This window comes from Gossypium arboreum, chromosome 5 (genome assembly GCF_025698485.1).
Source record: "Gossypium arboreum isolate Shixiya-1 chromosome 5, ASM2569848v2, whole genome shotgun sequence".
NCBI classification, from domain to species: domain Eukaryota; kingdom Viridiplantae; phylum Streptophyta; class Magnoliopsida; order Malvales; family Malvaceae; genus Gossypium; species Gossypium arboreum.
Window position 1 is genome coordinate 71,445,607 of NC_069074.1, and position 72,089 is coordinate 71,517,695.

The following is a 72,089-nucleotide window of genomic DNA, read 5'->3' on the forward strand; positions in this document are numbered from 1 at the left end:
ATCAGTTTAGTCCCGAACCATTTCCAAAGTATGTTTAGGGCCTCATAGGCTTGTTATAGGGACAATATGCTTGAGTTTGACTAATGCGTGCATGAAATATGAAATTTTATGTGAATTGTGTGTTGTAAGTCCGGTAATGCTCCGTAACCCTATTTTGGTATTGAATACGGGTGAGGATATTACATTTATTAGTATTAAAGCTACAGTTTAGTCGATCCCAAGACTAATATAGCATGTGTAAGAGTCTAGCTATACATGCCATATATAAACTGTGATAGTGTGATGACTCCTGACAATTTAAACTGTGTTTTCATATAGTATATGGATCGCAAATGAGCTATAGCTGATAAATTTGAAAGTAATGCCCCAGCTCCCCCTCAAGGGACAATGCCATCTAGGTCTAGACTCGTATTGAGCAGCCAGGGCAGAGAGGCTAAAGAAGCCTTCTTCCAAATGATGAACGAGTGGTTCACACAATATATCTGAATAAACCCGGCTGCTCAACAACCTCCACCTCTTCCTAATCCCCAACTGGTTCCCTAGCTCCTCAAGGAGTCGAGCTTAGAAGATTGAATAAGCCTCTAGTTGATAAGATCCGTAAACATAGGGCTAAAGAGTTCAAAGCTAATGTTGATGATGATCCTGATCGAGCCGAGTTTTGGCTTGAAAATACGATTCGAGTGTTTGATGAGCTTTCTTGCACATCAGCTGAATGTTTAAAATGTGCTATATCACTTCTGAGGGACACTACATACCAGTGGTGGAACACTCTAGTATCTGTTGTATCTAGAGAACGGGTTACCTGGGAATTCTTTCAGACCGAGTTCAGGAAGAAATATATAAGCCAACGGTTTCTGGATCAAAACCACAAAGAGTTTTTAGAATTGAAACAAGGTCGTACGACTGTAACCGAGTACGACAGAGAATTTGTGCGGTTAAGTATATATGCTCAAAAGTATGTTTCTACTAAAGAGATTATGTGCAAGTGGTTTTGTTGACGGGTTGAATGAAGATATTAAACTTCTGGTCGGGATTCTAGATTTGAAAGAATTTGTTGTATTGGTTGATCGGGCTTGTAAAGCCGAAGATTTTAGCCAAGAAAAGAGGAAAGCTGATTCAGAGGCTAGATATTCGAGAAAAAGACCAATGAATAAACCTTATCATTCTTCATCAAAGAAATCTCGAGATTCGTATAGTCGAGCAAATGCATCAGTGGGATATCAGAATAGAGATCGTGGAAATCAACATGTAAGTTCTAAAGCTCAAGCAACTTCCGTCTCGAGCGTTGGCAATGTAAGAAACAACAAACCCGAGTGTCAACAATATGGGAAACATCATTTTGGAGAGTGCTGGAATAAGAGTGTTAAAGCTTGTTTCAAATGTGGCTTGCTAGATCACGTTATTCGAGATTACCCAGAGTTATCTGAGAAAGATAAATTTTAGAATGCAAGATCGAGTAATACGACCGCGAGAAGGAGACCAACGTGAAATACGGGGAATGTGTCTAGTGGCAGAGGTGTGACTAGGGATTCAGCTGTGAGATCCGAGGCTAGAGCACCTAATAAAGCTTATGCTATTCGCGCTCGCGAAGAGGCGTCATCTCCTGATGTTATTACCAATACATTTTCTCTTTACAACACTAATATGATTGCTTTAATTGATCCTAGATCGACACATTCGTATGTTTGTGAGAATTTAATGTCTAGTAAGAAATTGCCTGCTGAAATTACTGAGTTTATGATTAAAGTATCGAACCCCTTAGGCAAGCATGTTCTAATTGACAAAGTATGCAAGAACTGTCATTAATGACTCGGGGTTTACTATTTTTGACTGACTAAATGCTTTTACCATTTGATGAGTTCGATGTGATTTTGGGTATGGATTGGTTGACTCTACATGATTCAGTTAATAAACTGTAGATAAAAGATTATAGAATTGAAATGTCATAATAATGAAATTCTTCAAATTGAATCTGATGAGTCGAGTGGATTACTTATAGTGATTTCGTCGATGTCGGCTCAGAGATATGTGACAAAGGTTTGTAATGCATACCTAGCATATGTTTTAGATACCAAAGTGTTTGAAACAAATATTGAGTTAGTGCCTGTAATTTGTGAATATCTGGATGTATTTCCAGAAGAATTGTCTGAGTTGCCACCGGTCAGAGAGGTTGAGTTTGATATTGAATTGGTACCGAAAACATCTCCAACATCTATAGCTCCTTACAGAATGGCTCCAACAGAGTTGAAAGAGTTGAAAGCTCAGTTGCAAGAGTTAGCAGATAGGGGATTTACGCGATCGAGTTTTTTGCCCTGGGGTGCGCCAGTATTGTTTGTAAAGAAGAAAGACGGGTCAATAAGAATGTGTATCGACTATCGACATCTCAACAAGGTTACAATAAAGAACAAGTATCTATTGTCGAGAATAGATGATTTGTTTGATCAGTTGAAAGGAGCAGCAGTGTTTTCAAAGTTTGATTTGAGATCGGGTTATTATTAGTTGCGAGTTAAAGACTTAGATGTGCCAAAATCTGCATTCAGAACAAGGTACGGAAACTATGAATTCCTTGTTATGCCTTTTGGACTAACTAATGCTCCTGCCATTTTTATAGATTGATGAATCAGATTTTTAGACTGTATTTAGACAGATTGGTTGTTGTGTTCATTGAAGACATTCTGATCTATTCACAAGATGAGTCTGAGCATGCCGAGCATTTAAGGATTATGTTTCAAACCTTGAAAGATAAGCAACTGTATGCTAAATTCAGTAAGTGTGAGTTTTGGCTCTGGGAAGTCAGATTTTTGGAACATATTGTCTCGACGGATGGCATTCGAATTGATCCAAACAAGATTTCTGCAGTTATTGACTGGAAACCACCTACAAATGTATTTGAGGTCAAAAGCTTTCTGGGATTGGCTGGTTACTATAGACATTTTATGAAAGGGTTCTCGATGATTGCTACACCGATGACCAGACTACTATAGAAAGAGGTCAAGTTTGAATGGCCCGAGAAATGTCAACAAAGTTTCGATCAATTGAAAGCGTTGTTAACTAAGGCACCAATGTTGGTTTCACTTGATTCGGGTAAAGAATTTGTGATTTACAGGGACGCGTCATTGAATGGTTTGGGTTACGTGTTGATGCAAGAGGGAAAAGTGATAGCTTATGCTTCCAAACAGTTGAAGCCGCATGAAAAGAACTATCTGACGTACGATTTAGAATTGGCCACTAATGTTTTTGCATTGAAAATTTGGCGTCATCATTTGTACGGTGAAAAATGTCACATCTTTAGTGACCATAAAAGCTTAAAGTATATTATGACTCAAAAAGATTTGAATTTGAGACAACAGAGATGGCTCGAGTTATTGAAAGATTACGAGTTAGTGATTAATTATCACCTAGGGAAAGCAAATGTAGTCGCGGATGCTTTGAGTAGAAAGTCGTTGTTTTCCTTGAGAGCAATGAATACAAAGTTGACATTATATGATGATGGTTCGATTTTAGCTGAGTTAAAAGCTAAACTAGTATTACTTCAGTAAATTTGTGAAGCTGAGAAAGGTGATAGTGAATTGCAAGCTAAAAGAGTGCTATGCAAGTCCACTAGTGATTCAGAGTACCAAATCAGATTCGATGATTGTTTGATGTTCTGAATAGAATCTGCATATCGAAAAATCCAAAGTTGATTTAGAAAATTTTATACGAGGCACATAGTGGTTGCTTATCTGTCCATCCTGGAAGTACTAAAATGTATAATGATTTGAAACAACTGTATTGGTGGTCGGGTATGAAACGAGATATTTCTAAATTTGTAGTAAGATTGTGTCAGAAAGTTAAAGCTGAATATCAAGTGCCATCGGGTTTGCTTCAGCCTATGATGGTACCAGAGCAGAAATAGGACAGAGTTACGATGGATTTTGTAATGGGATTGCCTTTGTCTCTGAAAAAGAAAGATGTTATTTGGGTTGTCGTTGACCAATTAACGAAATCAGCACATTTCATCATGGTACGTACTGACTTTTCACTTGATAAATTGGCTGAGTTGTAAATTTCTGAGATCGTTAGATTACACGGGGTGCCAGTTTCGATTATTTCAGATAGAGATCTAAGATTTATATTGCGGCTTTGGAAGAAGTTACAAGCTCTGGGTACAAAGTTGAATTTTAGTACAGTTTTTCATCTACAAACTGATGGATAGTCTAAACGAGTAATTCAGATCCTCGAAGATATGCTCTGATGTTGTGTTTTAGAGTTTGAAGGCAACTGGGAGAAATATTTGCTACTGGTTGAATTTGCATATAATAACAGCTTTCAATCGAGCATAAAGATGGCTCCGTATGAAGCATTGTATGGTCGTAAATGCTGAGCTACATTGTATTGGACCGAGCTTAGTGAGAAACAGATTCACGGGGTTGATTTGGTTAGAGAAATTGAAGAGAAAGTGAAAGTAATTCACGACTGTTTAAAAGCAGCTTTTGATCGACAGAAATCATATGCGGATTTGAAACTAAAAGACATTGATTTTCAGATCAGTAATAAAATGTTTTTGAAAGTATCTCTGTGGAAGAAAATAATTCGTTTCAGTCGCAAAGGCAAATTGAGTCAGTGTTTCATCGGGCCGTATGAGATTATTGAAATAATAGGGCCAGTGGCATATCGACTAGCTTTACCGACTGAGTTAGAGAAAATCCACAATGTGTTTCATGTGTCGAGGTTGCGTCGATATAGATCAGATCCATCACATGTAAATTCTCCGTCTGAGATTGAAATTTAACCTGATATGACATACAACTAAGAACCGGTCAGAATTTGAGCACATGAGGTTAAACAGATAAGAAATAAAAGCATAGCTCTCATAAAAGTACTTTCGCAATGACACGGTGTCGAAGAGGCTACGTGGGAGCCCAAAGAAGCTATGAGAAAACAGTACCCTAACCTATTCACTGGTAAGATTTTCGGTACCACAAATCAGAATAGTGGTTTCGGTACCACAAATTCGAGGTCAAAATATTTATTTTATTATTATATTAATGTTTACAGTGTGATAAAAATTATTGTGTGAAAATTTCGTTAAGAAATTTTATCGTTTGATTAGTTAATTTGATAAAAAGGACTAAATCGCGTAAAGTGTAAAAGGGGAGTTCTATTAGGTAAAAGTAACTAATAGCTATAGAACCTTAAAGTCAAGGTCCTTATGTGGTAATTAGACCATTAATAGCATGAGTAGACATATATGGACATGTATTAAAGTGTTTTGATGGTTATTAGTTAAGGTTAAAAAGGTAATTTGGTTAATTAATGTAAAATAAATAAAACAAAACCATTTTTTATATTATCATCATCTTCTTTAACCGAATTTTCCAAGAAGAAAAGCGAAACTTTTAGGTTTCATTCAGCCATTGCTTTATATGCTCATTTAGGCATGTATTTTGTCACGTTTTTAATTATTTTTATGTTTTTGTGATCATTACATCTAGTACTAGCTAGCCTAGGGACTATTTTGCAAAACTGTTAAACATTTTAAATGATGCCATTGATGAATACATATGTACTTTGAAGCTTCTTGATAGATTATGAATGCTTGTTGATAGATATACAAGTTTTGTTAATTGATTTTTTGTGAAAATGCAAAAAATAGGGATTAAATTGAGAAATATGTAAAGTTAGTGGTTAAAATGTAAAATAAATGAAAAATATGAGCTGCTAGGGGTATAATGGTAATTCGGATATCATAGGTATTGAAGAAATTTCATGAATTTGTGATTTTGTGTAATAATGACCAAATTATAAAAATGTGAAAGTTTAGGGGCAAATGTGTAAAATAGACCTAATGTATATTTTGGATTGAATTGAATAAATATATGATTAAATAAGTTAATGAATATATTTAGATCAAGAAAGGATAAATACGGACTTAGATCGGGGAAAGAACAATGTTACGAAATAGTTGACTCGTTTGGCCATTTTAGCATCCGAGGTAAGTTCGCATGTGATAAATTTCAATAAAAATGTATTTCATATGCTTTGATATTGCATAAATTGTGAATATGAGACTGTGGATATGAACAACAGTGATTCGACGATGATTCGACATTCGAAATCCTGGTTGAACCTTAGGAATAGTTTAGGATGCTAGTGACATGTCATTAGGGGATACATTGATTTGGCTTCGGGCCATGATATCAGTACTTCAGAGATAAGTTACCTTGATTTGGCTACGGGCCATGGTATAGGTACTTATCGTGTGAGCCCCTTTAGTATCCAACTTCTATTCCGAATGGTTCAACGGGTAAATGAAAGACAAGAATGTGTGTAAGATTAGTATGAGATGGTACAGGTATGTGCATAAACCATATTAGCTTTGAATCGAAGTAATAGTGAAGAAAGTATATAGTTTTGTGAATAAGTAATTGAGAGGTTTATTAGTTGATGTGAATTCTTATAATTATGATCAATTGTTGAATTATATGTTTGAGATTATATCGAATTTATGTCATACGAGCTTTCTAAGCTTTATAGCATACTTTGTTTAATTTTTTCCCGTGTTTTATAGTGTTATCAAGCTAGCTCGGATTCGGGGATCGTCGGAGATCGCTTCATACTATCCACCTATCATTCAGTACCTATGAACTTTGGTATTTAAGTATATGGCACTATGGGGATTTTGAGTCATTTTGGTTATGTTTTGATAATGATTTTGGCCATTTGATTTGGCTTGTAAATGTATAAGTTTTGGTTTGTACATATATAGCTATGTGAGTTGGCCTAGGATGGTGAATTTGATGATTTATATATAAATGTGCAAGGCTTTGGTTTTAAGTTAGTAATTGACTTATGTTGTTTGATTGAAGTGAGCTTTATGATGCTTATTGATATTAGGTAATTTGAAGATTAAAAGGTTAAAATTTGGGAAGTTATGTGCTTGTCAATTGGTGGATGATAATGCATGTTTGGAAAGGTTTAATTAATTGATTTGAATATGTGAAATTGTTATGTTTTGAATGGGTAGAACATGAAATTATAAGTATGTTAGTTGTTAGTATTGAAAATGGTATGTTTTAGACTTGATTGTGTATAAAATATATGTTCATTTATGCTTTGAATTGGTGCCAATTGGATTAATGCAGGTACTTGTAATTTGGGTGGCAAATTGGCTTGGTAAATAGCCTATTTTTGTCCGTATGGGACACACGGTTATGTTACACGGTCATGTGTCCCCTAATGTTGAAATTGAAATCAAGTTAGTATGCTCCATATGGCCTCACACACGGGCGTGTGACTTGGCCGTGTAGCATAAGTCAGTATACCCTACAGATTTGGCACGGCCTAGCACACAGTTTTACACACAGGCATGTGTGGTCATTTTTAGGGCACACGAGTGTGTGTGTTTGCCATGTAACCTAAGTCAGAGAGTTACACGGGGTCAGACACAGGCTGGGACATGGCCATGTCAGAGAGTTACACGGGGTCGGACACGGGCTGGGACATGGCCATGTCAGAGAGTTACACGGGGTCGGACACAGGCTGGGACATGGCCATGTGCTCCCATTTCGAATGTCCACACAGCCTGTGACACGGGTGTGTCTGGTGGCCGTGTGAGACACACGGCCGGACCACGCGGGTGTTTGTCCCCTGTTTTGAGGAAAATTTTCTATGTTTCGTAAAAATTTATCGAGCTATCGGTTTAGTCCCGAACCAGTTCTAAAGTATGTTTAGGGCCTCGTAGGCTCGTTATAGGGACATTATGCTTGAGTTTGATTAATGCTTGCATGAAATGTGAAATTATATGTGAATTGAATGTTTAAATGTGTTGTAAGTCCGGTAATGCTCTGTAACCCTATTCCGGCATTAAATACGGGTGAAAGGCGTTGCAACTATAGTAGTTGACCTTGTATGAGATGTTGTTTCCTGGAAAGAGCATTAACTGTAACGCCCCGTACCCGAGACCGTTTTCAGAGTCGAACACGAGGTCTTAACGGACTTAATTCATTTACTTACACAGTTCATTTATAAATTTCCAGACAAGCTGGTTAACTGCATCACAGTCACTTTAAAAATCATATCTAGAGTTCCGAAGCTCGAAAACTGATTCTGTAAATTTTCCCTAAAACTAGACTCATATATCCATCTACAAATTTTTTTCTAGAATTTTTGGCCGGGCCAATTAGTACAGTTTATTAGTTAAACTCTCCCCTGTAGGGTTCGACTACTCTGACCTTCATGCATTACGACTTAGATATCTCCCTGTACAGGGCTTCAATACTTATGCCGTTTGTTTCTTAAGAAACTAGACTCGAAAAGGAATCTGTACATATAGGGAATGACTTCTAATTATCTCTGGTTAATTTATAGTGAATTTCCAAATTCAGAACAGGGGATCCAGAAATTGCTCTGGCCCTGTTTCACGAAAACTTAAACATCTCTTAAAATACGGCTCATATGATCATTTAGTTCCTTCCATATGAAGATAGACTCATCAAGGTTCGATTACATAATTTATTCACTATTTAATTCCATTCCTACTATTTTTAGTGATTTGTCAAATTCACATCACTTCTTCTTTGTCAAGATCTGTTTTTAAGGTAGACTTTACCTATTTCATGGTTTTCCATGGATCAACTAGCCATTTGTCGTACATAGCACCAAAATGATCGTGATTAACCATTCCAATGGCTAATCGTTACCAAGCATTTCCATACCACTCAATGAACAATATACAAAATGATTTTAATGCTATGCTCAAAATATATAAGCCATTTTCGCATGGCTATCCAAATATATACAATACCAAAAGGTACATGACTAACAACAAAAGGGCAGTCTTATACATGCCATTATCAGAGTTCAACTAAAAGAGTACCAAAAGGGCTTTGATAGTGTGGACGACTTCGACTTTGACACTCCCGAGTCCGATAGCTGACAAACAAAATCTATAAAACAGAGAATCAAAGCAACGGAATAAGCATTTAATGCTTAGTAAGTTTGGAATAATGAAATTATGCACAACTAAGGTATAGCGTTCGTATGACTAAATGAATAATTGCATATAAAATATTCTCAAAATCATACTTACTTCACATTTCAACCCTTATATTCATACACAGGGGATCAACTTAACTAAAGGCCAGAAGCTTGTTAATCAATTGAGCGAATACTATTTAAAAGGAATCAACTATTCCAATGCATATACGAAACATACCTCATCGTTTGGATTTTACGAGCATATTAATTGAAATTATTACAGCAAGATCGCTCATTCTCCAAACCCAAGTACCTTTGGGATTTAGTCGGATATAGCTACTCACTCAAATGCCTTCAGGACTTAGCCCGGATATAGTAACTCGCACAAATGCCTTCGGGACGTAGCCCGGATATAGTAACTCACACAAATGCCTTCGGGACTTAGCCCGGAATTAGTCACTAGCACAAATGCCTTTGGGACTTAGCCCGGTTATCATCCGAATATTCATGCACATATCTATATTTCATTTTCATAACTAGAATTCAAACACAAGTCACTTATCAAGCATTACCATTTTTGGATCAATAGCCACATACAAAGAGCATGATTTTGATTTGCTTATAACATGATCTCCATACACATTCGGCTACCCGTCATAAGTATAAACTAATCACCTCAATATATAATTCAAGTAGAATCATTATATCTCTGTTTATTTGTTATGCTATATGTCATGACTTAATCAAATCATAAACTAAGTTCCATTACTCGAAAACTTACCTCGGATGTTGTCGAGCGACTTCAATGACTATTCAATTACTTTTCTTTCCCTTTATCGGATTTAGTTCCCTTTGCTCTTGAGCTTAATTTAACAAATAAATTGATTTAATCATCTTGAACATCAAGAGAAATTCAAGGTACTTAGTCCATTTATATATATTAGACATTAGAGTCATATATATGAAGTCATGAACCAAATTCGACATATTGGCTAATATTCTCCTTTAGCCGATTATCTAAGTCAAGACAGAATCATCATTATGCTTGCCTATAACCGAATACATGCAACACCAATCTATCTATTCATTCATGTGTGCATCTTATTTAAGCATGTATATCTACAATCGAATTCATCATATAAATATCTATGATTTCACTCAAACAATCTCAATACAACACATGGTGCTCAAACCATTATTCAAATTCAAAACTCGGCTAGTACACATATATACACTAGCAATCAACTACTAACATTTGCACTTCACCTTAATAGCTAGCTTAGCAAACCTTAATTTAACATATAATTCATACATATCACATTCCAAGCATTCACTCTATTCTATCACTTAAAATACACAAATTACTCAATAACTTCCTAGTTCAAATTCGGCAACTACACCAATTCACTAGATGATTTATTATTATTATTGTTCATTTATTCAAACTACTTACAATTTCCTTAAACTATCACAATTAACAACCATTTATCTCTTCCATTTTCTACCATGGCGAATGTTATAACCCAAGCCACACATATTGTTCCTCAAGGCCCTTCAATGACCACATTCGCACCTCCTTAAGAACAACCCAATTTCAACCTTCAAGAAAGAAGAAAAATATATGTACTAAGAGCTTCAAACTACTTGGCGAATATCAAACCTCCTAACAATCAAAACTTAAGCCATGGAATGATTAGAACTTGAACTAACCACCTTCTTTATACATAATTTTCCAAGAATTTCAAGGTACTTACCTCTTCCAAATCCTCATCCAAGCCGAACATGAAGCAAGAGAACTCCTTTCTTCTTCCTTCCTCAAGTCACGACAAAATGGGGGAGCAAGGATGAAATAACTTTGGTTTCTCCTCCCACTCCCCTCATATTTTATTATTCTTCCCACAACATATTAACACAAAATGTTTATAATATGTTTTACCCCATAGCATGGCCGGCCACTAGCTCAAATTTTGGGTAATTTGACATGCAAACCCTTCATTTTATAACATGCATTAATAGGCCACTTTACATTTGCCTAGCACATTTCTAAACTTTCTCACATAAGTCCTATTTAATAAAATTCACTTACAATTAACAAAATTCAAATATGAAATTTTCACACATGCATATATACATATAATAAGCATCAAGGTTAATTATTTTTATGACTCGGTTTTGTGGTCCCGAAACCACTTCCCGACTAGGGTCACATTAGGGCTGTCACATTAACTACCCTATTATTTATCCCATTCCTATAAATTACTTTATAGTCATAACTGAGCATCTTAGCCACCCATCTTTGCTGGAAGAGACTTATGGCCACTTGATTAAATATAAATCTTAAACTCTGGTGGTCAGTTCTGATCTTGAAGTGTCTTCCCGCAAGGTAAACATGCCACTTCCTGACTGCTAGAAGGACAACCAACATTTCTTTCCCATAAATAGAAAGTGTTTGGTGTCTAACTCCTAAACCTTTGTTGAAAAAGGCCACTAGCATACCTTGTTGCTGAAGGACTACCCCAATGCCATAGCCACTAGCATTTGTATCCACAATGAATTCCAATTAGAAGTTTGACAACACCAATATTAGAGCTGAACACAAGGCTTCTTTTAAGGCTTGAAATGTTGTAGTAGTCCGATCATTCCATCCCCAACTGTTATTTCTCAACAAACTAGTCAATGGTTTAGCTAATGACCCATAGTTCCTGGTAAATCTTCTGCAATATCCTGAGAGGCCAATTTTTTTGACAAAACTTGGAATGGGCCATTGACTACACAACCGACCTTGGCCCTATCTATAGACACTTGTCCCACTGGATATGATATGCCCAACATACTTAATTTGGGATGTACCAAAACTACACTTGCCATACTTGGCATATAGTGATTGATCCCTCAAAACTTAAAGGACTTCTTTAAGGTAAAGCAAATGTTCTGGCCACATGCTAGAATACACAAGAATATAATAAAAAATACCAATATTGACCTTCTTAAAAATGGCTTGAAAATAGAATTCATAAGGGCTTGAAAACTTGATGGGCCATTGGTGAGGCCAAAGGGCATAACCAAGAATTCATAATACCCCTCATGGGTCTTGAAAGTTACCTTGTGAACATCTGGCTCCCACATCCTGATCTGGTGATAACCAAACCTCAATCCAACTTGAAAAACACCTTGGCTTGCCCCAATTCATCCAACAACTCCTTAATTATAGGTATGGTGAACTTGTCTTTAATGGTAAGCTGGTTGAGTTGTCTATAGTCAACACATTACCTCTAACTTCCATCTTTCTTCTTTACCATCACCATTGGGGAAGCAAATGAGCCATTGCTATCCCTGATGATGCCAAATTGGAACATTTCATGAATTAATCTCTCCATTTCACCCTTTTGGACAGTAGGATACCTATAGGGACAAATTTTAACCATAACTCCCTTATCTTTCAAAGGAATTTTATGATCCTATATCCTAGGAGGTGGAAAACCATTTAGAGTTTGAAAGACATTAAAAAACTCCTTCAAAAGACCTCGGAGCTTATCATTATAAATAAGCAAATATGTTGTGAGTGTAACCTGATCAGGAGAACTCATGACCAAAGTACAAAGACCAAGTTCTTGCCCTACTGCAACAAAGCACTTGGAAGGATGATTGACATCTTCAACTGCAATTAATCCAAGAACGATCCCATGAGTGGTACATGGTTCACCTTTAACCAAGAACTTCATAGTTAGGGAACCAAAATTCCAAATTATGTCTCCTAAAGCAAACAACCATTGAACTCCTAAAACCATGTCACAGCCCCTTAATGGTATAACCATGAAGTCAGTACTGAATTGAGATCCTTAAACTACCTAGCTAACTCTCTTACATATTCTTTGGTGAATAGGCAACTTTCGTTGGCCACTGTTACTTCTAATTGATCCTGTTGCAACACAAAAAGGGACAATCTATGCACTAGCTTCATATCAATGAAGTTGTGAATATTGCCCAAGTCTACTAGAATAATGGCCCAAAACAGAACCAGCTCAAGTTTCCACTTTTATTGTGTTATGACCTTATGACCCACTAATGGGATGCAGGAAGAGAATAGATGGCCGAGGGGCACTCTCCTCTAAGGCAGCATCCTCTAATTGCTCAGAACACTCTAGAAAATCTTTACCCTCACCATTAGAGTGTGGCTCTAATAAGAACTAATACAACTGAGATTTTACACATTTATGGCTCATATGGTACTTTTTCCACACCAAAAACAAAGGCTCTTCTGCTTGCATTCAACAATAACAGAAGGTGATATGCCCTTGGAATAAGGCTTAGAACTAGAGACACTAGGTACTAAAGGAGCATGGGATGAAGTAACAGATTTACTAGTCACTGAAGAATGTCCAGATATAACAGAAAGAGTCTAGAATGGTCTATTCTGATTGTCAAAATTAGGGAATAAGGTCCTATTTTTTTAGTTCAAAAGAATGCCTTCAACTTGTCTCGCAAGCTGGAACCCCTTTAGTAATGAAAAGGGTTTGAATAGTTTAAGGTGTTGGCCATTTTTTTCCTTCAACTTGCTAACAAAAATGTTGAGTACATATGGCATAGGAAGATGCAACTGATTTAAAAGGCTAACAAACACATCATGGTACCGTTCAATCATACCTTGTTACTTTAAAGAAACTGTGAATCATGGTACCGTTCAATCATACCTTGTTGCTTTAAAGAAACTATGTCTGCCATTGGATCACATAAAATATTGGATCCAAACCGCTCCTATAGGTTCCTCACATAGCATGGCCAATTTAACATGTGTAAGCCACCATTCCTTTGGGAATAAAAATGGTGTCATTCTAACACTCTTCCTTCTAAGTAGAGCATTACCTTTCAGATCTTGGCAGCATCTAGAGTCCCTTCTACCTCAAAGAACTATTCAAGCTTAGCCCACCAACCACAGAAATCTATCCCATCGAATTTGGGGCAATCAAGCCTATAGAACCTACTAGATCCATCCAAAACCTCAAAATGATATTGGAAATGAACACTGTTCTCTGAAAGTGAGTGGGTACTTACTATAATTGGCACTTGACCACTGGTAGGGATCTCGACCGAATCTTTGGGAGAAAATCTAGGAGAGGGTCCTCGAAGAACGCCTTTGCCCTTGGCTATGGCACCAGTAGCAGGATTAGGTTGCCTAAGATGCTACCTAAATAAAGAATGAAGTTCCCCTTTAAATTCATCATTGAACTCTTGCAATATGGTTTCCATTTTGATGTCCAACCATGCCAATTCCTCTTAAATCTTAGAAGCCTCCTATTGTAACACATTGAGTTCTTTCCGTAAATGAGTGGTCACGCAATCACTTGTCATGGGAGATTATAGAGGCTCTAATACCTTTGATGCAACCGAAAATCTGAAGAGAAAAGTGAACGGAGAAAAGAGAGAAAAAAGAAGAAGAACTTATAGAGAAAAAGATGGAAATTCATTGAAATTATACTTAACAAATTGGATAACCGATTCTAGTTACAATAGTGTGCTTTTAAGAGAGAATAAAATAACTGTTGGAAATGTTAACCTTTAACGGTTTAATTTGTTAATTCCCTAGGCACTGTTTCATTAAACTCACCCAATACACACTATATAACTAACATGGAACGCACCATTTTCTTGTTTCACCAAACATCCCATAAATACACTGTTTCTCATCCTCTTATTATTTTTCTTAATTCAAATTCCACCCCGTAACATCAGGTCAAACCCAAGACCAAAATTAGGACTTGTTTGAAGCAGTTGCTCAAAGATGCAATCTTGGATTAGAAGACTAGGAAACTATGTTTTTTGAGTCAGTTATTCCAATGAAAGAGTGAGTTTTGGTCTTGACTCGATGGCATAACTGACTCAAAAAACATAGTTTCCTAGTTTTCTAATCCAAGATTGCATCTTTGAATATCAACAAACATGTTGTAACAAGGTTTATTTCATTCTAGATCCATTTAAACTCTAGTGGGGTACTCCCCATGTGGTGCAATGGTGGAAGCAGTGAGCAAAATGGTAAAAGCAGGGGTGGTGTAAAAGGGAAGATGAATAGTAATGGGGTAAAAAAAAAGGTCAAAAATGATAATGTGGCAGGAATTTAATATTTGGGTGGCCAAAATAAAAAAAATGTCCAAAAAATTGGGTGACCAATTAAGTAGTTTATCCGGGTGTGCAAAAAAAAATACCGAACTGAAAAATCGAAATATTTGAATTGAAAAACCAATTTTTTCTGTTTAATTGATTTTTATGTTTAGCTTAATTCATTTATTTGGTTGGTTTTTAGTTTTGATATTTTAAACTGATTAAGGTCATAACTCATAAGGCCATAAGGCCATTTACATATTCAGACCCAAATTTAAATGTTAAACTCAAATACCCATTAAAATTTAATACTCTTAAACCCACACCCATTAAACACAAGACCCATTGATATTTAAAACATAATTTGATAATTTAATTTTTTTATGATATTCATTTATATATATAATGGTAGCAATAGCATAGATCAAAGTAAGGATATGATGGCCATATAAGAAAATAATATTTTTTGAACTCATTAAAATTGTTTGATTTAATTTTAATATTTTTATGATGAATTTGAAATAAAATTAAAATTAAAATTGATACAATGTAGTGATAATCATATGAAAAATGTTAGAATTAAGTGACCCAAATCCTTATTTAAATAAAATACGGTGGTAAAATAAAATAAAAGTAATATCCATATAGAACTATACTTCTTTTATTTTATTTTAAAATAAGATTTTTAAATCTTATTAAACTCCATCTATTTTATATTGACTATAATAAGGTGTTTCAATCTTACTACACTCCTATTAGAATATGGCTTTACAAAGCCTATAAATAGACATAGTTTATTCCTCTTGTATTAGTTCAAATTCGACATAGTGAATTTTCTTCTCCTCTGCCCATGGTTTTTTTCCTGAAAAGGTTTCCACGAAAAATATGTATTCTTTATTTTTATTTCTCTCTTCTTTGCAGTATATTGTCATTACCAACGTTCTATTTTTTTTACAAGTTAGCATTAGAGCTTTCGGGTTGTTCATCTCGATCACGATAATGGCATCTTTGAAGTATAAAATTTCGCTGTTGGATCGCAACACTGGATTTGCGTTGTGGAAGATAAAGATGCAGGTAGTTCTTGCACAGATGGACTTAAATGAAGCCCTGCTAAGGGTAGATAAGATGACTTCGACATTGACGGAAGAAGAGAAGAAGCGCAAGGATCGAAAAGCGTTAACACAGTTACATCTGCATTTATCTAACGAAAATTTACAAGATGTGATGAAGGAGAAGACCGACACTGGATTATGGAAGAGGCTGGAACAAATATGTACGTCAAAAACTCTAACCAGCAAGCTGCATATGAAGTAGCGTATTTATGCTCATCATTTGGAAGAAGGTGCATCTGTGCACGAACACTTAACAGTGTTTAAAGAAATTCTCTAAAACTTGGAGGCCATGGAGGTTCAGTATGATAAGGAAGATCTAGGGTTGATTCTACTTTATTCGTTGCCCCTGTCTTATCAACCTTTAGAGACAAGATTTTATATAGCCATGAGTCTCTCATAGTTGATGAGGTTTATGATTCTTTGACCTCGTATGATAAGATAAAGCATCTTGTGGTTAAAACAGACTCTCAAGGTGAGGGTCTCATTGTTCGTAGGAGACAAGATAGGAATGCTGATGATGATCGTGGAAGGACACAGGAATGGAATTCTCGCGGTAAATCTAACGGTAGATCAAAGTCTTCAAACAGAGGTACAACTTATAATTTCTACAAGAAGAAAGGGCACATTAAATCTGAGTGCTACAATGTAATAGCCCAAAATTCGGTCTAGTTGGAACAGAGGTTTCAGGACCACAAAATCCGAGATAGAAATAATTATTTTATGATTATTTTGATGTCTATGATATGATTGCATGATTGTGTGAAAATTTCGTGAAGAAATTCTATGCATAAAGTGCTCAATTTGAAGTTAGGGACTAAATTGAATAAGTTGCAAAACTTGCATTCTAGAAGTTTCTAGTATGAAATTGCTTTGAAATATTAATTAGGAGGTCTTAAATAGAAATTTCACCAATTTTTAAGTGATGGAAAAAAATTGGACATAGATGGAATTTTTGAAAGTTTAGTAAGGAAGGGCATTTTGGTCATTTGGTAATTAAAAGAAATAAAAAGGGAAAATAAAGCCAAAATTGACTCATCTTTCTCATGGAGGCCGAAATTAGCATGGGGGAAGCCATGGATAGGGTTTTCAAGCTTTCCAAGCTCAATAGTAAGTCCGTTATAACCCCGTTTTTCAAGTTCTTTACGTTTTTGGAATCCCGGTAAATTAATTAAGCTTATTCTAGCAATAATTTAAGCTAGGGTTCATATTTGGAAAAATACCCATAGGTGAAATGTGTTTATTTTGCTGTTTTATAATAGAATATGAGGTTTTAAATTATGTTAGACAACTTGTGCTACTCGGTTTTGAGTGAAAACGAGTAAAAGGGCTTAATCGGTAAAAATACCTAATAGTCATAAGTATATGTTAGAGTGAGAATTTGATGTTGCCATAGAAGGGAAAAGTGATCAAAATGTCATAAAACATAAGAATAAGGGATGAAGTTTAATTCCTGAGCCTAGGCGCAAAAGTGTAAATATGCAAAAGTTTAGGAGAAAAATTGTAATTTTGCCAAAGTTTGAGTTAAGGACTGTTTTGAATAGTACATTAATTAAATAAGTAAAATATGATGTTTTAGATCCCAGAAAACGAGATTTGAACCTAGAATGAGAGAAAAATCGAAAATTGAGAAAGTTGGTAAAATGGCCGTTTTAGTATCGAGGTAAGTTCATATGTATAATAAGCATTAATTTATGAATGTTTCAATGTAAAATTGATATATTCATTATGATTTCTGAGGTGTTGAAAGTATGTAAGTTGGTATGATAATAATACAGCAATAATGCTGTAATTTATATTTGAAAGTTAAATTTAGTGAATTAATTGAATTATATTAAATTAAAGGATTATGGTGCCAAGTTTATGAATTGATTTAAAAATATGTCTATGGTACATGAAGTGCATTGAATTATCATACATAAATGTGATTTCTATGATTATGGATATTATGGGAAATTGTAAGTTCATATGATTTTTAATAAGGCAATGTGTAATTTAATGTTATTGCCTTGATATTAAATGAGATGTAAGTTTATATGTAAGTAATACATCAATATTACTTGTATTATGATATTTTATAATAATATTGGAAATATGTTTGTGGATAATTACTTGATTGGTGAAATTGTTGGAAAAGAGAGAAATCCGGTTGAAACTTGGAAGATTGGATGATACAAATAGTATGTAGCTAGGTCACATGTATGGTGCTGAGTGCACATCATGTGTACAAGAGAGCTACAAGACATTATGATGTAGCTAGGTCGCATGGGTGATACTATGTGTACACCATGTAGACAAGAGAGCTACGGGATATATGTAGCTAGGTCGCATGTGTGGTTCCAGGTGAAGGACACCATGTAGACAAGAGAGCTACGAGATAAATTGGCTAGGTCACATGGGTGGTACTGAGTGTTCACCATGTGTACAAGAGAGCTGAACTATATGATGGGTGGAGCTATGTACTGAAACCACCAAGTATCGAGGATTGATCCGAAGTGTTCAACGGGAGACTCTCTATGTATTGCTTTGTGAGTTTTGTGATGAATAAGTGCAGGAACTTGATTATGTGAATGATGTCTTCATTAAGTGACCAGGATGTGGTGAGGTTATAAACAAGTAAGTTATACATGAGGATGATTTTCTGGTGACCTTGTGATCATGGGCCTATACTTGTGATGTATGAAATGTGGTGAAATGATTTGTGATATGTGTGTTAAAATGAGGTTAATACAAAGAAAGTGCGAAAGAGTGAATTAGCAATAAAACTGTTTTGGATAGTAGCCGTGACGTGATTTTGAAAAATCACCAAAAATAGTATAAATTGAATCATAGACTTAATAAGATATCAAATTAAATCTCAATGTGTCTATTTTCATATAAAAGAAACAGATCAAGAAAAGGAGTTCTATATTTTGAGATATTTATGTTTTTATGAGACTGGTTCAGAATGATTATGTGATCCCCTGTTCTGACTTTGGAAAATCACAAAAATTTGGATAAAAATAATTAGAGGCTTAAAATTATATTTTTAAAATACTAAATGAGTATATTTTCAATATAAATCAACAAGAACATTATCCGAGTTCTATATTGTGAGATAATTAATTTTTAGTGAAGAGAGGTCAGAACTGTCAGAAAGTGAAACAGGGGGAATTTTAATGAATAACCTATAATAATTGGATAAACCAAAAATTATGAAAATTTTATGGTGGAAATATATGTGAGTCTAGTTTTAAGGGAAATTTACGGATCTTAATTTGGAGCTTTGTAGCTCGAATTATAAATAAGTAAGTGACTATGACTCGTGTGGACAGTTTGATGTGAGCATTTATTAGTAAATTGTGAAATCGTACTTACAAGAATGCTATATACATTAAGGATGTGGAATGGAGAGGAAGAGGAGGAAAATAAATATATGTGGAATACATGGAAACTATGGTATATGAAATATTGATATAATGAAATAAATGATATGTGTTTATAAGAAAACATAAAGAGAATGATATGTATCATGACATGTACATATATATATATATATGACTAGTCTCAATGTAATGCTTGTTGGGTATGGAGTTGAATTGAAATGTTTTAGGCAAACATGTTATTTTGTGTATCTAAATTATGGTATTTTATAAAGATATGATCTAGTTTTAAATATGAATGCTTGATGATTAAGTGAAGATATTTTGTAAGATGATAATCTTGGTATAAATGTATAAGTGGTACTATAATAAACAAGGTAAAATGAGTATGAGAGACACATGTATGATGACATACAAATGCTATGTTTGTGGTTTAATTGAGAATATTTAATCATTAAATGAATACCATGTTATATGCTTTTGATTTTGTCTAAGTGTGTAAGAGATTAAGGTTGACCAAAGCTTGGAAAATAGCCTAGGTATATTCCACAGCAGAGACACGACCATGTGTCTCAGTGTATGGAAACACGACTTTGGGACACGGGTGTGTGGAGCCTTAAAGCATGAAATTTCCAAGATTTTCGTAAGTTCTCGATTTAGTCCCGAACCCTTTCTAAAGTATGTTTTGGGCTTCGTAGACTCAAATAAGGGACTATGTGTAAGTGAATGAATGTTTTGAAATATGAATGAAATTTTATGGCCCGTATTTTAGTTTAATGTTTGTATGTTTGTCCGGTAACACCTCGTACCTTATCCCGGCCTCGGGTACGGGTAAGAGGTGTTACATATAAGCTACAGAATAATATCAAAAGGGAGGCTGCGAATCAAAAAGGAAAACAACCAAAAAATTTTGGTGAAGCTAATGTTGTAGAAGACTACAGTGATGGTGAACTTCTAGTCGCTTCTGTCAACAATTCTAAAGTGAGCGATGAGTGGATCCTTGATTCGGGCTATACCTTTCACATGATTCCGAATCAAGATTGGTTTACAACTTATGAAACAATATCTGAATGTGTTATTTTGATGGGAAATAATGTTTCGTGTAAAATTGCAGGTGTTGGAACAATTAAAGTTAAGATGTTTGACAGAGTTGTTAGAACACTTAGTAATGTGCGACATGTCCCAGAGTTGAAGAGAAATTTAATTTCGTTGAGTAATCTTGATTCAAAAGGGTACAGATACACAGCTGAAAGTGGAGTTTTGAAGATTTCCAAAGGTTCCCTTGTTGTGATGAAAAGGCAAAGAAATACTACCAAGTTATATGTTTTGGAGGTTCTACTGTTACTGGTGATGCAGCTGTTGCTTCCTCTTTCTTGTCAGATGATGATATTACTAAAATTTGGCATATGCACCTAGGGCATATGAGTGAAAATGGCATGGTAGAATTGAGAAAAAGAGGACATCTTAACGGGTAAGGAATTTGCAAACTAAAGTTCTGTGAGCACTGTATTTTTGGGAAGCAAAAAAGAGTTTGATTCACCAGAGGAATCCATAACACGATAATGGCTTAGAGTTTTGTTCTGATGAGTTTAATAGACTGTGCAAGTCAGAAGGGATCGTGAGACACTTGACAATTCGTCATACTCCACAGAAAAATAGCGTTGCAGAATGAATGAACAGAACGATCATGGAGAAGGTTTGATGTATGTTGTCAAATGCCAACTTACCAAAGTCGTTTTGGGCTGAAGCAGCCTTTACTACATGTTTTTTGCTCAACCGATCTCTATCTGTTGCCATTGAGAAAAAGACTCCACAAGAGGTATGGGCTGGTAATCCTGCTAATTATTCTGATTTAAATATCTTTGGGTGTCTTGCATATGCTCATATTTATAATGGAAAATTGGAACCGAGACTCATTAAATGTTTTTTTCTTGGTTATAAAGCTGGTGTAAAAGGGTATAAGTTATGGTGTCCTAAAAATAGAAAAGTTATGATTAGCAGAGATGTTGTTTTTGATGAAACTGCTATGCTACCTAACTTATCTCTTAAAGACTCTTCCAATAAAGAAAATCAAAAGCAGGTGGAGCATCAGTTTAATACAGAATCTACAACAGAGTCGACTCCTCAAGCCAGTACAAAAATTGATAATAAAATTGCTTCTTCACCATAATACTCTATCGCTAAAAACAAAACTAGAAGAGAAATTAAACCTCCAAAGAAGTATACCGAGGCTGATCTAGTTGCTTATGCTTTAAATGTGGCTAAAGATATCGATACGAACCAAGAGCCATCTAATTATTTTGAGACAGTTAGTTGTGAAGACTCACAAAAGTGGATTTTGCTATGCAAGAGGAGATGGAATCACTCCACAAAAATAGAACATGGGATCTTGTGAAACTTTCTAAAGGTAAAAAGGTTGTTCATTGTAAATGGGTGTTTAAAAAGAAAGAAGGGACTCTAGGAGTTGAAGAACCCAAATATAAAACAAGGCTTGTTGCAAAGGGTTACAGTCATATTCCAGGAGTGGACTTCACAGATGTGTTCTCCCTAGTTGTGAAGCATAGTTCGATTCAAGCTTTGTTTGGTATTGTGGCCATGAATGATTTGGAGCTTGAGCAGTTAGATGTAAAAACTGCATTTTTGTATGGAGAACTTGAGGAGGATATTTACATGCAACAACCGGAGGGTTTCTGGTCTACGAAAAGAGGACTATGTTTGCTTGCTAAAAAGTCCCTTTACGGTTTGAAGCAGATCACCATGACAGATGGTACAAGAGGTTTGATTCCTTTATGACTTCTCATGATTTCAAAAGAAGTAGTTTTGACAGTTGTGTTTACTTTAAGAAAAATAGTGATGGTTCTTTTGTGTATCTCTTTAATGACCGATTTTGGGCCTAGTCGAACGATGGTTTGGGACCACTATTCGAGGCCGAGAAAATTATTTTATTATTATTTTATGTGTTATAATATAATTTTATAAGTGCATGCAAATTTTGGTAAGTTAATTTTAGCGATTTCTAGTCCAATTTGAAAAAAGACTAAATCGCGTAAAAGGTAAAAGTTGTATTTTAGTGCCTAAAGGTGTTAATAGACTAGAGAACTAAAATTGGAGGCCTTTAAAGGGCAATTGGACCCTTTTAAGTGTGTGGCGGCCAAGGGAGACAAAATTTTAAAAAGCCAAAATTTATGGGATATTAGGTGACTTTTGACCAAATAGGTAATAAAATAAAAATAGGATGATATCATCCCTTTTCATCTTCTCTCCACCGATTTTTCCAGCCAAGAAATGGGTTTTGAAAGCTTCATATTTTCAGCAACTTTGAGGCTTAGCAAGTAAGTGATTTTAATGTCTTTCTTGAAGATTTTTACATTTTGTAACCCCTAAAGCATGAGCTTTCATAAGAGGGACTATTCGCAAAATGATGAAGAGTCTAGGGTTTTGCCATGAGAGTAAATGTGTTGTTTGTTGTGTTTTTATGGAAGATTATGAGTTCTAGTTGTCTAATAAACAACTTTTGTGAAAGAAATTGCATGAAAACACCTTAAAAAGGGCTAGATTGCTAAGTTGTAAAATGAGTTGTAAATGTGTGAAATAGTTGAAATTATGAGTTGCTATAGTTATGAAAATGGTTCATCTAGACTCAAGGAGTAAAGAAATATGATAAAAATTATTTTACGAGCCTAGGGGTAATTTGGTAATTTTGGTAAAATATAAGGACAAAATTGTAAAAATAGCCCAAGTGTATCAATGGACTAATTTGATCAGTACATTGTTTTAATAAGTTGAATGTGATGTTTTAGATGATGAAAATCGAGATTTGGACCTAGAACGGAAAGAAATCGATTAAGGGATAATTACGTCTTTTTTTTTTACCTTTGTGGTATTGAAGTAAGTTCGTATGTAAACAATACCATGTTATACATGTATTTAAATGTTATCATTACATGAATTGTACAAATATTAATGTGTATGTGATTAATAGAAATATGATAAGACAAAGCCTTAATAGACGAGGAAAAATCCCGTTTGAACATTTGGAATAGAATAGGATACGAGTGACATGTCACTAGGAATTATGAGTCTAGATGACTAGCTCGAGAGTGAGCATTGAAATGTCATGAGATATGAGGTAGCTTTAGCTACAACTGAGGCACTTATGTGCAACGGCTTTTCCGAGTATCCAATTAGTATTCCAAGTGTTCAACGGGTAATCCAAGGAAAGAGTTGATGATGGTCCCAATGAGGTAAGTCATTGGTGAGTATGCACTTGAGTTATGTTACGAGTTGTGCAAGTATGTATACTAAGCCTATGAGAATGCCTTGATATGTGATGATCTATGATGCATAATATGTGTTCTTACCATGATGGATGAAATGATGTTGTATTAATTTTGTGAACAATGATCATGAATGAGTAAATTAGCCTTGACAGATTTGAGTTACTGCAGTAGTGTAACTTTGAAAATACACTAAAAATAGTAGAAAATGAGTTAGAGGCAGAACAAAATATGGGATTAAATCTTAATGAGTCTATTTTCACATGAAATAAACAGGGGAAGAAAAAGAATTCTATATTGTGTGATATTTGAATTCTTGTAAAACAGGGTCTGAATGAATTCAAGATCCCCTGTTCTGATTTTATAAATTCACCATAAATTGTAAAAAAATTATTAATAGTCATACCTTACATGCATGGATTCCTTATTAAGTTTTTTTTTACGGGAAACAAACGGCATGGTCATTGGAATTCTGTACAGGGAGAAATTCAGTTCGTAGTGTACAGGGGTCAGAGTAATCATACCCTGAAACATGGAATACTTTAACTAATAAACTGTACTAAATGGCTCGACAAAAAATTTTGAAAATTTTATGGAAGAAAGATAAATGAGTCTAATTTCAGGGAAAATTTATGGAACTTAATTCGGAGTTTCGTAGCTCCAGATATAAATAATTTAGTGACTATTGTGCAGGAAGACAGCTTGTCGTAAACTTGAGAATATGTTGTAAACATTGATAAAATAAGTTAATGAGTTGCTTATTGTTTTCATATGAACTTACTAAGCGAAAGCTTACCCCCTTCTTTTCCATGTTCTCTAGGGTTTCCAAGTTTGTTCGGGTTGGAGTTCGTCAGAGATATTATCACACTGTCAAGCTAACGCTATTGGTGTAGTGATTTCAAGTACTTTGAGTCTATGGCATGTATAGGAGTTTAAATATTAGAGTACGTGATATGGCTTTGACCATATGTGTTGGCCTATTTTGATTATGGGATTATAAATTCATTTTAATTATTTGAGATTTCATGGCCCTGTTTAGTATAGAAGTGTTAGTAAAAGTTAGGTAGCACCTCGAACCCCGTCCCGGCATCGGATGCGGGCGAGAGGTGTTACATCTACTTCTTTATGTTGATGGCATGTTGATAGTAGCAAAAGATAAAGGAGAGATAAGAAAGGTCAAAGCCTAACTAAGTGAAGAATTTGAGATGAAAGATTTGGGACCAACAAAGAAGATACTTGGTATGGAGATTCTCAGAGATAGAAAAACAAGGAAATTGGACCTAAGTCAGAAGGGGTACATTGAGAAAGTTTTTTGCAGGTTCAATATGCAAAGTTCTAAGCCTGTTAGTACTCCTTTAACAGCCTATTTCAGACTTTCATCGGCTTTGTCTCCACAATCAAATGATGAGATTGAGTACATGTCACATGTTCCATACTCTGGTGCAGTGGGATCTCTCATGTATGCTATGGTTTGTTCACGTCCAAATTTATCATATGCAGTCATTACAGTTAGCAAATACATGGCGAATCCCGGTAAAGAACATTAGAAAGCAGTTTAGTGGATTTTAAGATACTTACGAGGTACTACTGATGTTTGCTTATAGTTTGGAAGAACTAGAGATGGAGTCATTGAGTATGTTGATATTGATTTTGCTGGAGATCGTGATAGAAGAAGATCTCTCACAGGTTATGTCTTTACAATTGGAGGCTGTGCAATCAGTTGGAAAGCCACTTTGCAAACTACAGTCGCTTTGTCTACCACTGAAGCTGAGTACATGGTGATTACTGAGGCTTGTAAAAAGCTATTTGGTTGAAGGGACTCTTTAGTGAACTCAATGAAGACCTTCAAATCAGTAAAGTATTTTGTGACAGTCAGAGTGCAATCTTCCTTACAAAAGATCAAATGTTTCATCAGAGAACAAAACACATTGATGTTCGGTATCATTTTGTTCGTGATATTATTGCTCATGGTGATATTGTTATGAGCAAAATTAGTACTCATGAAAATCCTGCAGATATGATGACTAAGTCACTTCCTATAACGAAGTTTGAGCATTGCTTAGACTTGGTTGGTGTTCATTGTTGAAGTTAAACCCGTGACAGTGACCCTAGTCAGAAAGCGGTTTCGGGACCACTAAATCGAGTCACCAAATTATTTGAATATGGTGTTTATTGTCTAAAATATGTGATTATGAATGTGTGAAAGTTTTAGGCTTCGATTTAGTAAATTGCATGTGAATTTAGTCAAAAGGACTTATGTGTGACATTTTTGAAATGTGATAGGCTAATCTACAAGGATCTAATAGTGCATGTAATCAAAAGGGAGGACTTGCATGTCAATTTCCCCCCCTAATATGTAGTGGCCGGCCATGAGCATGGGTGGACAAAGTGTTATGGCTAAAAACATGTCATAAACATGTTGGGATAATGCATTATGTAAGGAATAATAAAATAAAGAGCATGGGCAAGGTGTGTGTTTGTTTCCCCCCCTCTCTTTTGCCGTGAGTTGAAGGAAAGAAAATAAAAAAAAAAAAGTGTTCATTCTTGAACATCCTTGGCCGAATAGAGGAAAGAAAGGAAGGGGAAGAGCTTGAGAAAATCGGCTATGGTGGTTGTTAGACTAAGGTATGTTTGAAGTTGTCCATGAGATTCATGCATGTTTTTATTTGTTAGTTTGAGTTCTAGCTAGCCCATGGTTCAAATCTTTGCTATGTCATGGAGATGGTATTCGGCTAAGGTGGATTGGTGTTGATGCTCAAATTGAAAAAGGGATGTTAGTTATGTTATAACATTTGCTTGATAATGAAAGGACATGAGCTTAAAGCTTGAGTAGCATTCGGTATTAGAGTAAGTTAAAATTTGTTAGAAAATAACTCCCAAGTTAGTGAATCACGAGTTAAGAAAGGGATTTAGGTTGTATATATATATGTTAAGCTAAGGCTGTTAAATTATCAATCTTTCTTCCTAGCCGAATATGTGTTTATAAAGTTGAGTTGTTAAATAGATTTTGAAGTTAGCCCATGTATTTATTTTTGAATTTAAGAAGAATGATACATTCGACTATGCTTTGATGTGCTTGAATTGTTGTTATGTGAATAAATATTTGTTTGATGATATATATATATGTATTCGGCAATGGGATAAAATGTGTATTAAGGTAAGTTTCAAGGTGATTAATCGGCTATGAAATTAGCTAAATTGAATAGGTATGTTTAATGATATGCTTAGTATAATGTATGATCTTATAACTCGGTTTGGTATTGAGATAAAGGTTAGATGTATGATTGGATTTTGGTATGTGTTAAATTGGTCGATCAAAGATTAAATGATATGTGAGTGCCAAATGTGATTGTTAAGTGAATAATATTAGTTAAGTACTTAAGCAAATCTATTGTTTTACTTAAGCTTAAGAGCAAAGAGGATCAAAGTCGGATGGGGGAAAAGAGAAAGTAAACGAATAGCCGTGGACATCTAATCGTCAACCACTTCCGAGGTAAGTTTTAAGCGATTAATCGTTGAGTAAATTCAATCATAATAGGACATAATGAGTTGATTTAATAAGATATGATGGTATGCCCGAAGGAAGAGTGAAATAAAAATACGAACGACTATGTTATAATTTGATTGTTATCTGTTGACACTGCTTAAAACTTACTAAGCATTGTAATGCTTACTCCGTTTACTCTGTTTCCTCTGTCTTATAGGTCTCATTGCGAAGCTACAGGCTCGGGGATCGTCAGCAACTAGTCACACTATCACTATCCACCGCTTGTTACGGCTATGTTTAGAACTATTTTATGGCATGTATAGAATAGACTAGTGGCGCAAGAATATTTTTGGTTAATGTATATAAGCCATGCGAAAATGGCATCTTTTGAATGTTTACTTAGTGAAGTTTAAATTTTACCTTTGGCTGTGCTTAGTACTTATTTAAATGAACGATCTTTAATTCAAGAAAAAGTTCAAAATTTTACTGTTCTGACGTAAGTTACAAGTCCGGTAATGCCCCTTACCTATTCTGGCGACGGTTACGGGATAGGGCTGTTACAAAACCCTTAAGAGGTTTTATGGAAGAGGTGAAGAACTTGTTCATTGAGAATTCGTGTCAAGGTAGAGATTGTTAGAATTAAGTGACCCAAATCCTTATTTAAATAAAATACAGTGGTAAAATAAAATAAAAGTAAAAACCATATAGAACTACACTTCTTTTATTTTATTTTAGAATAAGGTTTTTTAAACCTTATTAAACTCCATCTATTTTATATTGATTAGAATAAGGTGTTTCAATCTTACTACACTCCTATTAGAATATGGCTTTACAAAGCCTATAAATAGACATAGTTTATTCCTCTTGTATTAATTTGAATTCGACATAGTGAATTTTCTTCTCCTCTGCCCGTCGTTTTTTTCCCGAAAGGGTTTCCACGAAAAATCTATGTGTTCTTTATTTTTATTTCTCTTTTCTTTGCGATATATTGTCATTACTGACATTCTATTTTTTTACAAAAAAAAATTAAAGGAAATAAAATTGTATCTCAATTAGAATTTTTTTCAACTAAATAAATATTAAAAACCGAAAAAGTAAATCGAACTAAATTTTTTTATTTGATTTATTCGATTTTGTTCCCTAGGTCAATTTAATTTACTCAATTTATTTAATTTTCGGTATAAAAGAATTGAACCAACCGAATACGCAACCTTAATTTACTTTATAATTAGCATATATAATTAATTTGTACATGAGAAGAGATAAAAGGAAAACATTTTACTTCTTTTTAAAAACATCATTGTTTTCTTAAGGCAAGTATTGAAATTCATTTATTGATTAAAATTGTTGAAATGGAATAGCAAGGGGTAAAAATATAGTATTTTACAACCTGATGGAATTCCAAATTGTAGTTTAAAAAAAAAAAAATCCAAATTTTATTATAAAAGAGAAACATTTACACCTATTCTTTGTTCCTCCTATTTCGACGCAAGCTCTCCACAGTTGCGTAATGAAATTGTGGAACACGAGGTTATTATCATTTTTGTTTTCTTGTTCATATACAACATAGTGTGGAGGAATGTTAATATGATACGAAATGTAATATACATATATGAATACCTCAAACTTTTATATATTTTAATAAAAAATAAACAAATGAAGGAGTTTCATATTTGACCTTGCCTGCCTGGCTTTAATTTCAAGGAAACAGCAGCAGTACCTTTTATTTGATTTGCTTACTTATATCAATTAATAATTTCCATTGACAAATCTGGATTTGAATTCACCACTGCGTATCTCAGAAGAAGTTGAATAGGGAAATAGAAAAATCAGCTCCAAAAACGTTTTATCAATTTAACGTTGGTCAGCGATAATGGCCACCAAGGTTTTTCAGTTGCCTGGAACTGGCGCCAACCCTGACTCTAATTCATATCCATCATGGCTCGGAAGTTTCTTTTCTCCATCTGTCTGATGCCAAATTTTCTTTATTCAGTTGAGTTTTCTACAGCTCCAACCACCATAGAATCTATAATATAAAATAGTTGATTACGATGTGTATTTTTAATATAAAATAATAATTTTTAAAATCTAATTTTAATAAAAAAAATTACCATGTATGATCCAACTCGAAATGATATGTTGGGAAAATAATTAAGGAAGTTTGATGGAAATGAGATTGATTATTTATGGTGGAGCACAACTTTGAGTTCACAATAAAAATTGTGGATACTAGTTAATAATAAAAACTCACTTAGCTCCCAAGTTGAGGCCGCTTCAGAAACAGGTAAGCCCTTTCATTCAAATGGTTAAATTATACTTTTAGTCTACTAAAATTTTATAAATCAATCTACATCTTTTCATCCATAAATTTTTAATTTTATATTTTTCCCACTCCTAACATTAAATCGTTGTTCATCCTTACCATAAGGTACTTTGAATCTAGCATCAACGTATTCAGATTCAGCTCATAATAACTCAATTTTAATAAATCAAGTTTAAATAACTTACAAATATATTTGACTTGCGGTTCCATTCATTATAGTTGATTTCGTACCAACTGATACCTATTATTTCAATTTTAAACTGATACTAAATAGTTTATGTTATCTTTTGTTAAAATTTTGATGTGTTTTGACCTGTTTCAATCATTACTAGCTTGTAGCAATGCGTACGTATCTATACTGAGTTGACACAAAATTTTGATATTTTAAACTAATTTTAAAATTTCTGTCTTAACCATTTTAAATTTTTCTATAATATATTTAAAGTTAAAGCTGTTAAATTAAATTATTAAACTTAATTAATAATTTAAAACACTAATTATCAAATTTATATATTATTTATAAAGAAAAATAAAATATTTAAATCTATATATAATTTATATTAAAAGACTAAAATGAAACTATAAATATATAGATGTGAAAATATTTAAAAATATAGATAAACCTAAAATAATACACCAAACATATCAATACGAATATCTATACTAATCAATACCAAACAAAAACAATACGCTATTTTCAATTTTGTAGTAAACTTTACGTCCCAAATTATAATAAAGGAAAGACTACTGAGATTTAAATGTTAGTCCGGAGTCAAGTCTGGGCATCTCATGATTAATAAATGGGAAAAATAATTTTCTTATCGTGACTGTAATTTAGAAAGAAGAAAAATAACTTCTAAGTGATGTAATAAAAGAAAAGTATTATACCTATTTTTTTTTAATTCCTACAATGAACAGATTAATTGTATGAATTAATTTAAATATATTATATTTATTTATTAAGAATTTGATACAAATTTTATATATTTTTGTATATTATATTTTGTGTTAAAATTTTTAATATGCAATTAAAATTACAACAGTATTTATATTTTTAAAATTTTAAAAATATATAAAATTTGAATGAATATTTTTTAAAAATATATTTTTTTATTTAGCAAAATATTTTATTTTTATTTTTATTTTTACTTTTTAAATTCAACGTAAAAATTAACAATAAATATGTAAAAGCATAAAGTATAATATACCAAATTTATATATTGAAATTAATTCTTAATTTTTTCAATTATTTTAGAATAAATCTAATTATTTCTTCTTGAATATTCAACGTTAAACATTAAAAATTTGAAATTTGAAATTTTATTATTTTTCAATATTTATCAATTAATTTAATTATTTGATTTTTTAAAATTTAAATTTAAATTGTATATTTAAACATATGATAATTATTTGATACATTTTCTTTTAAATTCGAGAAGCAGGTTAAGTGCATGACAAGTGTCACATTTAATTATGGATTTAACTTTTTATTTTTTACTATACAAGACATGTGTCATATCTTAAACCCACTCGTGGAGTCTAAAAAACTTCACAAGAAATATATAAGATAATTTTCCTAAAAATATATTTGAAAATATTTGATGCGCTATTAGTGAAGTTTTTACACTTCCTAAGTAGGGTCAAGGGATTAGCAAGAATTTTATAGGGGTATGATAAAATATAAATATTTAAAAAAGAGAGACAACAATTTTTTAAGGGTGCTTGTAAAATAAGAAACAGGTATATATACTGCTAGTGTACCAAATATTATATATTACAATTTTTATAAGGGTTATTATTAGACATACTAGCGGTGTAATTTTTTAACTTCACAAGAAGACTTAAGAATCTGCCAAGTGTCCTTATTTGATATTTTAAAAACTTCATGTGTATGCTACATTAGCAATTAATTAAAATTTATACTTTTTTAAGAAATTTATATTTTTTAAATTTTTAAAATTTAAAAATTAATTAATTGTTGATGTGACATCCACATGTATATCAAATTAGTAAATTTTTCTATATATTTTAAGTGATTTGAAAAATAATGCAAATTTAAAGACTAAAAGAGAAAAAATTTAAATAAATTACTAAAATTATTATTATTTTAAAGTTAGAGACATTATGCCTAGAATTTATATGTTTTATATATTGAAAATAAATGACAATTATTAAAAGTTTTACATTAAATTATTATATAGGTTCGATTATATATATATATAATATAGAACAACCCATAGTCCTCCCAATTCATAAATAAAAGATAACGTATTTCAACATATTGGAACCCACGTCTTTCTACATTGGCAATAATACCCAAATCAATTGAGACTCAACTAACAACTATTAAGTTTTTTAATTTTTTAAAGGCCTTCCATTATGATATTGAAACCAATGTTTTGCTTAGTTTATGTTTAATGTGGTAGAAAGTGGATTAATTTATTAATGAATTTAATTTCTTTCCATAGTAAGATATCATACATGAGTTTACTTTCTTAATAAATGATAATGTATTTAACAAAGATAAATGTTCTGATATTATTGTTAAATATGAAAATAAAATGAAAAATTAATGTCAAATTATATGGTGGTTAAAAATTATAAATATTGGTAAATTAATAATAGGGTGTGTTAATTATTTTAGTATTATAATTAATTTTTTTATCGCGTGCGATATATGGATTGATTGTATATATCAATATTAAATAATGTATTCTAAATGCTATATAATATATTGTAAAATATGTATTATTTAAATATTATATTTTAATACAATAAAATACAACATTACCTTGCTCCAGAACTTAATATTTCCAAAAATACAAGAAATTGTTGATTTATTATGATATATATCAGGTTATTAAAATTGAATTCTCAATTATAATTTGATATTACTTTTGAATTATAGAATTAATTTCTGGTTTGTCTAACATTAAGGTAATATTATTTAAATTTTGATTATTACATTTATTAATTTTATTCTTTTATTTTAGAAAACTCTTTTAACATAGTATTTCTTACTTAAAAGGTAATTTCAAAAGATATAATTTTATTGCATAAATAATCTACGTTTATTTGAATAATTTTAAATTTTTATTTGTATATTATTTTGAAAAATACACTATCATACATTATATTTAATTTTAAGTTATGTGGAAATCTTATTATAGCAATTATGATGGATTAGTTTTTTTTTATTACAAAATTTAGAAGAGCATAATTACATTTTGGACATTAATTAAGTTTAAAATAATTCGTTATTAAATTTAATATTGAGAATTATTTAAGATATTTTATGTAAAAATATGAAAACTTTGTATTGAAGTAGATTTTAATGTGATTTTATGGCAACAAACATTACTTTCCAAATTTGTATCTCTCTCTCTCTATATATATAGTAAATTGTTGAGGTTTCAATTAAAAAGCTACCCCGTAAGTCTCCCATTGTCAGATTTAAATACATCTTCTAATTTGTAGTAAAAAGAATGTACCTTGTAAAATATACTAATTTTTAATCCACAAATTTAGTGTATATATCAATATTTTGAGTATATTACATGATGCAGTTATATTTGGTTAATGGTCAAAATTTTGTATTTGACTACGTAAGGTCTTAAAAAGAATGATACTTTAATTAAGAGGAGGATTCACTTGCACAATGTAAAAATTAAAATAGTTTTACACATTTTCTTAATTATTTATATAATTAATATTTTAATGGCCTAACTATTATATTTCATAGTCTATTTACATAAATCATGCATGTCAAATTTGATGTAAATTTAAAATTTCTAACTATTTGCTTTATGTAAAAAATTCAATCGTTGAATATATATTAATATATAGAGTATTTTAGATAGATAAAATAGATATATTAGATAGATTCGAAAATTTACATACATACATGAAAAATATAATTATATTGATAAATTCAATGGTTGAATCATTAAAATATTAATAATTTAAATAATTATGAAAGTGTATAAAATTACTTTAATTTTTACTTTATGTGTAAATATATCCCTTTAATTATTATTTTGCAAAAGAATTCAAAGATGAAATTTGAAATTGCGTAAGTATTGGAATAATAAGAATGCAACTTGGAATTATCATATTGCAAATTTGCCGGCTAAAAAATCAAAACATGTGATATTCAGCCAAGTTAATGTCAAATAAAATTATTAATTATTATCTATCACCCAATTCTAAGGGTCTCATTTTATAGGAGAATTCGATAATGAGTGAGACTTTGCCAACGGTGGAGTTTGCGGTGGGAGCAGGTCATGTAGGGTCAAACAGTTGTGTTGTCCAGGCAACGAAGAAGGTAAGAAGGCGGCTAGATTATCCACGGCAACGAAGAAGGTAAGAAGGCGGCTAGATTATCCACTGAAAACAGAGGACCCGACGGTCGACAAGATTGGGTGGAAGGTTCTGATATCAGGTGTTAATTATGCGTCATATAAGTCTACATTGATGGGACTTACAATAGAGCCAATGCAAACAATAGAATGGAAGAGGACATTGAGCTTCAGGATGGGGATGTAATTATGGAAGTTTGCCCTTGGATGTTGTGTAACGCTTTTTACTCGACTCGATTCATGGGTCCGGACCTCAGGTGTTACTAAATGATATAAAACATTTAACAAAAACATTTTACAATTCATCATTATGTTTTAAAATTGTTATTTGTAGCTCCAAAAGAAAAGCTTAACTTATGAAAATTTAAAATAAAATATATGATAAATAAATTATTACATCAGATTTGATATAGATCTTTACAAGATAAAAAATGTTTTAAGAAAGACTCGTAGTGTATTTAAGAGTACATCACAAATTCACTGTATGCATAATAGCCCACTCCGCCACCATCTTGGCATACTTTTAGTATTGTCCCTCTAAGTAAAACCTCATCAACAACAACCTTGAAAAGCAATATCAAACCTTGTAAGTACACAAGTACTTAGTTAGCACATGAACCATACCTTGATGGATGTTTTGTAATCTATTAGGAATTTCTTAAGTCAACAATTACTTAGCATCATTTACTAGGGCTGATACCATACGATCTTATCACTTCCGTACACGTCAATTATCATACCTTTAGTATACATAATCTTCCATATCTAATTAACTAAATAATCCTTCCTATCATTTCATAATTCTCTTGTCCCCTAATACTTTCTCAACAGAATATACCCTTAGAAACCATATCCAACAATTCATACCTTAACCCATACTCTTCTTTCAAACAATTGCTCACTGGAATTATCTTGGGCGGATACATACATATGTCAAAGACTTAAGCAGAATTTCATACTAGTGGTTCACACTCAAACATACGCTGATCCAGTTCTATACACATATCTACATTGATATTATTGTGTATATCATTCAGATGAACTCTATATCCTGTAATATCAGAATCTCATATTTCAAAATAACATTTACTTAGGTTTAGAATAATTTTAGAAAAAGATGTAATACTTTTTACTTTCCATATTTACATTTCATTATGGCGGATACCCTTCTCAACAAACAAATATACATTTCTTTTTTATGGAACCCTTACGACTTTATTTAACTTTTATTCCAGAGCCTCTCAATACCTTTTCTTGGTCATACTCATTACATATTCAAACTTCTATTATGAAACCGTAGCAACCACTGCTTACAAAACATAGGAACACCATTACTACTCTTATACATACAAGCTGCTTATCATTTCAATCGTTGTCAATCCCATGCAGAAACCCTATACTTACAATCTCATTGTTCAGCTGCCAAATATAGATTTACTCACTTAGAACTTAACATGCAAAGCTGAAGTACTTACCCTGATGAAAAGTAATTACTAATCGTTAAAGGACCTTAGCCTTTAGATTATGGAGGTAGGATGTATTTAGATTTAAGGAAGGCTTTTATTTTTTGAAAATTCCAATTAAGGAAGAGGAAAAAGAAACCTTTTTCATAACACACTTTCATATATAAATATGACCTCTCTTGCTTAGTGGAATTTAACAAGTGTCAGACATATCAGAACTTACCTTCTTTTTGGCCTACAATTTCTAATAATAATGTAAATAAGTTCCCTTTCACAAAACTTATCAGGCTACACTATACAGCTGGTTTCTAACCAGATTACTTAAAGTCTAACTAGCATAATATTCCATACAAACCAGGCATATTATACCTTTGGCAAATACCAATCCTATATTTCCCTTTTATCCCTTAACACGAACGCCTCCTTAATATAACAAAATATCATGAAATCAAATTCTTATTAACTCAAGTGGCGGTTACTATATGCCAAGGCCAAAACGATCATTTGGGCGGATAATACCATGCCAGAGAACCTTTTTACTACTATACACCTAAAACTTTAGATATGCTAAAACTGGGGTGTTACATGTTGTCTTTCTCGACATTTTAGAATGAGATTGATGTTCAAATTGTTTAGTTATGTCTTCTTGGCATACATGAGGGATATTATTCAGGGTGCTTACTTCATGCAATAGGACAAATTATTGGGCCAATGATTAAGCTTGACAAACATACTGATAATGCTTATAAAGGGAGATTTACATGTTTGGCCGTTTGTGTTTATTTGCGAAAACCATTGATTTCAAAGGTTAAAATAAATGGTCAGATTCAACGCATTGAGTATGAATCACTTCCGAAAGTTTACTTCAAGTGTGGTTTATATGTACACGTTTCAGATTTATGTACGACTCACAAGGAGTCTATGTCAGAAAGTGGAGTGACTCCAGCTAAGTTGAAAGGTGTCAAAAATGGTCCGGAAAGCTAGGTGGAAATGATAATTTTCCAAAATGGTCAGCTAAGTCGAATAGCTCGAAAATCGCGGTTTATGTTTCTATAATCCGAATTAAATAGTAGATTATTTCATAGATAAATGTTTGCATATGGTAAGCATTTGAGATGAGCACTTTGGTTTGGAAATTGAATTAAATTCATAATTGAAATGTAATGGATTGATTTTGTTTATTACAAAATATATTGATTATGAATATATGTGTATTGAGAAAAATATGATTATTATAAAATTGAATATATGTTTATATGTGATAATATATATTCATGAAATTGAGACATTGGTTGTATTGAAAAGTGAAATGAATCCCTATTAACTATATCGGGATGAGTCAGATATAGATGGCATGCCATAGGATAAGAAGAGTTCAGGGATTACTTTGACCTTGAGTCGATGAGGCAGTAGGTTCCAATTTGCTTCGATTTAACCGACGAGAGACAGGGTGTCAATTTATATAGTGTTGGACACAGTTATTACTTCGGATTTACCCAATGAGGCATTGGATGTCAAACTGGTGTGTTGGTTGGATTTGTGTATCCGTCCAAGTCCGTGTCATGTTAATCTGGGCGTGTGAGCTTTGGGCCAGGCTGTGTGGGCCACACGGGCAAGGCTAATTTAGGCGTGTGGGCCGCACGGGGCAGCCGCACGGGCATGTGGGCCCAAAATTCTGAATTTTCCCTAGGGTCGCATAAGCTGTTTCGATCGACTGTGGGCCTTCCGTAGGGTCGGTAAGGGCAGATGAGCCCTAATGCATGATACCTCCCTAGTTTGATAAATTGATTCGATATTAAGAAATTTATATGTATGATTTGTCTGTTTTGTAAAAGCATGTATGATTTATGTATGCGAGACTTGTTAACTCTGAATATCTGCATATGTTAATTCTGTGAGGCGAAATATTGCCAATATAGTGGCAGCTTGTCTGCATACTATTCTGATAAGTGTCATACAGACACTATGTGGTGTGTAGGGATGGGTGGGTGTTTTATACCTCACATGGTGTGTTGGGATGGATGGATATGGTGTGTAGAGGATGGGGGTAGGAATCTGTATCTGTATGTTCTAAAAATCTTATTCTGATATGATTTGACTCTGCTAGGAACTTATGTACGCTTTTGTTCTAAAATACTGGAAATCTGAATTTTCTGCATGTATATTTCTATAAGTTACACACTGAGTTTTATAAACTCACATCCGCTTGTCTGTTATGTTTAGGTAATCATCAGACATAGGTGGGTCGGTGCGACAGAGGCTCAACAATGACCACCAGTATATAAGCTATCTTTTAATTATCGGTTATATATTTTTGATTCTAGTTTTTCTTAAGAGTTTCATAAATTTTGGACTCTCTGGACTTTTAGACTATATGTTTTTAACTTTTTAATTTGGATGCGTGTATGATTTCTAAATTGTGATGATTGAAAAAACTCGATTTTAAGCAAACAAATGTTTTCTAAAAACACGAACTGGTTTTTTGAGATATAACGGTTTTTAAGACTTCCGCTGCAAATTATGTTTTGGTGAAGGAACAAAATAACGATAGTTTCAGTAATGAATATGGAAATAAATAACTTTTGCAAAACTCAGACTCTTCTTAACAAGTAATAATACAAGGTTTTCATCGAAGTGACATTAGTTTCAAAACCCTTCTTCGTAACACTCCTTGATTCGACCATAACGTCTAGGCCAGGTTTGAGGTGTTACAAATATGGACGTCACATATATAATATAATTAATTACATATTATTATTTACTATCATAATAGGTTAGCCCAAATTAAAAGTGGTCTAATTTGGTTAAGGTTTATTGGGATTTAATTATTAAATAAAGTATGGGTCATATATGTATAGATACTCTAGTAACTAATTTTTAATTGATGATGGTTTGATTAGAAATTAGGGCTAATGTGTCAAAGTTATATATTAGAGTTATGGTCCCCAAATTACATACAAACTAACTTTCTAATATCTCATCTTTAGAAAAGAGACTTGTGTGCTAATTTGGAAGATCAAAACCCCAAGATCCGAAAAATTTCAAGGAATCCATGGATTTAGGTACGCTTCCGCATCTAGTTATGTTATTGATTTATTCTTGATGACTGAACATGATAGATCTTGGTTTATTAAGTTTTATTTCAGATTTATTTTACAATTCTAACATATTTAATTTATAAAATAATATTAAAAATAAAATTTATGTAAGAAAAATGAGAATTCATTTATTTATACTTTTGTAAGTAATTTCATAAAATCTTACGTATTTTTATCAAAAATGAACTTTTATTTTTAATTTTATGAATCAAGATTAAATTGATGAGAATATGTAAAGTTGGTGCTTAAATTTATTGAATTTTTAGAATTAGGACCAAATTAATAGACCTATAAACTTAAGCTTTAGTTAGATATTTAATATATGAGTGATTAAAATAAAAATTATAAATCTAAATGACCAAAATGGAAAAACACTAATAATCGAGCAAATTATTTTTATAGTTTACCCAAAAATCTAAACCGTAATACTTGAAAATTTATTTTGGGGAAGGAGCATAAAAAATATATTTTTTAATAAAATGCAAAAACTAAAAGAATAAACTTAGTAAAGAATAAATTAATCACTATCAAAATAAATGTATATGAAATTGAAGAAATAAAGACAATTAAAGTGTGTATATATAAATGTAACTATGAAAACATTGCATGTTAATGTACAACTGAATTAATTTTCCTTTTCTTCACAGGTACATGAATTAAATTGTTACATTTATTTTGATAGGGACTGAAAAGCTGCTAACCTAATAATACAAGGACCTTTTGTGCATTTATTCTATTTAAAACGCAAACAGCAAGTAGTAGACAAAATCACTTTTTCCACTATGAATGACTTTGCTGCCTACCTCAATTCTTCCAAATTTTATCCTTTTTATCAATTAGTGTTCCGTTCAAATAAACCACAAAATTATTAATGAAATAAAAAAAAACCACAAAAAAAATGGTGTAAAATAATATTAGAATAATTGATGGTAAGCACTAATTTAATTTAATTTAAATATTGAATACAGTTGACAATTATGCATGGTCTTTAATTTAACATAAGAAATTAAATTTTCAACAAAAATATTATAACTCACTTTTTGTCTTATCAATAGAATCCATTTTGACTATTTTATCACATCAAGGTTAAATTGTGCCACAGGTCCCTCTATTCTTTTTAAATTTGGCTTTTTAGATTCCAAACATTAAGTCCAATTGTTAACGCTATTTTTTGTTCTTTGTTAATTTTGTTAGTTTGACATTTTAAAATATAAAAAGTATTCACCTGGTAGCAATGCAACTAAAAAATGACGATGTAATGAACCTAAATTTAACAAAATAGCCTTAACAATGTTAACAGTTAGACTCGAATTTTGAAATCTAATAAATAGAGGGACTAAATTCCTAGAAATAAAAGTATAAGGATTAAATTCTAAAACTGAGAAGAGTATAGGCACCTCTGCCACATTTTAACCGTCACATCAAATATACACTATTAAAAAACCTTGAATCAAATATTAGCATAACAATTTTTCAAGATTTCTTTTATTTGACTTCAACTTTTTTCTTGAATTAACGCCGGAAGTCAAAGAATTCCCAAATCGTATAACAAGTATGTACCTATTTCTGTAATGGCCGTCCACAAGAAAAACATAAAAAGAAAAAGAAAATAAGGTCAATATTTTATGGAAGAGAAGGCTAAGAAAGAATAATATTAGCCATGAAAATAATTAAAACACATGAAAAACAAATAATATGAATTATATGAATATGTATTAAATATAAAATAATTTAAATAAAATTATGATACAATGGGAGGTGAATCAAGGTTCGCAGGGGCTCGGCCCCTAAAATGGAAAATTATTATTTTGGTCATTTAGAAAATTTTAAAATTTTAAATTAGTAAAGATAAAATTATATTTTAACTCCTTAAAATTATGAAAATTCAATTTCATTTTTAAAAATTATAAAGATATAAACTATTAAAATTAAAATTTCATTTCGCTTCTCCTAAAAATTTTTTACCTTTTCCTTGAATACGATGAAATATATAAACGTGATACCCTTATTTTTATAAAGTAATAAAATCAATAATAAGTTAAAAAAAAAAGAGGTGATTCTACCAATTATTTGTTAATTTTATCATTTTATTAATTAATTATGGTTGAATTGATAGTTTAAGAGATTAAATAAAAGATAAATAATCTCATGGATTGGATTTGTAACACCAATTGGGAAATACTTTAGATGATTATATTATATGAAGTCAAAAGACTCGTACTAAGTACCGGTAGCTACGCCGTCGTTGGCCGCCGACAAACATGCCCTCTAACCAAAACCAAAAATTCAAACAGGCAATTAAAAATCAAATACTAGCTTTTTGGGAATTATTATAAGTTGTTTGTCCACTCTTAACCACACATGTTGTTCCTTTAGTTTATTAAGAATTACTATTCTATACGTTAAAGATATAGTTTTCTCCCTTTATTTTCGTCAACGGTCAGAATCGCTGGCTTCACCTCCAATTCATCTCTTATACATCTATGTCTATATATATATATATATATATATATGTGTGTGTGTTTCTCTCCATTTATATCTCTACCTTAGTAAGTTATAAACATCTTCTTCAGTTTAATTTCACAGGTTTCGAGTATGAGTTCTTTAAATTCCCATGACCGTGTTCCCAGGAAAGAACTGATGATGAACGGTATTCGTCCATCTCCATTGAAGATCAACAAAGGCTCTCATGTCATTCAAAAGCCATCTTCTTCATCAGCTCTTCATCACCCAAAGCAACAACAACAACAGCGACAGGGTCCGCTCATCATTTACACCCATTCCCCCAAGATTATCCACACGCAGGCTCGGGATTTCATGGCCTTGGTTCAAAAGCTTACAGGGCTTTCCAGATCCGACGGTGAAGTTGTTAAGCAAACTGCAGCTCCCCCACCATCGCGACCGTCACACAAGAACAAGATTATTACCAGACAGGAAGATAACGAAACCTCTTCTGCAATTACAGATGATGTCTGCTCGTCTTACGTTGCTACGACTGTGAGTCCTATAAGTCAGTTTCTGGTTGATATGCCTCTCTTTACACCGAGTTCCACAGATTTCTTTTGCTCAACGAGGCCGCCTGCTCAAAAGTTTGCTGATGTGGGAACTTTGAACTCACCAAATTTGCTTGAATTCATGAAAGGGCTCCCAGATTACTGAACAAAGGAAGGGTTTTTTTTCTTTTTTTTCTTTTTTCTTTATCAAATGATGATAAATTGTTTCATGTTCATAGTTGTTGGTTAATTCTCTGTTAATTTGTGATTAAACATCACCTGGATTTAATTCATTCATTTAAACGTCCGAAGCTCAACTGTCCTAATTTCCTTTCAGATCCATTAATTCTTGGTCAATGTTCAAAAGGAAAAAAGTAAACCCTAAATCAGCTCATGCTTCATGCTTATGAGAGAGAACTTTAAAACAATTTATGATACGGAACGAAAATTCATTAATTAAATTTGAAGTTCCGTTGATTTAATTCATTCATGAATTTATTTTTAAGAATTGATATTTCTAAAAATAAAAAATCTTAATAGTCAACGCTGCAGAATGATAGCAAATGTTCTACACCAATAATTCATCAATTCTTGAATGTTTATTTAATAATCCTATAGGATGCTAAAATCTACTATTATGATTCTGTTTCTTACTTTGTTTATATTTGATTTTTTTTCAAACAAACTCAGTAATTTATCATATTTTTGAAAATATTATATTAAATTAAAATTTTAAGAAAGTTTTGAATTTTTGAAATTCAAACTTTACACATTTTAATTTTTGGTTTGATCGAATATCATTCATATCTGTTTTACTGTCTATGAAAATTAATTATTTTGATGTTCATGGTTGCCTCTCTCAATAATGTTCTATCAAATATTCAGATCTAAACTCACTTCCTATGAATGTAATATACGTCATCACTGCGCCCAATATGTAACATCCCCACTTTAAAAAAAAAAAGAGAAGAATAATATTTATGGTAGAAGTCCTTGAATAAGTGATCTATAAATAAATAGTTGTTAGAATTAAGTGACCCAAATCCTTATTTAAATAAAATAAGTGGTAAAATAAAATAAAAGAAGAATTCATATAAAATTACACTTCTTTTATTTTATTTTAGAATAAGGTTTTTAAACCTTATTAAATTCCATCTATTTAATATTGATTAGAATAAGGTGTTTCAGTCTTACTAGAATATGGCTTTACAAGCCTATAAATAGACATAGTCTATTCCTCTTGTAATAATTCAAATTCGACATAGTAAATTTTCTTCTCCTCTACCCGTGGTTTTTTCCCGAAAGGGTTTTCACGTAAAAATTTGTGTGTTCTTTATTTTATGTTATTTTATATTCACAATAGTAGTATAAGAAATTGTGATCGTTTTTACAGAAAATCGTCAACATGAAAACACAGAGGATTATTAGTAGGAGTACGTGGTTAAGTTTAAAATTCAGTATCGAGTTCATGGATTAAATTGAATAAGTTAAAAAAGTATAGAGACTAAAGTGCAATTATCCTATTTTTTATGAGTAGGACTTAATGGTAATTTTACTCTTACTTAAAAAAATTAAAAGTTTCATAATTACTTTAAATGATATTTAATTTCATTAAATAATTATTATTTAACATTTTATTTAAAATAATAGTAATTTATTAATTATTATATATATATATATATATATATATATATATATATAAAGAGAGAAAAATAAGTTCTTTCTCATCCTTCTCACGAAGGTTTGGAAAAAAAGAAAAAAAAAGAAAAGAAAACCCCTTTCATCATTTTCCTTCAATTTGAAGCTTAACGTATGGTTCTTTTTCAATTTTTTTTTCATAAATTTTGAATCTTTAAAGCTTGCTTTACATATATATACCAATAGTTTTTTCTTTTATCAAGTATTTTGGAAGTTGCCATTAAAGGACATTGATGGAAGCTTAGAAAACTTAAGTGAAATAGATATATTTTTAGATAGGAAATTATTATAAGATGAGTTTTAGCTTGTTAGAAGTATAAAAAAGAAACAAAAATGAATGAAAAGTTTATTTGATATATTTGGTCATGTTAAAAGGGAAGTAGAGAACATTGGTCATTTTGTGTAATATTGGTGATAAATGATAACTTGTGAAGCAGTGAGTACTCTGGTGAAGATGAAATTGAAAATGAATAATCGAGGCGAAAGATATGCGAATTTCGGACTAGAAAACTTAAGTTGTCAATATGAATAATCATGCATATTTAAGTTTGTTTTTATTAGTTTTAGTTTTAGAATGGATAAATGATATTGTTTCGTATTGAATTGCTCCTATTTTAGCTAAAAACGAAGCGAACAATTTGAAGGAGAAAGGTGAAGAAAATAAGCGATTAAAACTTAGGTTTGTACTAATATCTTATTTTCATTACATAAAACTTTAGAATATTTAATTTAATATGACTAGTTATATTTATTTTTTTATTTTTATGAGTTTTGGATGAGCTTGAATAATTTAGTTAATATTTATAAAATTATGCTTGAGATGAATACTATGTTTTCATAAAACTAAATTAGCGAATTCATGGTTATGATTTGGATTTGAGTATTATGATTTTAGATGATTGAGCAAGAAAATACTTAATATGTTTCAAATTGGAAGCCTATTTTACATTAGGCGACATGTGATTTGAATATAAAACAGAATTGAAATGAGAATTATATGAAAATAGAATTGAAATGGATCATGAAATTTGGTTTTTACCTCGTTTCACTAAGCTAGACTAAATCAGATATAGTTGGCATGCCTTAGAGTCTTTATGTCAGAGAAATTAGATCTCCCCAATTCCTAGTAGGTCGAGGGAGAAAAGGTCAAGTCGGTCAGATGTTATTGTTAGCCCCAATTCCTAGAGGGTCTTGGGCAATCCCAATTCTCAGAAGGTCGTAGACTTCTTTGATAGCCATCGTTGCCGAACAACTCGGGGTGGCAGATTCATGTATCTGGTTATTAGTCTAAACTTTAGTAAGATGTCTAAATTGAATGAAAAGCAAAAACAAAACTTGAATTTATTTGAATTTCCATATTGTGCAAAATAAATTAATTACGCGATTTTGAATTTAATTAAAAAGCTTATTTTCTTTATTCGATTTGTCAATATCAAAATATTAAAGTTTATTAATATTAGAATTTTCTTTTATTGTAATATTATTAATGATATTTTTAACCATGTTTTAGTTTATTTCTATCAATTAATTTGTTTCCAATACTTATGTAATAATTTATATGATATTAGCACCACTAAGCAAAAAAATTTCTCAACATACGGTTTGTTTATTTTTCTGTGCGCAGGTAGTTAGATTCGTTAGATCGTTCCAGTAGCATCCGAAGAATCGAAGTTCAGCTCAAACAATGTTGGTGAAGAGTTTACGTTATAGTTGATGTAAATGGCGTGTACCTAAGCTTATATATATAATATTATGTCGTAAACTAAATTTAAATATTTCCATTATGTTTTCTTAGGTAGTATTTTATAACTAATGTTTTGATAAAATAATAAAGCATAGAATTCTAGTTTATTGATATGTTTTGAACAATCATAGTGCTAGGAATTGATTTGGAAGATAATTTGAATGTGGATATTTTGTGAAAATCTAAATTATTTTGCAGAGGGTTTTACGTAAAATAAGCAAAAATGCTGTCAAAATTTTTATAAAATAATTTTAACAATACGTTTCCTTTTCAAAATAAAAATGAAAAAGTGAGTTGCTTCGACAACGAAATGTGGCATTTTATATTCAGATCCAATAACTGGGTTGGGTATAAGGTGTCACATTTGAGTGGTATCATTAGAGCTATCTGAATTTGATACCGGATGTATAAAAATGTGATGTATTATGTATAGTGAAGTCTAGTGTACATGTCGTTATTAAATATTGAGTTTGAGCTGAAATCGGATGCTAAAATTTTTTTGTTTGAAATTTTGTATAGTAATATGTCTGAGGAATTGAGAGATAGTATGGAATAAGAAGTAGAAGTAGAAGACGAAAATAAACCTAATGCACCTGGTGAAGAGGGAACTAGTGTTCATCAGTCCCTGAGAACTTCTGGACAAAGACAGTCAGCTCAATGTGATGATCCATTATTGCATATTATTGTTGATTTGTTATAGAGAGTTGCTGTGTAACACCCCCTAACCCTAAACTGTAGCCGGAATAAGGTTACGAGGCATTACCGGACATATCAGACAACTTACGAATAATTCACAATTAATATAACATTCATAGTAATACACATAATTAAGTCTCTATATTGGATTCTCGAAGCCCAAAACACATATTAAAAGTAGAACGGGACTTGTTCGAGTATCCCAGAAAATTTTTCGTAAATTGTTGTTGTTGTTGTTGTTGTTTTTAATAAAAATTTCGACAGTATTTCTGCTTATTTTTACTTAAAACCACCTAATACATGCCACTTAAACAAAAAGAAGAAATACGTCACCAAAATTTTCTTGTCGGAGTCGGGTTTGTTTTGGATGCTAGACCAGACCGAAACTCTAATGACCTGCGCACGGAAACAAACCGTACGCTGAGTATTTCATACTCAGTGGTATTACTATAAATCAAAACTATTTAACATTAATAAATTACAAACATCAACCATAAACTTTATAATCATTTAAACTAATTATATATAATTATATTACCTCATAACTCTTAAATTCATAATTTTTTTTTCACATACTAACTCAATTCATAATTTAACTCATACATTCTTTCTCATACTTTTCAATAGTGCCAAAACAATTAATCTCATTTTTAAAATTTCATTTCAATTATTTACCCTATTAACAAGGCTCAGACTCTGACAGATACGCGGATTCCATCCAAACACACCAGAATACCCAACCCAAACACACCCGGAATATTATAAATCCTCCATAACACACCAATATAATATATCCGCCCAAACACACCAATAAGGCATTAAATGCCTCTTCAGATAAACCGAAGTATATAATAACAGAAACATCTTCTCGGCCGAACTACAAATCTTCTTATCACAACACAAATCCAATGGCATGCCATTTGTATCAAATCTAGTCCGACAAGTTAATAGGGTATTATTTTCCAATTTCAATTTCATTTCCACAAAAATTTTCAATACTCAATCAATTCAAACATCTATTATCTTAATTCATATACAAATTAATTTTCACACATACTCACATTTAATTTCAAATATAATACTTACCTTACATTAATTATTCCATAACTATATATTCAATATACAAATTAATAAATAGTTTGAGTTATAGTAATACAAACCTGGAATACGAGTTTACTCCTCAACGTTTTTTTCTTTTCCTTTGAATGCCGATGCATCGTTTTCCTTGTTAGCTACGAAAATAATAATAATAATAACAATTTACATTATTAATTACAGCATTAATTTAAATAATTAATTAAATTTCTACTCAATTTATGCCTAATTTTAAATTTAATCCTAATTGACTCTTTTATTTGTTTCATTTATTTCATACTTCAATTCTATTTATTTTCTTCCATATTCATCCTAACTATCAAGTATTCATAATAAAACCCTAATTTAAAACTTCTTTCAATTTATTCCTACAACACAAAACTTATAGCCTAATTTATAATTTAATCCTTTAATTAATTCTAACTTAAAATTCATTCAATTAAATCCCTAATTCATTATTTTGTTCAACATGAACTATGTTCAAGAACCTAAGAACTTTCAAAACTTCAACTTAATTTCAACAAAACTTTGTTCTAAAGCTTTTAAAACATCAAAATTAAGAGAAAATGACTTAATTTACTTACCTTTTAAAACTTCAAACCTTAAAACCCTAGTTTTTCCTTTTTCTTTTATTTCTTTCTTTTTCTTCCCCTGTTTGGAAATGCTTCTGTACTGTTTCTTCTTTGTTTCTTTTGTCTTTCTTTTTATTCTTTTATTATTTCATTTATTTTACTTATTTTAATTTGTTTTCTATTTAATTAATTAATTAATATAAAATATCTATTTAATAGCAAATGTATATATTACAATTGTATCCCATATCCACCCTACAATTGTCTTGATCTAATCTATTTCATAATATAATATAATTAATAATTTTAATAATAATAAACATCTAATAAATATCTTTTACTAATTAATAATAAATATAAAATATATTTTCACTAATTATACATAAATAATACAAATGTACTTATTTAAATTAATACACTTGTCTTTTATTTTACCTTACACTTGTCTTTTCTTAATTTTTTAATATAATAATAATAATAATAATAATAATAATAATAATAATAATAATGTTATTATTATTATATTTTTACTTAAATTTTAAGTAAATAACTAAATATATTACAAGTGTACCTATTTCATTATTATTTCAATACACTTGTATACTTCATCACCCTACACTTGTCTTACAACTAGATTTATTTATTTATTTATCTATAATTCATATTATAACTTAAATAAAATAATAATCATACAATATAATAATTTAATAAAGTAAGAAAAATCTTACGCTTATGCCACCTCATTCTATAGTAAATGGCATATTTGTCATTTTGGCCCTTTTTATTTTATTTTAATCTACAATTAAACTTTTACTCTTTATTCAATTTAGACCTTTTTTATTATTTATACTAAATTGAGCTAATTTCACTTAATTAAAGCCTAATTAAACACATTACTAGGCTCACAATTATTCCTAATAATTATTTTCAAACTTATTTCACTAAGACGGAGGCCCTATAACTCATTTTTTTTGTGCCCGTGAATTTTGGGTCATTACATGCTGGTATTGCACCTCAGCCTGCACCTCTCGCTAGATAGAGAGGTTCTTTGATTAAAGAAGTAAGAAAACACGAGGCCACTGAGTTTAGAGGTGTGAGAGGTGTTGATCCATCTATTGCTGAACAATGGTTAGAATCAATTGAAAGGATATTCGAACAATTAGAATGCACCCTAGTTGACTGTTTGGAGTGTGTTGTGTCTCTACTATAAGGTGATGCCTTTCATTGGTGGAGAACAGTGGTTCATTCCCAATGTGCAGATCAGATTAATTGGGAGTTGTTTCAAACCAGTTTAACAAGAGGTATGTTGGAGAATTGTATCTAGAAGGGAAAAAAAAAGAAAGAGTTTATTGAGCTAAAACAGGTAAAGATGAACATTATCGATTATGAACGAGAATTTCTTTGCCTATCCAAGTATACTCCAGATTTGGTTCTTACTGATGAAGCTACTTGCAAACGCTTCCGCCAAAGATTGAGAGTTAAGATTAAATTCTGACTGGCTTCTCACAAGATTACAGAGATTGCTAATAAAGTAGAAAGAGCCAAGATGGTAGAGCAAGCAATGGGGTTAGATAAAGAGAAAGTGGGTGATAAAGCTCAAGGAAAAAGTCCGATTGGTTTTAGCTCATAACCACCTTCTAAACAAGCTAGAGATTTCAGAAGTCAAGGGAGATCCACTACACTTCAGATTGGTGTTAAGGGCAGAAGCTGATCTAGACAGTCATCTGTTCCAATAGCTAGAGCAAATTGTCCTAGTCGTACTGTTTGGATACCACAGTGCGATTATTATGGGAAGCGTCATAAATGAGAGTGCTGGCGTAAGACCGTAGCATGTATAAGATGTGGTTCTATGGAGCATTATGTTTGAGATTGTCCAAAGTCGGTTGATGTTACTTCTGTGTCATCTCAGAGATCAACTTCTACACCTCAAGGTCGTGGTAGTACCCGAGGTGGTGTTAGTGGTAGAGGCAGTCAGGGGAGAGTCATTGATTCATCTGCAAGTCATGCAAAGGCTACCATTCCTGCCAGAGTTTATACTATTAGGACCAGAGGGGAAGGTGATGCCACCGATGTTGTTTCTGGTATTTTTTTCTTTATTTTTTGTATCTATTCATGTATTGATAGATCCAGGTTCTACATATTCATACATGAGAACTGGGCTGATTAATATAAAGAAACTAATAGTTGAGATATTTGAGGTTAGAATTAATTTTTCAAATCCGATAGGACATTCGGTGAAAGTAAATCAAGTATGTAGGCGGTGCCCTATTGAGATTCAGGGTAAAATATTTTTGGCCGATTTACTGTTGATACCATTTGATGAATTTGATGTGATTTTGAGAATGGATTGGTTGTCAGAGCATGGTGTAATTATTGATTGCTGGAAGAAAAATTTTAAGATACAAGTTTCAAATGGTGAAGAGATGGAAGTGAAAGGTATGAAACCAACTGGTCTTGCCCAAATAATCTCAACAATAAAGGCAGATAAGTTGATTTACCAGGGTTGTGAAACGTTTCTTGCTTATGTCATAAATTTGACTGCGAAAAGCCCAAAATTAGAGGAAAATTGTACGGTGTGTGAATTTTCAGATGTGCTTTCGGAAGAATTACCAAGACTTCCTCCTGATCGAGAGGTGGTGTGACAGCCCAAAATTGACCCTAGTCGGAATGTGGTTTCGGTACCACAAAATCGAGGCATAAAAATAATTTAAAATTTATTTTGATGCCTATAATATGTGTGTGCTCATGTGTGAATTTTGAATTCTTTGATTTAGTTAATTTGATTGTGAATTGAAAGAAAAGGACTCATGTGAAAGGATTTAAAATATGTAGCTAATTTCAAGAGGTTAATAAAGGAATGAAGCAAAATAAATGGAGTTGCATGTCAAATACTCCATTTATTTTGAATGAGTGTTGACCATGTCTAGATTATGGGCAAGGGACATGTTTCCAACATGTTTAGTTAGTGCATTATGTAGAAAGAATTAAGAAATGAAAAAAATGAGCATGGATGCCCCCATGGTGCCGTAGCTAGAGAGAAAGAAAGAAAAAAAAGTTGTCATTCATCCTTTCTTTGAGCAAAGACTAAGAAAGAAAAACAAAAAATTGTTCATCTTTTCCCTCCTTCCTTTGGCCGAAATTCCTAAGAGGAAGAAGAGATTTTTGCTTCATTTTCTTTGTTTAGAAGAGATCTAGAAGGAGATTTGGCTAAACTTGCATCAAGATTAAGGTATGTATGAGGTTGTGTCATGAGATTCATGCTTGTTTTGGTTGCTAACTTGATGTGCATGTTAGCCATGGTTCAAATCCTTGTTATGCCATGAAAATGGTATTTGGCCAAGGTTGATATTGTGTTAAAGCCATTGCATGCTAAAAGTGAAGCTTGCTAATGATGCATGCAATGATGGATTGACTACTCTTGAAATTTCTTTGTAGCAATCTTGAGTAAGACATTGAGTTCTTTGTTTAACCATGACCAAAGTTCAATGGGGTATGATTGTGATGTATTCGGCCATGATGCATTCATGAGCATGATTTATGCTTGTTACTTGATTGGTAAAATTTGTGTTTTAGAGGGTTATGAACACCTTGAGATTCGCCATGCACCTATATGTGTATATATGTTTGCACATGATATTTTGATTATGAAGAAAGTGATAAATATGTTTGTTTAAAGAAGAAATTTGTTGAAGAATGTTGTGAAATTTGCATGTACATTCGGCCTAGTACATGTATAGTGTGAAAAACCTTGAAATTATTTTTGATTTTGTGTATTTATGACCATGTGTAATCGGCCACATGAGTAATTTGAGCACTTGATGTTATGTTAAAATTCTTGAGCTTAAATATATGGATGTATGTATATGTGGCCATATAATGGCGTTTTGGTTCAAAGGTTGAATGATAAATTATAATAAAGTGAGATGATATGAGATGCGAATGTGACTTACTAGTAAACATTATTGATAGAAATATTGAATACTTCTACTTGTATTCATTAAGCTCAAGAGCAAAAGGAGCTAAATCCGATAAAGGGAAGGAAAAAGTAGTCGAATAGCCATCGGAATCGTTCGACAACATCCGAGGTAAGTTTTCGAGTATCGAAACTTAGATTTTGATTCGATTGAATGAAGTAATAAGCAATCGAAATTCTGCCCTTGTATATGGCCATTGAGCGAAATGATATTTTGTTAAGTGAATTGTGCATAAAAGTTTTGTTGTGAAAATGAAACAAAGATGTGTATGAATGTTGAATGATATCGGGCTAAGCCAAGGCAATTGTGCGAGCTATGATACCCGGGCTAAGCCCGAAGGCAATTGTGCGAGCTATGATATCCGGGCTAAGCCCGAAGGCAATTGTGCGAGCTATGATACCCGGGCTAAGCCCGAAGGCAATTGTGCGAGTTGTGATATCCGGGTTAAGTCCCGAAGGCATTTGTGCGGGTTACCATAACCGGGCTATGTCCCGAAGGTGTTTTGAACGAGTAGCTATATCCGGATAAACTCCGAAGGTATGTGATTTGAAATTTATAAGCTGCTGGAAAATTTTCAGTTATTGCATTTGTGAAATCCCCAACAAGGTATGTTTTGTGTGTGCTTTGCACACTATGAGTAAATGCGTACGAATATTCGCTCTAATGATAAATGAGCTATCGGCATTAACTAGGCCGTTATTTGTGTATGAATATAAGAGTTGGGATTGTGAAGTAAGCATGTCTTTGAGAAATTGTGCATATGAATTATTGTTTAGCTACTTGAATGCTATGCTTTGGTTGTGTGTATATTATGGCTCGAAACTTACTAAGCATAAATTGCTTACTCCGTTTCTTTGTTTCTCTGTTTATAGATTTTGCTCGTTAGCGATCGGATTCGGGATCATAGAAGTTGAAGTCTACCACACTATCAAAGCCCTTTTGGTACTCCTTTAGTTGAGTTTGGATATGGCATGTATAGGACTACCCTCGGTTATTTTTAAGTACTTGTGATGTATATGTATGCGGCCATGCGAAAATGGTTCGTAATAGTGGAGTATGGAATTAGACCATTTGTGGTTTGTAATTATATATGGTTTCATGATGTGATTATGGATTGGAATGGGAGTGTTGGTCACATGATCAGCCATTGGAATGGCTAAATATGATCATATGTGGACCCATGTATGGCAAGACCATAGTTGGCCCATGGAGACTACAAATTAGGTAAAGCCTACCTTAAAAACAGATGCTGCCAGCTGCAGTGACGTGGATGGGGAAAATCACAAAAATTTGTAGGAATGGTGTTAAATAGTGAATAAATTATGTGATCGAACCTTGACGAGTCTATTTTCATATGAAAGTAATGAAACGATCATATGATCAGTATACCGAGAGATATTAAAGTTCTCGTGAGACAGGGGCAGAAAAATTTCTGGGTCCCTTGTTGCGACTTTAAAAATTTACTATAAATTATCCAGAAAGAATTAGGAGTCATGCCTTATATGTGCAGATTCCATTTTGAGTCTAGTTTCATTAGAAACAAACGGCACCAGTATTAAAGCCCTTTACAGAGAGATATTCAAGTTGTAACGCGCGAAGGTCAGAGCAGTCGATCCCTGTAACATGGGTGACTTTAACTAATAAACTGTACCAATTGGCCCGACCAAAAATTCTAGAAATAAATCCATAGAAGGATATATGAGTCTAAATTCAGGGAAAATTTATGGAATCAGTTTCTGAGTTTTGAAACTCGAGATATGATTTTTAAGGCGACAGTGACGCAGTTTTCCAGCCTGTCTGGAAATGCCAAATTGGTCGGTGCTTTAAGAGGACTTGGCTCGTTAACCCCTCGCGTCCGACACCGGCAATGGTCTCGGGTTCGGGGTGTTACAATTTTATTGGTATCAGAGCCACGATTTAGTCAATTCTAGGACTACCGTGATATGTTTGGGGTCTAGCTATACATGCCATATAGTGATAAATTGATAGTGTGGTGATTTCTGACAATCTGAATTTGTGTTTGTTTATAGCAATGGATCCCGATCCCAACCGAGCAATAGCTGATGATGTGGAGAGTGTGGCGCTGCTCCGTGCAAGGGACAGCCGCGGACTCTCAACCTATGGCCAACAATCCGAATAATGAGGCTAGGCAAGCCTTTTATAGCGTGATGAATGATTGGTTCAATCAATACATTCGAACTAACACTACTGTTCCACAACCTCCATTTCCGACTAATGCAACCCCAGAACTACAATACCTCCGTGAATCGACCAAATAAGGTCAAGTAAGCCCCAATCGATGAATTCGTAAACATGGGGCCACTGAATTCAAGGCTACGGATAGTGACGATGCCGAGCAAGCTGAATTTTGGTTGGACAACACTATCCGGTGCTCGATGAGCTATCTTGTACACCGATGAGTGCTTAAAGTGTACCATCTCCTTGCTACGCGATTCCGCCTACTATTGGTGGAGTACTCGACTTACGTGGTGCCTAGGGAGCAAGTGACTTGGGAATTCTTTCAAACCGAGCTCAAAAAAGTATATCGTCGAGATTCATCGACCAAAAGCGAAGGAATTTCTTGATCTTAAGCAAGGCTCTATGTCGCCATCGACTCTGAACGAAAATTTGTGAGGCTTAGCGATGCAGCGAGAATGCATTTCGTCCAAGCTATTATGTAAACGCTTCGAGGATGGGCTGAATGATGATATAAGGATGTTCGTTGGCATTCTCGAAATACGAGAGTTCGTAGTACTTGTTGAGCGAGCTTGTAAAGCCGAAGAGCTTAGAAAGGAGAAACAAAAGTTGATGTGGGAACCGGAGAATTCGAAAAGGTCCTCGGAAAGTCTCTTCAACAGCATCGAAGAGATTTCGAGATGATGTGAGCTGGTCTAGAGGCGCCGGGCTTTTCTAGGCGAGATCGCGGTCGACCCTGTGACCACACGAGTCACTTCGATCGCTGATGGTGGAAATGATCGCCGAGAGAGAGCGGAGTGTCTCGCATTGTGGTAAATGGCATTCGGGAGCTGAGGTTCCGTGATCACTCTGTTATAAGTGTGGATCGGTGACCACTTTATCAAGGATCGCCCGAGGTTGCTTGAACAAAATGTAAGTCAAAGTGGAAACCCGAGTGCTACCACTGCTCGAGGTAGGCCATCCAGAAATGCGAGCAATGCTAGTGGCGGTCAGAGAGGGCCGAGAGATGCTACAACAAGACCCAAGGCTCGTGCTCTGCTAGGACTTATGCCATCTACGCCACGCGAGGATCTTTGCCTCACCAGATGTCATTACCGGTACATTCACTCTTTTCGATACAAATGTGATTGCTTTGATTGACCCTGGTTCTACTCATTCTTATATATGCGAAACCTTAGCATCCAGTAAGACTTTGCCTATTAAGTCTACTGAGTTTGTAATTCGGGTGTCAAACCCCTTGGGTCATTACGTGCTTGTCAACAAAGTGTGTAAGAAAAGTCCCCTAGTGTTCCGAGGTTCTTGTTTTCCGGCGGACTTGATGCTTTTGCCGTTCGATGAATTCGACGTTATTCTTGGTTTGGATTGGTTGACCATGCACGATGCGGTTGTAAATTGCAAAAGCAAGACTATTGATCTGAGGTGCGCGAATAACGAGATAATTCGGGTTGAGTCTACGGACTTAAAGGGGTTGCCAGCTGTAATATCAGCAATATTGGCCCAGAAATATGTAAGAAAAGGGTGCGAAGCGTACCTTGCGTATGTGCTCGATGACAAGGAGTCAGAAAAGAAACCCGAATCATGCGCTGGTTTGTGAATACCGGATGTTTTCCACGAAGAATTGCGGGTTTACCACTGTTCGGAAATAGAATTTGGCATCGAATTGGTACCTGGTACCACTCCAATTTCGATAGCTCCGTATCGTATGGCACCAACGGAATTAAAGGAGTTGAAAGCTCAGTTGCAAGAATTGGTGGATAAAGGTTTTGCTCGCCCGAATTTTTCACCTTGGGGTGCACCAGTGTTGTTTGTGAAAAGAAGGATGGAACCATGAGGGTGCATCGACTATCGTCGACTTAATAAAGTGACGATAAAGAACAAATATCCGTTACCGCGTATCGATGATTTGTTCGATCAACTGAAGGGAGCCTCAGTGTTCTCAAAAATAGATTTGAGATCGGGCTATTATCAATTACGAATTCGAGATTCGGACGTACCCAAGACTGCCTTCAGAATGAGATATGGTCACTCGAGTTCCTAGTGATGCCGTTTGGGCTTACTAATGCCCTGCGGTATTTACTGGATTTAATGAATCGGATCTTGAGACCATATTTGGATCGGTTCGTAGTCGTGTTCATTGATGGCATCTTGGTCTATTCAAGAAATGAGACCGAACATCTGAACACCGAGGATAGTCTGCAAATTTTACGGAATAAGCAATTATATGCTAAGTTCAGCAAGTGTGAGTTACGGTTGAGAGGTTAGCTTCTTGGGTCATGTGGTATCTGCATCGGGTATTCGAGTTGACGAATAAAATTTCAGCCATACTTAATTGGAAGCCTCAGAAATATTCTCGAGGTTCGAGACTTTTTGGGGCTTGCTTAGGTTATTACCGACGATTTGTAAAGGTTTCTCAACGATAGCCACGCCAATGACGGTTACTCCAAAGGGATGTTAAGTTGAATGGACGGAAAAATGTCGAAAAGTTTTGATCAATTGAAAACTTATTTGGTGAAGCCCCAATTCTAGTGCAACCCGAAACGGGCAAAGAGTTTATTATTTATAGTGACGCATCCCTACTCGGGTTAGGTTGCGTATTGATGCAAGAAGGTCGAGTTGTGGCCTATGCGTCGAGGCAATTAAAGCCACACGAGAAAAATTATCCGACCCATGATCTCAAATTGGCTGCCATCGTATTCGCCTTAAAGATATGGCGACATTACTTATTTGGTGAGAAGTGCCATGTGTATTCGGATCACAAAAGTCTCAAATATATGATGACTCAAAGAGACTTAAATCTGCGACAAAGAAGTTGGCTCGATTTGTTAAAGGATTATGAGCTGGTCATTGACTATCACCGGGAAAGGCGAATGTGGTTGCGGATGCCTTAAGTCGTAAATCATTATTCGCTTTACGAGTGATGAATGTACACTTATGCATTCTACCCGACAATGTGTTAGTAGCTGAATTGAAAGCCAAACCATTATTGATACGTCAAATTCGTGAAGCTCGAAAGTCGACGATGAGTTGGTTGCAAAACGGGCTGAGTGTGTTCCGAACAAGGACTCGGAATTTCAAATCGATGATGACGATTGTTGAGGTTCAAAAGTCGTCTGTGTGTTCCAAATAATTCAGAACTTATTTCGATAATTCTGAACGAAGCCCATTGTAGCCGAATGGCAATCCACCCGGAGTACGAAGATGTACAACGATTTGAAACGTCGGTTTTGGTGGCATGGTATGAAACAAGACATCTCCGACTTTGTTTGAGATGTTTAATATGTCAACAAGTGAAAGCGGAACATCAAGTGCCTTGAGGATTACTTGACCGATCACGATACCCGAGTGGAAATGGGATCGAGTCACCATGGACTTTGTATCCGGACCGCCATTGTCGTGAGTAAGAAGGATGCGGTTTGGGTCGTGGTAGATAGATTGACTAAGTCGGCTCACTTTGTCCCCGACGTCACGGATTTTTCAATGGACAAACTAGCCGAATTGTACGCTTTTCAGATTGTGAGATTGCACGGGTGCCTATTTCTATCGTGTCGGATAGAGATCCGAGATTTACCTCGCGATTTTGGAAAAAGTTGCAAGAAGCTTTGGGTACCAAGTTGCATTTCAAGACCGCTTTCACCCCCAAACCGATGGTCAATTCGGCGGATAATTCGGATACTTGAGGATATGTTGAGATGTTGCATCCTTGAGTTCGATGGTTCATGGGAGCGGTATTTGCCGTTGATTGAATTCGCTTACAACAACAAACTTTCAATCAAGTATTAAGATGGCACCTACGAGGCTTTGTACGGTCGTAAATGCCGTACACCATTGTTTTGGATGAGCTCGGTAAAAGCAAAATTTTCGGGTGGATTTGATGAGAGATCTTTGAATGAAAGTGAAAGTAATCCGTGAAAGTCGAAAATAGCCTCCGATCGTCGAAGTCGACGCGGATCTGAAGCGTAAAGACATCGAGCATCGTGGGAGATAAAGTGTTTCTCAAGGTTTCACCTTGGAAAAGATACTCGATTCGGCCGTAAGGGCAAGTTGAGCCGAGGTTCATCGGGCCATATGAGATATCCGGCGAGTCGGTCCGGTGGCATATCGTCGATTTTGCCCCGAACTCGAAAAGATTCACGATGTCTTTCATGTTTCGATGCTTCAACGCTATAGATCGATCCATCGCACGTGATTAGTCCATCGAGGTTGAAATTCAAGCCAATATGAGTTATGAGGAAGAACCGATTCGTATCACGCACGTGAAGTGAAAGAGTTGCGAAACAAGCGGATTCCGCCGATGAAAGTGTTATGGCTCAAACACGGGATAGAAGAAGCTACTTGGGAAACCGAGAACTCTATGAAAGAGCGATACCCAACCCTATTTACCGGTAAGATTTTCGGGGACGAAAATTTCTTAAGTAGGGGAGAGGTGGTGTGACAGCCCAAAATTGACCCTAGTCGGAATGTGGTTTCGGTACCACAAAACCGAGGCATAAAAATAATTTAAAATTTATTTTGATGCCTATAATATGTGTGTGCTCATGTGTGAATTTTGAATTCTTTGATTTAGTTAATTTGATTGTGAATTGAAAGAAAAGGACTCATGTGAAAGGATTTAAAAATATGTAGCTAATTTCAAGAGGTTAATAAAGGAATGAAGCAAAATAAATGGAGTTGCATGTCAAATACTCCATTTATTTTGAATGAGTGGCCACCATGTCTAGATTATGGGCAAGGGACATGTTTCCAACATGTTTAGTTAGTGCATTATGTAGAAAGAATTAAGAAATGAAAAAAAAATAAGCATGGATGCCCCCCATGGTGCCGTAGCTAGAGAGAAAGAAAAAAAAAGTTGTCATTCATCCTTTCTTTGAGCAAAGACTAAGAAAGAAAAAACAAAAAATTGTTCATCTTTTCCCTCCTTCCTTTGGCCGAAATTCCTAAGAGGAAGAAGAGATTTTGCTTCATTTTCTTTGTTTAGAAGAGATCTAGAAGGAGATTTGGCTAAACTTGCATCAAGATTAAGGTATGTATGAGGTTGTGTCATGAGATTCATGCTTGTTTTGGTTGCTAACTTGATGTGCATGTTAGCCATGGTTCAAATCCTTGTTATGCCATGAAAAATGGTATTTGGCCAAGGTTGATATTGTGTTAAAGCCATTGCATGCTAAAAGTGAAGCTTGCTAATGATGCATGCAATGATGGATTGACTACTCTTGAAATTTCTTTGTAGCAATCTTGAGTAAGACATTGAGTTCTTTGTTTAACCATGACCAAAGTTTAATGGGGTATGATTGTGATGTATTCGGCCATGATGCATTCATGAGCATGATTTATGCTTGTTACTTGATTGGTAAAATTTGTGTTTTAGAGGTTATGAACACCTTGAGATTGACCATGCACCTATATGTGTATATATGTTTGCACATGATATTTTGATTATGAAGAAAGTGATAAATATGTTTGTTTAAAGAAGAAATTTGTTGAAGAATGTTGTGAAATTTGCATGTACATTCGCCTAGTACATGTATAGTGTGAAAAACCTTGAAATTATTTTTGATTTTGTGTATTTATGATCATGTGTAATCGGCCACATGAGTAATTTGAGCACTTGATGTTATGTTAAAATTCTTGAGCTTAAATATATGGATGTATGTATATGTGGCCATATAATGGCGTTTTGGTTCAAAGGTTGAATGATAAATTATAATAAAGTGAGATGATATGAGATGCGAATGTGATTTACTAGTAAACATTATTGATAGAAATATTGAATACTTCTACTTGTATTCATTAAGCTCAAGAGCAAAAGGGAGCTAAATCCGATAAAGGGAAGGAAAAAGTAGTCGAATAGCCATCGGAATCTTTCGACAACATCCGAGGTAAGTTTTGAGTATCGAAACTTAGATTTTGATTCGATTGAATGAAGTAATAAGCAATCGAAATTCTGCCTTGTATATGGCCATTGAGCCGAAATGATATTTTGTTAAGTGAATTGTGCATAAAAGTTTTGTTGTGAAAATGAAACAAAGATGTGTATGAATGTTGAATGATATCGGGCTAAGCCGAAGGCAATTGTGCGAGCTATGATACGGGCTAAGCCGAAGGCAATTGTGCGAGCTATGATATCGAGCTAAGCCGAAGGCAATTGTGCGAGCTATGATACGGGCTAAGCCCAAGGCAATTGTGCGAGTTGTGATATCCGGTTAAGTCCGAAGGCATTTGTGCGGGTTACCATAACCGGGCTATGTCCCGAAGGTGTTTTGAACAGTAGCTATATCCGGATAAACTCCGAAGGTATGTGATTTGAAATTTATAAGCTGCTGGAAAATTTTCAGTTATTGCATTTGTGAAATCCCCAACAAGGTATGTTTTGTGTGTGCTTTGCACACTATGAGTAAATCGTCTGAATATTCGCTCTAATGATAAATGAGCTATCGGCATTAACTAGGCCGTTATTTGTGTATGAATATAAGAGTTGGGATTGTGAAGTAAGCATGTCTTTGAGAAATTGTGCATATGAATTATTGTTTAGCTACTTGAATGCTATGCTTTGGTTGTGTGTATATTATGGCTCGAAACTTACTAAGCATAAATTGCTTACTCCGTTTCTTTGTTTCTCTGTTTATAGATTTTGCTCGTTAGCGATCGGATTCGGGATCATAGAAGTTGAAGTCAACCACACTATCAAAGCCCTTTTGGTACTCCTTTAGTTGAGTTCGGATATGGCATGTATAGGACTACCCTCGGTTATTTTAAGTACTTGTGATGTATATGTGTGCGGCCATGCGAAAATGGTTCGTAATAGTGGAGTATGGAATTAGACCATTTGTGGTTTGTAATTATATATGGTTTCATGATGTGATTATGGATTGGAATGGGAGTGTTGGTCACATGATCAGCCATTGGAATGGCTAAATATGATCATATGTGGACCCATGTATGGCAAGACCATAGTTGGCCCATGGAGACTACAAATTAGGTAAAGCCTACCTTAAAAACAGATGCTGCCAGCTGCAGTGACGTGGATGGGGAAAATCACCAAAATTTGTAGGAATGGTGTTAAATAGTGAATAAATTATGGATCGAACCTTGACGAGTCTTATTTCATATGAAAGTAACGAAACGATCATATGATCAGTATACCGAGAGATATTAAAGTTCTCGTGAGACAGGGCCAGAACGGTTTCTGGGTCCCCTGTCGTGACTTTAAAAATTCACTATAAATTATCCAGAAAGAATTAGGAGTCATGCCTTATATGTGAAGATTCCATTTTGAGTCTAGTTTCATTAGAAACAAACGGCACCAGATTAAAGCCCTTTACAGAGAGATATTCAAGTTGTAACGCGCGAAGGTCAGAGCAGTCTATCCCTGTAACATGGGTGACTTTAACTAATAAACTGTACCAATTGGCTTGACCAAAAATTCTAGAAATAAATCCATAGAAGGATATATGAGTCTAAATTCAGGGAAAATTTACGGAATCAGTTTCCGAGTTTTGAAACTCGAGATATGATTTTTAAGGCGACAGTGATGCAGTTTTCCAGCCTGTCTGGAAATGCCAAATTGGTCGGTGCTTTAAGAGGACTTGGCTCGTTAACCCCTCGCGTCCGACACCGGCGATGGTCTCGGGTTCGGGGTGTTACAGGTGGAGTTTGCAATTAAAGTTTATCCGAGAACTACTCCAGTATCTATTGCCCCTTATCGCATGTTGCTAAAAGAGTTGAAAGAATTGAAAGTACAATTGCAAGATTTATTAGATCAAGGCTTTATACAACCCAGTGTGTAACACCCGTCACCTGTATTCAATGCCGGAATAGGGTTACGGAGCATTATCAAACTTATCACACATTTAAACATACATCTTTCATACAATTAATCAATTCATGAGCAATTCAATCACAATTAAACATTTCGTCCCTAATACGAGCCTACGAAGACCTTAACATGCATTTAGAGTGGTTCGGGACTAAACCGATAACTTTGGAAACTTTTTGAACACTTAAGAAATTTTCTCAAAAACAGGCGACACACACTTGTATGGCCCACCCGTGTGTCTCACATGGCCTACAGACACGTCCATGTCACAGACCGTGTCGACATTAGAAATGGAAGCACATAGCCGTGTCTCGGCCCGTGTCCGACCCCATATAACTCTCTGACTTAGGTCACACAGCTAACACACACGTCTGTGTGACTAGCCTGTGTGACTAGCCTGTGTGCCCTAAAAACGGCCATACATGACCGTGTGCTAGGCTGTGCCAAACCTATAGGGTATACTGACTTACGCCACATGGCCAAGTCATACGCCCGTGTGTGAGGCCGTGTGGAGCATACTGACTTAATTTTAATTTCAGCACCAGGGGACACACAACCGTGTACATGGCCGTGTATCACACACGGCTGAGACACACGCCCGTGTCTCTGCCCGTGTGGACAAATAGGCTATTTACCAAGCCATTTTGCCACCCAAACTTGTGCACACCTATATTGACCCAAATAACATCAAAACATAACATTAAAAGGCATTTTAATCAACCAATTCAACTATACCTCATGCACATTCTATTCTCTCATTCTCCATACACACAAATCACAAATACATGTTATACCATTTATACCAATTCACATTTATAAATCAACTAATTTTACACTTCTAAACTTGCACCATTTTGCATCAAAACCACAAGCATGTATCTACTCTAAAATCAACCACTTAGCATCTTAATCTTTATAATTCCCAAGCATTATATATACATCCATAAACTCACAACACAAAACATATATGCACATATTTATACATAACCAAAACAACCAAATTAAGCCAACTACAAGTCAAAACGTATACATTTACAAACCATTTCACATGGCCAAAATCATTAACAACCTATAATCAAAATGACTCAAAATACCTATGCATGCCATATACTTAAAACATAAACTTAAAAGTACCAAATTTATAGCTTGATAGTGTGATGTAGTCTCTGACGATCCCCAAATCCGAGCTAGCTTAGAAAGCACTATAAAACATGGGAAAAAAAACAATGTAAGCTTCATAGCTTAGAAAGCTCGTATGAAAATAAGAAATAAATATCACCATTCATTTACATTTCAAAATAAATAACATATCTTGCATTTAAACATTAATCACCAAGTTAACATAGAATTTAACCATATATATGATCATAAGCTCTCAACTTCCTTTAACTCATTGTTTGTATAGTTTTCTGTACATACCTGTACTAATACGTATCTATTTCTCATCATTTCACATTTTCAATATACCCGTTGAACCATTCAGAATAGAAGTTGGATACTCAGGAGTCTCGCACACTAAGTGTCAATATCATGACCTGAAGCCAACTCAATGTATCTCGCACCAGAAGTGCTAATACCATGGCCCGAAGCCGAATCAATGTATCTTGCACCCGAAGTGCTAATATTATGGCCCGAAGCCAAATCAATGTATCTTGCACTTGAAGTGCTAATATCATAGCCTGAAACCAAATCAATGTATCCCGTAATGACATGTCACTAGTATCCTAATCTATTCCTAAGGTTCAACTGGGACTTTCAATGTCGAATCATCGTCGAACGTATTCGTAGAGTCAAATTCACAATTCATATAATATCAAAGCATTTAAAACATAATTATATTAATGCTTATTACATACAAACCTACCTCGGATGCTAAAACAGCGAAACAAGTCAACTATTCTGTAATTTTGTTCTTTCCCCGATCTATGTGACAGCCCAAATTTGACCCTAGTCGGGAAGTGGTTTCGGGACCACTAAAACGAGTCACCGAAATGTTTGAACGTAATATTTATTGTCTAGAATATGTATTTATGAATGTGTGAAAATTTCAAGCTTCGGTTTAGTCGATTGCATGTGAATTCAGTTAGTAGGACTTGTATGACACTTTTGAAAAATGATAGGCTAATCTATAAGGACCTAATAGTACATGTAGTCAAAAGGAGGACTTGCATGTCAAATTCCCCCAAGTGCTAGTGGCGGCCATGACAAGGAATCATGGGCAAAACATGTCATGAAACATGTTGGGTGAGTGTTTTATGTAGGAATAAATAAAATAAGGTGCATGAGTGATAAAAAAATGAGAAAAAAAAGTGTGTGTGTGAAGGCTTCTCCCCATTGCCGTGAAAGTGAGAAAGAAAAACAAAAAAAAAACCTTGTTCATCTTTTTTTTGATCCTTTTGGCCGAAAATCCCAAGGGAGAAGAAAGGAGTTCTTGCTCATGGTTGGTTTGGAATAGGTTGGCCATCCTTGTATCTAGATTAAGGTATGTTGATGTTGTGCCATGAGATTCATGCATGTTTTTAGTTGCTAGTTTTAGTTCTAATTAGTCCATGGTTCAAAACTTTGCTATGTCATGGGGATGATAGTATGGAATGAAAATTTGAGATAAGTAAGGTTAAATTTGATTTGGTATAATCGGCCATATGGGTATATATGTTTGTGAAAATATATTTTCTTTGTTAACTCTTTACAATCGATTGCAGGAGTAATATTGGCTTATAAGGTTGAGTTGATTCATGATGTTGTATATTAGGATTAAAAAAAATACTTGAGACTAGATTAGCTTAATGGTGACAATACATTCGACCTTGAAGCATTAATCGAATAGTGGTTGAGGTTTTGATATTTTGAACAAGGATAGTTGTGAAATGGGTGAAAACCATTAAATTATACACATAAGAATCCAGCAAGAAGATTAAACTACTAAATGTATTCATTTTAGATCAAGACATCAAAGAGGAGAATCAAGCAAAGGCAAAGCAAAGATAATCGAGTAGTCGATTGGGAATCATTTCATCCGATATAAGGTAAGTCATTAAGCACTTATTTTGTACTAATTTAAATGGTCGAAATGTCCAAGTAATGATGCTGAATGGAATGATAAAATATATATATATATATATATATACATGTATGTATGTGGTGATGAAAGTATTGAATGGAAAGAAAAGAGGTGAGATGTATTGAGTTATTGGTTTCGCACTAAGTGTGCGGGTCTAAACATTTATGATCACAAATTGGCACTAAGTGTGCGGGTTCAAATGGTATAGCACTAAGTGTGCAAGTTTGATTATATAGCACTAAGTGTGCGAGTTCGACTATTAAGCACTAAGTGTGCGGGCTTATTACACATGCTCTATGTGCGGCCTTACCGAGTCAATCATGGACAGCGATGCGAGTAAACACCTTGAACTCATGAGGAATAGACATTTTATTTATATTTGGAATTGAGCTTGGTAAGTCTTGACCTATGTGGTGATTATACTTGAAGATAAATGCATGAAATGTCATATGGTGTAATGTATGAAATATCAAGTAGGGCTTGGTATGAGATCAAACCGAAATGCCTAAGGAATTATAGTACCGTTTGGGTGTGGATGGAGGATTTTAATTCGACATTAATTATTTTCTCTTATGGTATATTATTACTGAACGGCAATATAATGCTTATGGCTTACTGAGTTATATACTCACCCGGTGTTTGCTTGTCGCCCATTTTAGGTTTCTTGGACTCGTCCTTTTGCGTGCTCGTGATCGTCATCGAAGTCATCACACCGGCTAGCAACTTTTGGTATTTTTTTTGTGTAGACGGTCTAGGAGAACATTTTGGCATGTATAGGCTAATATGCTTTGTTGAACTGTGGTATGTAAACTTTTAGCCATGCGAAAATGGCATAAATGCTCGGTTGGATTTAGTTCTCTAATGTTAAGTCGCAAGTCTTGGTAATTCGATTTTTATGCCATATGCCATGGTTGATTATTTTGGTGTTAAAATTCATGATATGGCAATAGTGTAGTAGGGATATGTTTGACAATGATTAGCCTCTAGTATGGCTAGTCATGATCATAATTTGTGACATGTATGATGAATCACTAGTTAGATCAAAGGGAAATCATGAAATAGGCATAGTTGCTTTAGTAACAGGTGCTGGCAGCAGCAGTGACGTGAGATTGAAAAATCACAAAAAATAGGGGAAATGGAATTAAATAATGAATAAATTATGGAATCGAAGCCCGATGAGTCTATTTTCATATAGAAGAAACGAAGTAACCATATGAGATGTATGTTAAGAGATATTTAAGTTCTCGGGACGGGCCAGAACGGTTACTGGAGTCCCTGTCCTGACTTTGGGAATTCATCACGAATTGACCAGTGATAATTAGAAGCCATGCCATATATGTACAGATTCCTTTTCGAGTCTAGTTTCTGTAGAAACAAACGGCATCAGTATTGAAGCCCTGTACAGGAGATATCCAAGTCGTAATGCGCAAGGGTCAGTGTAGTCGATCCCTGTAACATGGGGACTTCAACTAATAAACTGTACTAATTGGCCTGACCAAAAATTCTAGAAAAAAATTTGTAGATGCATATATGAGTCTAGTTTTGGGGAAAATTTACGGAACTGGATTTCGAGTCTCAGAACTCAAGATATGATTTTTAACGCGACTCATATGCAGATTGGCAGCCTGTCTGGGAAATTTCTAATAAGTGGCTTGAAGTCTGTTAACACCTCGTGTTCGACTCGTGACGGTCTCGGGTTCGGGTGTTACATTTTTATTGGTATCAGAGCTATGGTTTAGTCGGTTCTAGGACTACCATAGCACGTATGTGTCTAGCTATACATGCCTTAATGTTAATGTTTAAATGTGTGATGGCTCCTGACGGTTGAAATTTTTGTTTTGATTAGTAAATGGATCCCGGTGTAGAGAGAACCTTGGCGGATGACGTTGAAAGTGTAGCGGCTGCTCCTGCACAAGGGACGCCGCCTGTTGAACCTCAGTCATCTGCGAATAATCAAGGTGAGGAGGCTAAACAAGCCTTCTTTACCATAATGAATGAGTGGGTCGCGCAATACGCCCGAACCAATCCGGCTGTCCAACAATTCCCGAATTTGAATAATCCACCCCAAGAGCCCGTAATGCCATAAGTTACTGATCCTGTGAGGCTGAGTAAGCCACCAGAGACTTGATTAGGAAGCGGGGCTGAGGAGTTCAAGGCCATAGTTCTTGATGATGTCGAAAGAGCCGAAGTTACGCTTGATAACACCATTCGGTGTTTGATGAATCATGCACACCGATGAATGTCTAAAGTGTGCTATATCCTTGTTGCGAGACTCAACTTACTATTGGTGGAGGACTTTGATCTCCATAGTCCCAAACGAAGCGAGTTACTTGGGATTTCTTTCAAACAGAATTTGAAAGAAATATATTAGTCAACGGTTCATCGATCAAAAGCGTAAGGAATTCTTGGAACTCAAGCAAGGCCGTATGACAAGATTACGAATCTGAACATGAGTTCGTAAGACTTAGTCGGTATGCTCGGAGTGTGTGGTGATGAGGTTGCTATGTGCAAAAGATTTGAAGAAGGATTGAATGAAGATTTAAAACTACTAGTGGGTATTTTGGAGATAAAGGAGTTCGTAAGGCTAGTCGAACGAGCCTGCAAGGCGGAAGAACTTGGAAAGGAGAAGAAGAAGGCTGAATTTGAAGCTAAAGACTATCGTAAGAGATCGATGGGTAAAGCTCCGTTCTCGGCTGTAAAGAAGTTCAGGGAGGACACTAATAAATCGAGGACGACTGCGGGAATTTCCATTAGAGCACGACCATCGACGGGCTCCCGAGCTACTTCGGTAGCTAGTGTGGGCAATAACCGTCAAGAGAAACCTGAATGCCCCCAATGTGGAAGAAGACACATAGGTGAATGTTGGGGTAAGTCTACTAACAGAGCCTGTTACGGATGCGGTTCGAAGGACCACTTCATTCGAGATTGCACGGAGCTTGATGAGAAGAATAGGATGCAAGGTGCAAGACCTAGTGGAATGATGACTAGAGGTAGACCACCAAGAATTTCAGGAGGTAGGAGTGGTAGTCAAAGAGGGGCCATTGATACGGCTGTTCGATCTGAGACCCGTACTCCTGCTAGGGCATATGCCATCCGTGCACGAGAGGAAGCATCCTCCCCGATGTTATCACGGTACTTTCGCTCTTTTGATACTAATGTAATTGCATTAATCGACCACAGCTCTACTCATTCTTATGTATGTGAGACTTTAGCATCCAAGAAGACTACGCCTATTGAGTCTCTCGAGTTCGTAATTCAGTGTCAAATCCCTTGGGTCAATATGCGCTTGTTAACAAAGTGTGTAAGAGATGCCTCTAATGATCCGAGAATCGCTTTTTGGCCGATTTGATGCTTTTACCATTTGATGAATTCGATGTTATTCTTGGTATGGACTGGTTGACCGTATATGACGCGGTGGTGAGTTGCAAAAGAAAAACCGTTGACTTGAGGTGCGCAAATAACGAGATGATCCGAGTTGAGTCTACGGACTTAAAGGGGTCGCCAGTTGTGATATCGTCAATGTTGGCTCAGAAATACGTAAGAAAGGGGTGCGAAACGTACCTTGCGTATGTACTTGGTGATAAAGAGTTAGAAAAGAAACCTGAATCTGTGCCGGTGGTTAGTGAATACCCGAACGTTTTTCCCGAAGAATTACCGGGTTTGCCACCTGTGCGGGAGATAGAGTTTGGTATTGAGCTTGTACCTGAGAATACGCCAATATCGATAGCTCCGTATCGTATGGCACCAACCGAGTTGAAGGAGTTGAAGGCTCAGTTGCAAGAATTGACGGATAGAGGTTTCACTCGACCAAGTTTCTCACCTTGGGGTGCACCAGTATTGTTTGTGAAAAAGAAGGACGGAACCATGAGATTGTGTATTGACTATCGTCAGCTGAATAAAGTGACGATAAAGAATAAATATCTGTTACCGCGTATTGATGATCTGTCGATCAACTGAAGGGAGCCTCAGTGTTTTCAAAGATAGATTTGAGATCGGGTTATTATCAGTTGCGGATTCGAGATTCGGACGTACCCAAAACCGCTTTCAGAACGAGGTACGGTCACTATGAGTTCTTAGTGATGCCGTTCGGGCTCACTAATGCCCCTGCGGTATTTATGGATTTGATGAATCGGATCTTCAGGCAGTATTTAGACCGGTTCGTAGTTGTGTTCGTTGATGACATCTTGGTCTATTCAGAAATGAGACCGAACATCTTTGAACACCGAGATTAGTGTTGCAAATTTTACGGGATAAGCGGTTATATGCTAAGTTCAGCAAGTGTGAGTTCGGTTAAGAGAGGTTAGCTTCTTGGGTCATGTGGTATCGGCATCGGTATTCGAGTCGACCAGAGCAAAATTTCAGCCATACTTAGCTGGAAGCCTCAGAAATACTACTAAGGTTCGAGCTTTTTGGGACTTGCTTAGGTTTACCGACGGTTTGTAAAAGGTTTCTCGATGATAGCCACACCCATGACGGCTACTTCAAAAGATGTTAAGTTCGAATGGACGAGAAAAATGTCGAAAATTTTCGATCAATGAAAACTTATTTGGTGAAGCTCGGTTTAGTGCAACCCGAATCAGGCAAAGAGTTTGTCATTTATAGTGACGCATCCCTACTTGGGTTGGGTTGTGTATTGATGCAAGAAGGTCGAGTTGTGGCCTATGCGTCGAGACAATTAAAGCCACATGAGAAAAATTATCTGACCCATGATCTCGAATTAGCTGCCATCGTATTCGCCTTGAAAATATGGCGACATTACTTATTTGGTGAGAAGTGCCATGTGTTCGGATCACAAAAGTCTCAAGTATTTGATGACTCAAAGAGACTTGAATCTGCGACAAAGACGTTGGCTCGAGTTGTTAAAAGATTATGAGCTTGTCATTGACTATCACCCGGGAAAGGCTAATGTGGTTGCGGATGCCCTAAGTCGTAAATCCTTTGTTTGCCTTACGAACGATGAATGTACACTTATGCATTCTATCCGACAATGTACTAGTGGCGAATTAAAGGCCAAACCTTTGTTGACTCATCAAATTCGTGAAGCTCAAAAAGTCGATGATGAATTGGTTGCAAAACGGGCGAATGTGTTTGAATATGGAATCGAGTTTCAAGTTGATGATGACGATTGTTTGAGGTTCAAAATCGTTTGTGTGTCCCAAGAAATTGAACTCATTTCTATGATTCGAGCGAAGCTCATTGTAGCCGAATGTCAATTCACCCGGGAGTACGAAAATGTACAACGACACGAGACGCCGATTTTGGTGGCATGGTATGAAACGAGACATTTCCGACTTTGTTTGAAGTGCTTAGTATGTCGACAAGTAAAGGCGGAACATCAAGTGCCCACGGTTTGCTTGACCAATCATGATACCGAATGGAAATGGGAGCGAGTCACGATGGATTTTGTATCTGGCTTGCCAGTGTCGGCAAGCAAGAAAGATGCAATTTGGGTCGTCATTGATAGATTGACTAAGTCGGCTCACTTTATCCCCATACGTACGGATTTTTCATTGGATAAGCTAGCTGAATTGTATGTTTCTCGTTGTGAGATTACACGGGTACCGATTTCTATTGTGTCGGACAGAGATCCGAGACTCACCTCACGATTTTGGAAGAAATTGCAAGAAGCTTTGGGTACCAAGTGCATTTTAGCACCGCTTTTCATCCCCAAACCGATGGTCAATCCGGCGGATAATTCAGATACTTGAGGATATGTTGAGATGTTGCATCCTCGAGTTTAGTGGTTCATGGAACGGTATTTACCCTTGATTGAATTCGCTTACAATAATAGTTTTCAGTCAAGCATTAAGATGGCGCCCTACGAGGCTTTGTATGGTCGAAAATGCCGTACACCATTGTTTTGGACCGAGGTCGGTGAAAGTAAAATTTTCAAGTGGATTTGGTTAAAGATCTTTGAGCGTAAAGTAAGTATAATTCGTGAGAGTCTGAAAGCAGCATCAGATCGTCAGAAGTCGTACGCGGATTTAAAACGAAGAGATATTGAGTATTAGGTGGGAGACAAAGTGTTTCTTAAGGTATCACCTTGGAAAAAGATACTCAAATTTGGCCGTAAGGGCAAATTGAGTCCGAGATTCATTGGGCTGTATGAGATCTCCGAACGAGTTGGCCCAGTAGCGTATAGGTTGCTTTTACCCCCTGAACTCGAAAGGATCCACAATGTTTTCCATGTTTCGATGCTTCGACGTTACCGATCCGATCCTTCGCATGTAATAAACCCCTCCGAGATTGAAATTCAAGCCGATATGAGTTATGAAGAAGAACCGATTCGTATCCTAGCTCGTGAAGTGAAGGAGTTGCGAAACAAAAGGGTTCCGTTAGTAAAAGTGTTATGGCTCAAACACGGGATGGAAGAAGCTACTTGGGAACCCAAGAACTCTATGAAAGAGCGTTACCCAAACCTATTTACCGGTAAGATTTTTGGGGACGAAAATTTCTTAAGTGGGGGAGAGTTGTGACAGCCCAAATTTGACCCTAGTCGGGAAGTGGTTTCGGGACCACTAAACCGAGTCATCGAAATGTTTGAACGTAATATTTATTGTCTAGAATATGTATTTATGAATGTGTGAAAATTTCAAGCTTCGGTTTAGTCGATTGCATGTGAATTCAGTTAGTAGGACTTGTATGACACTTTTGAAAAATGATAGGCTAATCTATAAGGACCTAATAGTACATGTAGTCAAAAGGGAGGACTTGCATGTCAAATTTCCCCCCCCCAAGTGCTAGTGGCCGGCCATGACAAGGAATCATGGGCAAAACATGTCATGAAACATGTTGGGTGAGTGTTTTATGTAGGAATAAATAAAATAAGGTGCATGAGTGATAAAAAAATGAGAAAAAAAAGTGTGTGTGTGAAGGCTTCTCCCATTGCCGTGAAAGTGAGAAAGAAAAACAAAAAAAACCTTGTTCATCTTTTTTTGATCCTTTTGGCGAAAATCCCAAGGGAGAAGAAAGGAGTTCTTGCTCATGGTTGGTTTGGAATAGGTTGGCCATCCTTGTATCTAGATTAAGTTATGTTGATGTTGTGCCATGAGATTCATGCATGTTTTAGTTGCTAGTTTTAGTTCTAATTAGTCCATGGTTCAAAACTTTGCTATGTCATGGGGATGATAGTATGGAATGAAAATTTGAGATAAGTAAGGTTAAATTTGATTTGGTATAATCGGCCATATGGGTATATATGTTTGTGAAAATATATTTTCTTTGTTAACTCTTTACAATCGATTGTAGGAGTAATATTGGCTTATAAGGTTGAGTTGATTCATGATGTTGTTTATTAGGATTAAAAAAATACTTGAGACTAGATTAGCTTAATGGTGACAATACATTCGACCTTGAAGCATTAATCGAATAGTGGTTGAGGTTTTGATATTTTGAACAAGGATAGTTGTGAAATGGGGTGAAAACCATTAAATTATACACATAAGAATCCAGCAAGAAGATTAAACTACTAAATGTATTCATTTTAGATCAAGACATCAAAGAGGGAGAATCAAGCAAAGGCAAAGCAAAGATAATCGAGTAGTCGATTGGGAATCATTTCATCCGATATAAGGTAAGTCATTAAGCACTTATTTTGTACTAATTTAAATGGTCGAAATGTCCAAGTAATGATGCTGAATGGAATGATAAATATATATATATATATATATATATATATATATACATGTATGTATGTGGTGATGAAAGTATTGAATG

At 34.4% G+C, this 72,089-nt stretch overlaps 1 protein-coding gene across 1 annotated transcript; it reads left to right on the top strand.

Annotated features, from left to right (window-relative positions):
- The first annotated feature begins 41,013 nt into the window (after nucleotides 1-41,013).
- On the top strand, nucleotides 41,014-41,835 carry LOC108475815 (VQ motif-containing protein 8, chloroplastic). The gene has a single exon (XM_017777790.2). It carries the CDS (start codon nucleotides 41,127-41,129, stop codon nucleotides 41,688-41,690), a length of 564 nt encoding a protein of 187 aa, XP_017633279.1. The 5' UTR covers nucleotides 41,014-41,126; the 3' UTR covers nucleotides 41,691-41,835.
- Nucleotides 41,836-72,089: the final 30,254 nt, after the last annotated feature.

Bases quoted from the DNA above. Each gene is read 5' to 3' on its own strand.
- LOC108475815 (XM_017777790.2), top strand. From the start codon at position 41,127: ATGAGTTCTTTAAATTCCCATGACCGTGTTCCCAGGAAAGAACTGATG.